The sequence below is a fragment of the Folsomia candida genome, unplaced genomic scaffold, assembly GCF_002217175.1.
Source record: "Folsomia candida strain VU population unplaced genomic scaffold, ASM221717v1 Fcan01_Sc012, whole genome shotgun sequence".
In the NCBI taxonomy this organism is placed as follows: domain Eukaryota; kingdom Metazoa; phylum Arthropoda; class Collembola; order Entomobryomorpha; family Isotomidae; genus Folsomia; species Folsomia candida.
In genome coordinates, this window is record NW_019091204.1 from 3,550,446 (window position 1) to 3,622,534 (window position 72,089).

The 72,089-nt window shown below is 37.5% G+C and overlaps 2 protein-coding genes and 2 long non-coding RNA genes across 6 annotated transcripts in view; 1 reads left to right on the forward strand and 3 right to left on the reverse strand.

Moving 5' to 3' along the window:
• Nucleotides 1–25,176: 25,176 nt before the first annotated feature.
• LOC118437137 lies at nt 25,177–27,983 on the reverse strand. The gene is made up of 6 exons (XM_035855948.1): nt 27,649–27,983; nt 26,809–26,895; nt 26,470–26,649; nt 26,305–26,389; nt 26,094–26,228; nt 25,177–25,558 (listed from the first exon to the last, which is right to left on the reverse strand). Exons 2-6 carry the CDS (start codon nt 26,837–26,839, stop codon nt 25,528–25,530), a joined length of 462 nt encoding a protein of 153 aa, XP_035711841.1. The 5' UTR covers nt 26,840–26,895; nt 27,649–27,983; the 3' UTR covers nt 25,177–25,527.
• Nucleotides 27,984–29,266: 1,283 nt separating this feature from the next.
• Nucleotides 29,267–34,304, forward strand: LOC118437136. Its single transcript, XM_035855947.1, has 5 exons — nt 29,267–29,572; nt 29,664–29,924; nt 30,035–30,109; nt 30,620–31,487; nt 32,464–34,304. Exons 2-5 carry the CDS (start codon nt 29,664–29,666, stop codon nt 33,636–33,638), a joined length of 2,379 nt encoding a protein of 792 aa, XP_035711840.1. The 5' UTR covers nt 29,267–29,572; the 3' UTR covers nt 33,639–34,304.
• Nucleotides 34,305–34,970: 666 nt separating this feature from the next.
• LOC118437138 lies at nt 34,971–36,476 on the reverse strand. Of its 2 annotated transcripts, XR_004835894.1 has the most exons (3): nt 36,440–36,476; nt 36,017–36,141; nt 34,971–35,920 (listed from the first exon to the last, which is right to left on the reverse strand). It is a non-coding gene; the product is annotated as an uncharacterized LOC118437138 (long non-coding RNA). The 2 variants fall into 2 exon arrangements; XR_004835893.1 differs by lacking the exon at nt 36,440–36,476 and having other exon boundaries at nt 36,017–36,430.
• Nucleotides 36,477–71,674: 35,198 nt separating this feature from the next.
• Nucleotides 71,675–72,089, reverse strand: part of LOC118437222 — a 3,734-nt gene continuing 3,319 nt past the window's right edge. For both annotated transcript variants that reach the window (XR_004835951.1, XR_004835952.1), the window contains exon 3: nt 71,675–72,089. This exon is cut by the window's right edge and continues 2,175 nt beyond it. This is a non-coding gene — a long non-coding RNA (uncharacterized LOC118437222).

Sequence of the window (72,089 nt, forward strand, 5' to 3'; positions counted from 1 at the left end):
TCGTAAAGTTCACGTATCCAATTGCAATTTATAATTAGTGAGCGAATTCGAATCCGACCAACTGAAGGAGCTTATCAAAAAGTATCCCGACGTAGTCGATGGCCCATTAGGGAGAATAAAAGGTGTCAAGCACACAATAAAAATGATGGAGGAGCATCCAAAGAGACAGCGTCCGTATCCAACGGCACCCCACAAACATGCAGAGATCAACCGGCAAGTTGACGAAATGCTAAAATTGGGGGTGATCCGTCCATCAGATTCCCCATACGCAAGTCCTGTTCTTTTGAAAGAGAAAACGGATGGGACTTGGAGATTTTGTGTTGATTTGAGACACATCAATAGATATACCGAGAATGACAGTTTTCCCATTCCTCGCGTTCATGACCTCTCCGTAAGTTGGCCAACGCAAAGTATATCAGTACAATGGATGCAGAGAAAGGGTACTGGCAGATCCCTATGGATCGTAAGAGCCGCAAATACACCTCATTCTGTACCCAAAGGGGCCTTTTTGAGTTTAACATGATGTGCTTCGGACTCAAGAATGCTGTGGCGTCCTATCAGAGGATGACGAACGAGCTTCTTGCGGGTCTCGATGAATTTGTGTTAATCTATCAAGATGATGTCCTCGTATTTAGTGAAAACTTTAGTGATCACAAAAGGCATCTTGAGACCGTCTTAGAACGGTTTCGAAAAGCTGGCCTGACACTTAAGAAATCAAAATGCCATTTTGGGAAGAATCGCGCAACCTTCCTAGGTCACATTGTGTCCTCCAAAGGCATAGAAATGGACCCAGAAAAAGTAAGGGCCATTCAAAATTTTGAATTTCCATCCACAAGAAAACTTTTAAAGACTTTTCTTGGGATGATTCAATGGTATCATGGATTTATTGACCATATGGCCATTTTAGCGGAACCACTTTATAAGTTGACCTCAAACAAAAGTGCTTATCATGAAACACCCGCCGCAAAACGGGCTTTTCATGCACTTAAAGCCGCTTTCTTAAAAGAAATAGTATTAGCCCACCCGATCACTGGAAAACCTTTCATTTTGAGAACAGACGCCAGTAATATCGGAGTAAGAGCATATATTTCCCAATTAGACGAATATGGGGAGGAGAAAGTGATTAGTTTTGCCAGTAAAACTTTCTCTCCAGCTGAGCGTAATTACTCAACAGCAGAACAAGAGTGTTACGGTATTCTCTTCGGTCTAGAGAAATTTCGTGAGTACCTTGATGGTCACGAATTTATTCTTCAGACGGACAACCAAGCCCTCACATACCTCGAAAGTATGAAAAATACTAACGCCAGGTTGATGAGATGGTCTTGGAAGTTGCAAGAATGGTCCCCATATATTCAACATATAAAAGGTCGTGATAACTGTGTCGCAGACACATTTCGCAGACACATTGTCGCAGACATATTTTTTATCACGTAATCCAGGTACAGATTCCACAGAAGTTGACAAAGATGAGGAGTACATGTACCCACCAATTCAGGCATGTTCCCTCCAGCTGGCGTGTAAACTGACCCGTGAAGTCATCCAACGCCACCAACGACGAAGTCCAGAGGAGATGACAACACATTACGCCTCCCCTGACTTTGAGACGATCAATGGGGTGGTCTATTATACCAAAACTCCCACCATCGTTCCGGTCATTCCATCTTCTCTGGTACCTGAGGTCCTCGCCACATTCCATGACGCTGTTTACAGTGGTCACTTGGGCGTTAACAAAACCATGGACAGAGTCAAGAAGAGCGCATTTTTCCGCAACATGCGTCAACAGATTGTGGATTACATCGCCACCTGTGACATCTGTCAACGAGTAAAATTCGACAATCGGAAACCTCCTGGTTTGATGCAATCGTCGCCAGTAGAAAAACCGTGGGCGACACTGTACATGGATCTCATGGGTCCGTACATCAAGTCTTCTCCAGGAGGATTTACCCATCTTTTAGTCATCATTGATGGGTTCAGTAAGTGGGTGGAATTGTTTCCTCTGCGAAGCACTTCCGCCGCGGTAATCGGTAAAATATTGGAAGAACTGGTATTCTGTAGATTTGGTATGCCAGAGACGATTGTGAGTGACAATGGTACCAATTTTACGTCTACAATTTTAAAATTTTTGTGTAATCAATGGAAGGTTACCCAAAAATTTACCAGTATTTATCACCCACAATCCAATCTGACAGAAAGAGCCAATCGTACAGTTAAAACTATGATTAGAGCTTATCTTGATGACCAGGCTCATAATAAATGGTCGAAACAGATTCCTTTTCTACAATTGGCAATTAATACTTCAACTCAAGAGTCTACAGGTTTTACTCCTGCCTCAATTCTTTTGAATAATGACCCTAAATTACCTTTTGATATTAATGTCGGCCTCACTGACTCAGAACTAAAAGTTTTAAAGAAATCAATTCCAAAATCATTTCAGGAAATTATATTTGACAGGCATAATCAGTATCTTAAAATTCTTTCACTTGTCACTCAGAACCTGACCCGAGCCAAAGAGAAACAAAAGAAGTACTATGACCAACGCCATAGAGATGACCATTTCCAAGTTGGAGACCATGTAGTCATCCGAGACACCACTCTCTCTGAGAAGGACAAATGGATAACGGCTGGTCTTTGCCCTCTCTTTCGTCCAGGAGTGGGAGTCATCTCTAAAAGTGTCGGCGAGCTGACGTATGAAGTCACATTTCCTGATGGCGTCGTTAAATCTCCACTCCATATCCAGTTTTTACGACGATACCATCCGCGTCAGCCTCAGACATCGCCACAATTGACACAACCATCACAAATTACGTCGACCCCAACTCAACAATCCAATGTCGACGCATCATCTTCTTGTCCAGATAAGGATACTCTTGATACAATTAATAATAATGATGATGCTGTATATGGTGATGATGTACCAATTAATAATGCTAATTTACCTAAAAATAGTCGTAGTAATCGTAGACATAGAATTCCTAAATTAAGTCCAATTAGAACCAATGAGTCACATCAACCTGATAATCAAGAAGTAATTTCTCGAGAAATGCCAATTCTTAGTCCAATTTCAAATTTTCAAAATGTAGTAAACCCTAGAAATAGTTCACAATCTCCTCCACCACCTCCAAGACGTAGTCGTAGGCTACTTAAAAGATCGACATAATAATATAGCCGGTGGTCACAAGTGTCCTCGGTAATGAGTGTAATTCTTAGGATGTTTGATGGTGAATTTCTCTCATCTTCGAAAGAATGAAGTTCGGTGGCGTCTTGAGGGGTCATGAGCCCTTCAAGGTCAAAGCTAACGTAGTTCTAATGTGGTATTAACTAGTGGCCACGCAATAGGGTGCGTCTTGGCGACGTGACGAACTAGCCAAGGTCAAATCCAGAGAAATTGCACAAAAAAATGAGTAGATTTCACATCGTGCAGTCCTCAACAATCTTCGTAAGTCGCAAAAACCTTGGTTGGTTGGATTTGTTGAACATGTTTACAGTGATTTTTCCATTTAATATAAGCTTTGAGTAAGAGTAACTTGATTAACATGGTGTGATGGTGACTCGTAGATTTCAAAAAATTGTTTCTCAATAATTGTTCGGGAAAAATTCTTCAAATTTACACAAGTAATAGATAATAAGTTAGTACCCTAGGAATAAAAATAAATTTGGAAAAGGCCCCATTAGATTCTTCGAAATTTTGAAAGTTCCCATTTTCCAATGTAGAACTTAGGAATTTTGTGGGAAAATTTTTCGGAAATATAAGTTATAAAAATTATATATGATAGATGTTTAGATGTATAATAAGATTTAACGACAAAAATACAAAAGGCTCCAATAGTTTTAATAGAGATAAAAATTCATAAAATTTTGATTTTGTATCCCTACAGTACATATATATACATATGTATACATTGTACAGCTTTATACAAGGTTATAAAATGGTGGTTATCGATCTTGGGTTAAGCCAATAAGTATGAATTCTAGCTATAAGTAATCATAGGATAATATAGTAGCATTAAAATTTCGTATGGCAAGGTTCAATTGTAGGGAAATTTTGAAATTTCCATTTTTCCAATGTTAAAGTTCAGGAATTTTGGAACAAAATTTTCATAGGAAATATCTAGTAAATTTATTTATGATAAGTCTATAGTAGTACATTAATATTTAGAAAGAAAAAATAATCGGTCAAGGTTAGTTCTCTAGATACAAATTCATGAAATTTTGATTTGTGTATTACTTCAATACATATATATGTAACACACAGTAGTCATCATGACGTCACACTGTTAGTATACATAGTACATGTTACAAGTAGGATAAATAGTACTTTAGTGATATCAGATTCCAGGATATAAAATTTGGTGTCATAATTTTTACACATAATATTAAGAAGTACAAAATTAAATAGGTTATCAAAAATAATTTTTATTAATATCTCTAGATGTAAGATTAATTAGTTTAACTGTAGCAATTCGCCCATCTCTCTTTACGTTACTTCACGGTGGAGATGTTCCATTGTTACGTAACGTTCGGGGAGGGGAGTGCAACCATTGGAACGCTGATGCAAATGTGACATCAGCATTTCAAAGTTCAAGGGATTTAAAATACATAGATGTAGTTTTCATATGTATCTCGCCTCTCATGTGTGTCCAAACCATATTGTGTGCAGGAGGAGATCATGAAGGGGAAGAGAGGATAGGAATGAGGAGCACAGAATGATGTCTACGTCATCATGATCATCATGATCATGAGGGCGTAGTTTGTGCATATGTAGCGTAAGTAAAGGCAGTGATCAAGAAGGCGTGGCTTATGTGATCACGTATATATAGAGTAAGCAGAGAGAAGAAGAAAAAAGTGTAGTTTTAGATTCAGGATCAGCAGGTTTAAGTTTAGTGATCATCAAGATCAAGTTCAAGGTTTTAGATTTGCGAAAACTTAATAATAAGTTCCCGTCTAGACAATTAGTTAAAATATAAATATAGCATTAGCTCTCCCACGTATTTATGATACGAGCATTTCTGCAAAGTCAATATTTTTCAGTCGGTATTGATGTAAATAAATTCATTCATAATTCTTATAAAAAAGTGAGTTTCTACTACAAATTTCTTGCACAACGTCACAAAGAAAAGGGGCATCCGCGAAAGTGGATGTGAATCAGGACACGCAATCCCATAATAGAATAGGGAGCGTTACAGCACTGAACAACATCAAAAACTAACCTTCAACAAGACGCCGATCGAATTCCAGAATCGAATTGATAATTTGTATCGGAGCGATGTCCAACCCCACATTCCAACCACACGTTATCAGTGTCGCGTAAACAAGCAAGAAAGGAAGTCCCTGCAAGGTTTTGAGCATGGGCATGTTACCGAAGAAGAAATTATACAGCATGATTAGGAAATACGTCAGGGACAGAATGGTTTGGATTTGAGTTACGCGTATTCGCCTTCGAGATTTTATTACGATAAACTTGCCAGATTTAGAATCATATTCGAACGGAACGCTTCGTATGTGACGTGAGAATTTGAAACGGGAAATTAATAGGGGGAGAAATTGATTGAAATACATGGCCACCCGGTAATGCTGGGGTTGAGACAAATAAAGGTCTTAATTTAAATAATAAACGATAAGCTGGTTAAGTGGAGTCGAACACGAGTGCCGAATCTGCAGTGCGGCAGGGAAAAGGTAGGCACTTCATTACGGGAATGACAAATAAAATTCTGATAACTTAGGATAGCTTCCAATAAATAATCGGTCAACTTACTATGTGGAAAAGAAAGGACTTTTGACTGGGTCGTTTTAAATTTAACGATGTAAAATAAACAGGAAATTCACGTGCAAATATTTATTGCCGAAAGCTTAGTTTACATTCCGAATTTAATTTACATTACGCATTGAATTAAACATTTTGTAAATACAGGAAATCAATGAATTATTTTGCAGCGCATTTATAGTACGATAAGTCATTGGGAAAGTTAGCTACGTAGTGAGTTTGTTTCATACAATGTGTCCATTTCCTGTTACTCATCCCTCAAATAGACACTATATTAAGGCTGGTGACAGGGAGCTCGTCGGCTTTGATGGATTGTTATCTTCCAAAGTAAATATTTTATATTCATTAAGATTGATTAACTAATTTGAGGGATCCAGGCAAACCATACGATTGGCACGTGTACCAAAAAAGTATTTGCTTGCAGAGTAAGACTATTGCTTCAATTAAAATATATGCCAGTCCCATCACTCATTTGTCATGAATCAGTAGCAGATCCAGGGTCTGGTTCTGGCAGAAGTTCTGAATAACCAGTGGGGTCCCGTTGTCGATAATGTTGGAGCCAAATTTGATCTTGAGTACGCCACACGCCTTGATCTCTCTCGCCAGCTGTGATATCTTCCCGCCAAATTTGACCGTATGTCTGACGTGCATTCGGAGCACCTTCGTAGACGTACTGTTTACCCAGGAGGCCATCGTATAGACGAAAACGTTCGTAACCACGCCGTCGAGCAGGATGAGGGGAAATATGAGAAAGCCCGGCATCGGTATATCCGAGCGTAACTTGACACACACGTACAGACAGATTATTTGAATTGTTGGAGTGCAGATCATTAAGGCTGGGACGACCCGAACCTTCAGAAATCCATTCATATATTTTTCCAAGATTTGAATACTCCGGTACAGTTTGAGACAGGAAAGATTTTCCAAAATTGTCCGAGAATTTTCAATCCGCCTGAATTTGTAACAGAAATATTTAATAGACATTAGTGTTGGACAATTTAATTTCATTGCCGTTTTTAAGTTAATGGAATTTTGCAGAAGTATTTGCCAGCCCGTGTAGCAAGTATTATCTTCAATTTGGTCAATTTAAAGCTACTCTACAACTTGCAAAATTACGGAATTCTTTAATCTGTAACCTTTGCATAATTTGGACGTAATTGAGAACTGTGACAATTCCGGCAAATGCGATGTAAAACATCCACGGCGTTCCGGAGCTGAACAATTGCAGAGACATCCATGCTTCCAACAAGACGACCAAGATTTCCCGTCCTGGTGGCATCCACGAGATGTCGTTGCAACTTGGCGAAAAAGAGAGCAGGAATGGCGGTGTGCAGGGCTCAACCATGAGTAGAAAACATACCGCGAATGGAGTTGCCATTACAGTGAATTCCGTCATGTAGAGAAAAGCGGACATAACTTTTTCTTCGATCGACGTCGGAATACTTTCGCCATCTGAAGTGCGACAAAATAAATTACCAATATTTAAATTTCAAAGCCAATAATTTCTTAGCCGCATATATTAATTGTAAGAAAAAAACGCCAACAGGTGAACAGTCCGCATTTTAAAGTGTAGAAGTGGGCCGCTAGTTGGCGCATATTTCTTGAAATTCCTTGGACCTTGACCCTTCTGAATTTCTTGCATGTCCTGTACCTTGCATTTTTTTAAAATTTCATGCAACTGGCATATCTTAAGTTTCTTACATCTTACAATTCGTGCATTTCGTGCATCTCAAATTTATTGCAGTTTATGCCGTAAACTCCAAAAAATCAAAAACTAACCTTGAACAAGACGCCGTTCAAACTTCAGGATCGAATTTATGATTTGCACAGGATCGATGTCCAGCCCAACATTCCACCCACACGCAATCAGTGTCGCGTACACGATTAAGAACGGAAATCCTTGCAAAGTTTTCAGCAATGGAACATTCCCAAACAAGTAGTTGTACAGCAGGACAAGGAAGTACGTCAGTGTTACGAGTGATTGAATTTGTGTGACGCGTATTCCTCTCCGGGATTGCATGACGATAAGTTTCCCAGAAGTGGCGTCATATTCAAACGGAACGCTTCGAATGAGGCGGGAGAACTTAAAACGAAGAATTAGCAACGGTAGAAATTGTTTGGAATACATGGCCATGTGCGAATACTGTGGAGAGACTGACAAAATTTTTGGTTTTATGAATACATTTACAAAAATCTGATTTGTATCGTGTCGCACAGTTAAAAATTTAAGTATGTTGAATAGTTTACTGTTTGCTAGGATGAAACGTTCCTAGTGAGCATGGATGTATGCACATATTACTAACCATGTAAATAAATCTTTTACCGGAAAATTCTTATAAATGTATACATAAATACTGGTTCGCTTGACACCAAAGTTGACATCCGGTTATGTTCAGCAACTGAATACATAAACAATGGGACAGGTTAGATAAGTCATTTAGATACTTATTTATTATTACGGACGTACATAACTTTACACATGATACGTCCACGAAAAGAAACCTCGATACCTTGCTAGGCGACACCAAACCATCCACTATCGTTTTGATAACGTAATCTTTGAATGTTCCCACACGAAGTAATATGTACTTTAGTAGGCTTTAATTATTTGCGAAGATAAATAAGTATTTATGGAAATTATAGTTTTCCATTGGTTTAATAAATGCTATACTTATTTGTGTACATATTTATATATTTAATTGTGGGCAACGGTGGATAACAATTCTTTCCTTAAAGCCCACAGATATATGTTAACTTATCTATTCATAGCATTCGACTGTTGTAATCGTCTCATTACTTATTAAAGGGTTAAACCCTTTCAGTGTAATCCAATAAGCATCATGTTGAGGACAAGCTTCTGCTTAGAATACTAATGTGTTGACGAAATCAGCAGCCTTGATGTAATTAGGTTGCAAAAATTAATTATAGTTATAGTATTTATTTAAACTTGGCTTGGAGCTGTCACCAAATCTACATATTGTCGCTGTAGATCCATAACCTGCCAAGTTGAAAACCAGTTGGAAGCATAAAATGCCAAGTTGAAAACCAGTTGGAACCATAACCTGCCAAGTCTGTTTTGGGGTGTATTGCGATTTTAGTCTATAAAAATTTGACATTTAACTAGCGACAAAATGGCTTTTTCAAAAAAATTATTTACCACCTAGTTCCGCAGATATGAAAGTTCAAAACCTGATAAAATGTATAATATTTGGCTTTCTCTTGTTCGAAAAACTCGTGGAAAGATGGCTAATCTATGCGATCTAGGAACTGTTTAATTTTGAATGTAAATTTAAATTTCATCCAAACAATTTCAAATTTGGCATGAACATGCATAAATATATTGTTAATCATAACATGGCATCAATTCCCGCTCTGATCGCTATAAATTTTTCAGGAAAAATCAAAAACCGTAAAAAATTTGGTTTTATATTTTTCCTGAAAAATTTATAGCGATCGAAACGGGAATTGATGCCATGTTATTATTAACAATATATTTATGCATGTTCATGCCAAATTTGAAATTGTTTGGATGAAATTTAAATTTACATTCAATATTAAACAGTGAAAAAATCAATTACTGCGATTCCTTCAACCAACAATCATGTGGTTCGGGTTTTTACGCTCTCCTGAAAAATCACGAAAACAGACTTGGCAGGTTATGGTTCCAACTGGTTTTCAACTTGGCAGGTTATGGATCTACAGCGACGATATTGTATTTAATGGCACACGTCCACGCTCACATGGGATCCGACAGAGAGCAACAGCACGAAGCCGAACAAGATCGGAAATCCTTGGAGAATTTTTAGTACGAGGAGGTCTCCATTGGAGACCCCCGCGTTGGAGACTCTCCAACGCGGTAGAAAAGCATCGCCACATAAGTAAAGGTGATTATCATGTACTTGTGTGGTGATTACACGACGGCGTGTTTTGTTAATGACAAATTTCATAGATTTGGAATTAAATTCGAAAGCAACACTTCGAATGAGCCGGGCCAATTTGAAGTGTAGAACAACGAAGGCGAGAAAGTCAATCGTAAGTGTACATGGCGGTGATATGAACGGGATTAATTGGTGCGCCTGGGGAAACGGGCAGGGTGATTATGATAAGTTGAAACAGAAGGCTCACTAACTGTAAGTAAGAGATGAAGTGTGAGTGGGAGTGTTAATATCGACGAGGTGAGCAAAAAGAGGAAGCTAGAAACCCCAATGTAGATACGCATATACACCTCCAAGTATTTCAATTTAATTAATTTAGTTTTAATTTAACCACTGTGCAAATAAAGGAAATTTATGAATTATTTTATTCCACATTAAATCTGCATATAATTGAAAACACAGGCAAAGTAGAGGGATAGTTATCAACTGAATAGCAAACTTCTTGTAAAATAATGTTAGGCTAGAATTTAGTAAATTTCCTGTGAGGCATGTTTCGGAGAAATATTCACAAGGTTAAAGTTGTTCAAAAACTTGGCACGAACTCGGCTTTAATGCATTACTACATACGTACTTACAGGAGTAATAGCTACATTATGAGTATTTGCCTTAAGCGTTTGAATTGATTTAATGGATACAGCTGACTTCGTAAGGTAGTCAATTGTGAAAAGCTGCATTGGTTAAGCCATCATGTGATAATCATATAATTCATTCACATGCATTAACTTAAGTCATATTGGTATATATGTACATACGACACCAGTAGCTCTCCCCTAATGAATGTCAGCATTTTTCGCTTACAAGATTCTTATCATACAAAACACATTTCTATGTATTCCCCTAGTTAAGTAAGCCAATCTGGCTCTATATTTTTACATGCATTATCAAAACGAGCATGACATTTCAAAGTCAAATCTTCATTTAAATGCATATGTATGTAGTTAGGTATGTCAATCTTAATAAACACTTCATCCTGATGCTTGATGTATTGGTCTTAACCAATGATCGATGACCGCACATTAAAAAAATATTGTAATCTATGATTACAACTATTACATGCAACTCATTCAAATATTCAACTACTAATTAATTAGTAAGGATAGAGGCAAGACGTCAAGGTAAATTTTTATTCCTACGCTTAAAGCTTCGTCATAAGGGGTAAATAGATATCAAGAACTTCCCGAGCTGACAAAGGCGTTGATTTGCCAACGAAATCGACGACGAAAGCCGTTGATTTGGCAATTATTAAAAGTTGACTCTTTATAGATATTAAGTGAGCATTGGTCAAACACAGATTTCTGGGTAACTCAAATTAGCCCACTGTCTCAACGCTTGCATGGTACAATTTTTTGAATGCGACGAATAACTACTCAAATTCAATAAAGATACAATACCATTATAATGGTAATATCTCGCCGTTGATTTCAACCCACCTCCTGGGTACCACTTTGTAACCAATTAAATGGTACCGTTCTCTCGTTACGAATGAGGTACCTGCTCATCAGCTAAAAAATAACTCTATGCAGGCATTGATCTGCTCCACTAGTATGGTGCTGAGTAGTCAATGATATTTCTGTAAGCTCGGCAAACCGCCAAAAGCAAAATATATTTCTTGATTTATCATTTCTTGCATGGCCAGTAATCTTCTTATTAAAAATAATTATTAAAATTGTAATGTCGCAGCCACCCAAACAGTTTGCAGTGGTAGAATTTCCGAGTGACCATACGGTCGACGTAGCCCCAAGCAAATGGCTTTCTGAAGATCATTTAACTTGCCCATTTCCTGTAAATCCACCTTCAGGATTTAAAAAAATCCAAAAGGATCCAACGTCAACGCCGGACCCAAAGTGGCCAGTTTGGAGTGTCGAGGTCAAAAAATTTTACGGTAACATGCAAATAATCAAAAATATTAATATATACCTTTTAAATATATTTTGAAAACTTTTTAGATGATTTCACCAAGGCAAATGACAAGGCAAAGAAACTTTTGAAGGCATCATACCTGGATAGCAGTCCAAACGAAGAAGAACGTGGCATAAGCCCAACTTCACTGGAGGAAGGTAATGCAGCTAAAATGTTTTAAATATAACTTGTCATAAAAATCTATTATTTGAATTATTGATTATATCTAGAACAAGGCAATCATGTGGTTGACATTTCTAACTTAATCTCGCCTACCATTGCATTTGAAGACCAACGTATCTCAGCTCTCATCAACGAATTTAGAGGTGAATGAAGTAATTAATTTCATCAGAATAATTATGCGAATTAGTAGCAAACTTGTTGTTTTTGTCATTACAGCATTTCAAGCTGCTTCACTTCATGGCCAACTTATTTTACAGGAGGAAATCAGAGAATTAAAAAGCCTGGTTTTAAGAAACATTAATTCTACAGCGACTGGATCAAATAATGACGCAGAAATCTGGGCTTTGTGGCCCTTACTTAATCCGGAGGCATTAAAGCAAGCTGAAGAACAATTAAAAAATCCTGATATATTTAGGCAACAGGTATATCGAACCAATATTAATTTATTTATTACAATATCGTTCAAAAAAATTCTTGATATTTATAGATAAGATTTTTGTCACGGTCTGGACCGTATGACATGTTATCAAGACCCTCAATAGTAAATTATCATTTATGGTTCATCACGAACTTGCTTTGCAAGTTCGCTTCACAGCCGATTCCGGAAAAATTCCTTTTAAAGAAACTTTTTGTTGTCGACTTGTGCGAGGTAAATATATATACTATACAGTGAATTTGTATATTTTAGATATTATGAATCAAATTTGATTATTTAAACAATTATTTAGAGTCTGTGCAGAAATACTTTGAAGATGCTCCACCCACTTCTAATTTAAAATCTCAACTAGCAGATAAGAAGCTCAATTCGCAAATTGCCAAGTGGTTGCGGGACTCGATTAATCGAGGTGAAGAAGGCAAAGTAAATCGCGCAAAACATGGAAACCCAAAGATCAACGAAGTCGCGACGAGTGAAGAGGAAATTAATCGAAGTGTTATCCCGAATTAGGGATGCGCCAACAAATTCAGAATCAATTCTTCTCACCGACGAGACTTACAGCAATGGAACAGGTGGTAATTTAATTAATAATATAGTCGACGAACGCTGTTTAAGTACAGATAGTCCTAATTGTAGTAGTAGCAGCAGCAACAGTGATTGTGAGGAATATGAATTGCAAAACGGTACGGTAAATACGCAAATAACTCCACTTGATAAATTAGCAACGCTTCGAAATTGGGCAGTTACCCACAATATTACACATAGTGCTCTCAGAGATTTACTTCAAGTTTGTCGCGAGTGGTTTCCATTTACTCATTTTCCAATAGACCCACGAACCTTAATGAATACTCAGCGAAATATTACTATCGAAAATGTTGAAGGTGGTACGCTTTATCATTTTGGGTTACAAGATGGTCTGATTAGAATTTTAAAAACTAGAGATATTTCCGCCATTAGTCTTATTTCCGTAAGTTTGGGCATAGATGGGTTGCCAATAAGCAGAAGTTCAAATTTGCAGTTTTGGCCAATCATTTGCAAAGTAGAAGAAGATATTTTTGACAAAAAAATTTTTATTGTGAGCATATTCTGTGGATATCAAAAGCCACAATCGCTTGAGAGTTTTTTGAACCCTTTGGTGGAAGAATTATTGCATCTCTCCACCAAAGGAATTGTCATAAATAATACAACAATCCGATTTGTTTTAAAATATATAATCGCTGATGCTCCCGCAAGAAGTTTTTTAAAAAGGGTAAAAGCCCATAATGCATATTATGGTTGTGAGAGGTGTTATTGCAAAGGTGAATTTTCCGGTAGAGTTATCTATCCCTTTGGACAATCTCATCCACTTTTTACAGATTTAAGTTTTGCAAAGAGAGATTATTACATGCACCATGATGCAAATTTAATATCTCCATTAGAAAGAGCAAATATAGGCATGATAAGCCAAATTCCTATTGACTACATGCATTTGTGCTGTCTAGGTGTAACAAAAAAACTAATTCTTGTTTGGACCAGTGGTCCAATACCCCATAAATTATCGCAGAAGCATTTAAGCATAATTTCTAAGAAGCTTTTACAGTTTCGCAATCGAACACCCAAACATTTTTCTCGCAAACCAAGGAGCTTGTCGGAAATAAAGCATTGGAAGGCAACAGAATTTCGTAATTTTTTGCTTTATTTCGGCCCCGTTTGTTTGAAGGGAAGTTTGGCAACCGAAAAGTATCATCATTTTTTATTGTTGCATTCGGCGATTTATATTTTAACTTCTCCTTTAGCAAATCAGGTGGATTGGATAAATTTTGCCAGAGATTTGCTAAATGAATTTGTTATGAAATTGACCAGTTTATATTACAAAGAAATGCTAGTTTTTAACGTACATTTACTAACACATTTGGCCGATGAGGTGACAATTCATGGCCTATTAGATGGTTTTAGCGCTTTTCCATTCGAAAATTTTATGCAAACCATTAAAAAAATGTTAAGATCAAAAAATGACCCTCTAAGCCAAGTTGTACACCGTCTTTCTGAAATGAATGATTTGGAAATTCCTTCCCCTAGTAGTTTTGTAAATTGTCCCCTTAATCTTTCTCCGAAATTGGGAGATAATTGCTACTCCACCGTTCAAGGTAGAGTATGCATAATTGAAAAGTATAATAGTGAGTTGATGTGTAGATACTTCGAGAACAATTTACAACCTAAATCGTATCCTTTTGAGTCCGAGCAAATTGGAATTAAATATGTCAGTAAATTAGGTGTGTTACAAAAACTCAATCCTTTAGTAATAGCTAAGAAATGTATTCTTCTGCCCTCACGAAAGAAGTTTTTGTGTATACCTTTATGCAATTCATATGAATCACATCGTTCGAGACATTAATAGTTTGTAATTACTATAATAAGGTGCTTATTATTGTACTAATGTTTGAATTAATTTTGAAATCAATTAAATAAATATAGAAATATATGCAACGAAAAATGATTGTCGTAAACTTTTTTTTGCAATGCCTAAATATAATTGCTGGTAAGTACCAACCCGTTGATTTCTAACGCGCACTAGTCTGGTACTTATTTTTCGGTGGCTAATCAACGCCAACGAAAAAACGCTAAATTTCGTTACCAAATGAGCACCTTTGATCATCATTGAATCAGCAACATTCTGCGTTGCATTTCTTCACTACTGAAGTATCTTTATTTCGGTACTTGGTAAACGCTGAGGTTGCAGCTCGGGTTGGTTGTATTAGAAAAAACTCGATATTCATATTTTCACTGAAAAATTAACTTGCCTCTTGTCCATCAAAATAATACTTAAATAATTCAGCAATATCAATTTATTGATCTAAGATATCGCGGTGTTCGCCACGGGTCAAGTATGTCGGACCACTGCGCTGTACATAAATATTTATATAAATATTTCATTGACTTTTTCTCAGTCACGTATCCATCCCGAGCCGCAAAAGGCGTTTATTTGCAACGAAATTGCCGACGAAATGCGATGATTTGACAATTATATTAAGGTGACCCTTTATAGGTATGAACTCCGTGCTGATCAAGCGATCATTTTTAGTTACCTTATATCAATGTACTGATTCAGCGTTTGTATGTCACTTATTTTTCAATGTAACGATTAGCCATTCAAAATATGCACCACTTCAACAACAATTTGTCGGTATTCTGCCTAACGTTTATATTTCGTTACAACATTTGTAACTTCTACATGTAGAAAAAGAGCTACCGATTCATCATTGTATAAGAGGTACCTTATGAGTACCTAAATAATGTCAACATACTAGTACATATTCACGGTACTTATGTGGTAACGAATAGGCATTGATTTTAGTGTAAGCTGTAAAACCGCCAAACATATATCTATCTATATTCTCCATTCGTTCATGTCGTGCCTTCAGACATTGCAAAAATGTCGCATCTTAAAAAATTTTCAGTTGTATATTTTCCATCTGATAAGACTATTGAAGTAGTGCCAAGTAAGTGGATTTTAGAAGATAGGCAGAAGTGTCCATTCCCAATAAATCTACCCACAGGGTTTCGCAAGATTCAAAAGGATTCAAGCTCAACACCTGATCCAAATTGGCCAATTTGGGAAGTTGAATTAAAAAAGAGCTACGGTAAGGAATTCAATAATGAAATGTCCAGAGAAATCGATTTTTTAAATTTCCTATTTATATTTCTTACAGATGATTTTTCTGCAGCTGATGCCAAAGCGAAAAAACTTTTAAGCGCATTATACGTAGATAGCAGTGAAAACGATGCAGTTCAAAATGTAAATCCTACAGTTGAAAACAATTCGGGTATTTTTTTAAACACTCCAAATATAAAATATTTATATAATCTTAAATTTGAAAATATGCATGGGCTTGATTTTTTGTAGGCGAAGACCAAGGAAATGTTGATGTGACCAATTTGTTTCCACCTAACATAACATTTGAAGATCAAAGGCTGACCACGCTGATCAACGAATTTAGAGGTTAGTTGTTGATTAATAATTTATTACAATTCTTACGTTTCTTGATGTACATAAAATTTTATGCACTATAGGATTTCAAGCTGTATCCTTACAAAATCAACTCATTCTCCAAGAAGAAATTCGCGAAGTCAAAAGTATGCTTCTTCGCAGTACTAATTCTGGAAATACACAATCCAGGACAGCAAAGGACACTTTGTGGCCACTAAGGAATGCAGAAGATTTAAAAAGAGTTGACGAAATTTTAAAAAATCCGGATATTTTCAATGAACAGGTATTTAATAAATTTATCATGAAATATCTACACAGCAATTGTGATGTTCTTATATTTTATTTAAATATGACAACTTATTTTTTATAGGTGCTCTTGTTATCCGGTCGTGGAGACACCGATGCTACCAAAACTGTCAACTTCTTTTTAAAATCCATAATTCAACACGAATTTGCTCTGCAGCTTCGCTTCACTTCAGATTCTGGAAAAGTTCCATTTAAAGGGACAAATTGTTGCAAACTTGTAAGAGGTGAGAATTTCATATCTTTTATTGTGTTTTAAAATATGGAAAACTCTAAATATCGTACATAATTATTTATTTTTATTTTCTTAGAAGCTGTACAAAAATACTTTTATCTCCTTCCCACCACATCAAATATTCAAAGGGAACTGACAGAGAGCAAATTAAATTCTCAAATTGCTAAGTGGCTACGAGATTCCATCAATCGTGGAGAAGAAGGAAAAGAAAATCGTGCAAAATATGGGAAGGCAAAGGTCAACACGGTCGCGACGGGTCAAGAAACAACTGAACAAAATGTTGACGATCATTAGAGATAATCCAACCAACTACTTACCATTAATTGGATCTCAAGCAGCAACAGACAACGGCGTAAATTTAGTAATTAATGACAATAATTTAATTGAAAATATTAGTATTGATACACATATCTCCAGTAGCGATAGTAGTGAGAACGAAGAAGAATTGCACAACGGTAAAACCCAAATAGAGTCACTAGATAAATTAGCAATGTTAAGAAATTGGGCAGTAATTCACAATATCAAACACAGTGCTCTAAAAGGTTTATTAGAAATTTGTCGGGAATGGTTTCCGTTGAGTCACTTTCCAATTGATCCTCGTACATTATTAAGGACTGCAACAAATATAAATATTGAAATTGTAGACGGAGGCTCTTTTTACCATTTTGGTTTAGAAAAAGGCATTAGAAGAATTTTGGAAAACAATACAAGAATTTTACTTTTTGATCAAGTTAGTATAAGTTTGGGTATTGATGGATTACCAATAAGCAAGAGTTCCAATTTACAATTTTGGCCAATAATTTGCAAACTTAATGGAGATATTTTTAAGAACAAGATATTCATCGTTAGTTTATTTTGTGGAAACCAAAAACCTCTATCACTTGAAAGTTTTCTCAACCCATTGGTAGAAGAGTTAATAACTCTAAATACAAAGGGAATAACCTATAATAACAAAACAATTTCTTTCTCACTGCAATACTTAGTCGCTGATGCTCCAGCGAGAAGCTTTATTAAAGGAACAAAAAACCATAATGCATATTATGGATGCGAGAGATGTTATTTTAAGGGTGAATATTCGGGTCGAGTAATTTATCCTGTTGGTCAAACTTACCCATTGTACACAAATGTTTCATTTTCGAGTAGATTATTTACCTCACATCACGAACCAAATTTTATTTCCCCCTTAGAAAGAGCGAATGTAGGCATGATAACTCAAATTCCTATTGACTACATGCACTTATGCTGTCTAGGAGTAATGAAGAAATTTATTTTAGTTTGGACAAGTGGACAAATTCCTCATAAATTATCCCAGAAACAAATAAATATAATCTCTTCGAGGCTTTTAAATTTCAGGACTAGGACACCTTCACATTTTTCTCGTAAACCAAGAAGCTTATCTGAGGTTAAGCATTGGAAAGCAACAGAGTATCGTAATTTTTTGCTATATTTTGGCCCAATTAGTTTGAAGGGCATTTTGTCCACTGAAAAATATCATCATTTCCTTTTGCTGCATTCCGCGATTTATATTTTAGCTTCTTCATTGGCAAATAGTACAAGTTGGATAGATTTAGCGAAAGATTTGCTGAATCAGTTTGTAATGAAAATACCTACTTTGTATTATAAGGAGATGCTAGTATTTAATGTACATTTACTGACTCATTTAGCTGATGATGTACGAATCCATGGCCCACTTGATAGCTTTAGTGCTTTTCCTTTTGAAAATTTTATGCAAATTATTAAGAGAATGTTGAGGTCAAAATATGCTCCGCTTAATCAAGTTGTTCACCGTCTCTCTGAAATGCATGATTTAGAAATGCCCTCTTCAAAACATTCCTTGAATTGTTCATTAAATATTTCCCCAAAGTTAGGAGATAACTGTTACTGCACCGTTGACAAAAAAGTGTGCTTAGTTGAGAGATACAAAAGTGAGATGATGTGCAGATTTTTTGAAATATATTCACAGCCAAAATCATATCCTTTTGAAAGCAAAGAAATTGGTATTATGTATGTCAGCAAATTGGGAATTTTGCAAAAAGTTGACACATCAATACTTTTCAAAAAATGTGTAATCCTGCCTTGTGGAAAAAAGAGTTTAATCATACCGTTGTGCAATTCATTTGAAACAAATAGGAGAAACTAAATATTATCATTATAAATATACTAGTATTAATTCGTATGTAAGAAATTATAAAAATGCAAGTTAATAAATATTTAGTAATGAAATATCGGTGTCTGAATGACTGTTTTTCAGTAACGATAAATAAGTACATATTCTGCACCAAATCGTAACTTTATATCGGCACTTATTTGGAAGATTTTTAGGTAGCTAATCAACACCTTAAAATATTGGTACATTTCGGTACCAAATAAATGGCACATTTCGTTACCAAATAAGCGCCTCTCGTCAGTACCCGCATCAGCAACACAAAGCGTTGCGTTTCGGTAATAGTGAAGTACCATTTTTCGAGTACTATTTCGACGCTTAGGTTGCGGCTCGGGATACATATGTATGTATGTACCTATATTTTTAATGATCACCGCAGCGCTGGTGAGCACTCTTAAAAATAATGTTATCCGTTTGAAAAGTACATGGATGCACTTTAAATTCTTTAAAGGGTGTTGATTTAATTCGTCCCGAATTAGGCTCATACCGTATTTAAGCAGAACTTGCAAACAAGTTTAAAAGAGAAATATGTACATATATCTGGTAAATTTTACGACGTGTAGAATAAAGACAAGCTCTAATCATGAGCATCATACTAATCACCAGAAGAACCCCGGTTTTAAGTTGCAAGTTTTAAAATATTTAGGAACATCGGAACGAATTAAGTCAACACCCTTTATATATTAAGCAACCTACACAATTTAGTTAAATCCAGGAAAACGTTTACTCTGGTTTCGTATAGTTTCTTTAACGCAGAATTCAGAGTGTATTTATTTTTCAAAAAGCTAAAATTAATTTTAAGAGTGCACATTCCACATGAGCGAACAAATAATTTAATAAGTATCTACATATTCAAAGGTTCTCCACGAGTTATCAATTGTGGGGACATCTTGGCGAGCACAGAATTAATTTATGAAGGTTTCATTTTCTTACAAGGTATGTAAAAGTCCTCGTGCATGCACTTAAACATTTATGTCGATACTTTCCCCTCGCTGCTTAAAATCTCGAATTAAGTATATCGAAAAGATTAAAATATTCATGTGAACTTCGATTATAAAATTCGATTTAAGAAATGTAGAGACCCAAACTCTGTAAGATAGTAAGCCTGCAGTGCTAGAGCTACATTAATAACAGAATGTTGTGTACTTTCAAATGTGTGTACGATCGTAAAACCTAGCTAGGATGGAGAGCTAGGAAAGCCACTATCACCTCCGGGAATGTGGCCCAGAGGTCCATTCGGCTCTGACTACAGAGACACCCAGGCAGGACAAATGAGTGATAGAGATCATAGGTAGATCTCACGGGAGAGTGGTGATATCCAAATGAGGACGGCACCGTGAAGGCGGAAGCAAGACGAATGAAGGTTGTTGGGCGGGGCGTCCACGGACCACAAAATACCCTAGCGCCCTTCCGGGCTCGGGCTAAGTGTCCCCATATGGCCTCAGCCGGGGCCGATCGACACTACCCACTTGCCCCTTCATCCCTTACAGCACAACCGGGTCATGGGACCCCCGTAGCCCCGACTACGCTGCCCACCGCCATGCACGACCCCGCTCCCACTCTTCCACCAACCACCCCCCATGGTCACCACCCGGACATATCAAACAATGACCTACCTGGGGGAGTCCTCCTGGCGTAGATCCTCCCGTGCACTGAGTCCGGCGAGATCCGTCTTCGCCTGATGGCTCAGCTTGTCGTTGCTGGGACGGGTGTGGCAGGGGGTGTTACCAGGCACGCAGGTGGGGGGTGTGAGTGGACGAGGCTCACATGGCGAAATGGCCTTGGGACACACTTTACTAGCCCTGGCACACCCGCGACCCAGATGGAAGAGGATCCAGTTGCAGAGCGAGAGAGAGACACGTCGTGCACGGTTGGATGCCAAAGAGGACCTCACGATCAACCACATAATAAAATCAAGTTCATCTTGAAATTTTGATTAGAGAAATTTATAATTTTAAAATTTGAAATTTATTTATCATTTCTTAAAATGTCGACCCCACTGTTATGGAAAGCACAGGATAACTGGTCCTTAGTTTTCAGTTATCTAGCTTGGAAACGAACAATTGAGTGGAATTCGAAACGACGGGAATACGTTTTTACCAAACTTTCGAAAAAGCTGTTAACACATGTTACTTTCTTATTTGTCTTCGTTTTTGGAGCGATGTTCCTGCCAGTGGCGGATAAATAGGGTATGTGGGGTAGGTCTGACAGAGGGGCCCCCGCACAGCGGGGGCCCCCGGGTGCGGCGTAGTGTACATATTGCTTAAGTTACTATACTTAAGTTTGGTCAACGAATTTCGAAAAATAAATTCACTGATACTTCGGATAAATCATTATTAAGTACTCGCATAACAAATAGTTTGAGGAACTACAAGTAGTTAGTTGAGTATTTATGGATATATGTTGAAGGTAATTAGGTTACGATTATTTTTTGTCGATTTGGAATAAATTTCTCACTGGTCAATTATAAATTGATAACCAGTCAGTGGTAGACCCAAATATATATTTTCGATTCAGGTTATAATCGTAATGTCATTTCCATTGTGGATTATTAATATGTAATCTTGGAAGGTGCTTTCTTGGGGTTCTAGCAATTTTTGCATGCCATTCTGTAAAATTTTCGCAAACTATACGTAGGTAGTAGCTTAGAAATCAATGTGGGAGCCCCTTGACCGAGGTGAGACCTTTTCTACCTAAAAACTGATTTTTTTATATTCTTGAAATATAACAAGTAAATATGTGCCAAAAATTATATTTCAACAAAATTTGACTAGAAAAAAGTTTCATATGTATCTGTCAAGAGGCCCCCAAATTTATTGGTAGTCGGACAGTTTGGCGAAAACCCTTTTGGCGAAAAAAATTCGCCAAATAAAAATCCCGTTTGGCGAAAAAAAAATTTCACCCACTTTGTGGCATTTTTAGTACGAGGGTTCCAAAGTAACTTTTGGCGAAAAAAAATGTCACATTTGGCGAAAATGAAGATTTCATGAGTATGTTAAATCATGAAGATAATACCACAAGAATTTACATATTCCTTTTATTTTCATATCTTAATGCATTTGCAGTTCCAGAAAAAATAAGGGTTCACAAACCATGTGGTTTATGCTTAGGCTGTTTAGGCATTTTCCAGATGGGTACCCGTCTGGAAATTAATTAACAGCGCGAGCAAAATGCTATGAGAATATTCTTTACAAAATTGATAACGGTACGGTCCTATATACCCAAGTTACAAACGAAAAAATATTGCAGATTCGATCACTTTTTTCGAGAAGTATTGAGTATGTAAGTAAAGGACTCGAGCGAATCATGAAAAATTTCGAACTTGGTTATCCAAGCTTGCCAGAAGTGCTCCAGACTATAAGTCTTAATTTCCTGGAATTTGAATTATCTAATAACATATACAATTGTTTTAATTTTAAGGCGTTTGCCTTGAATAAATGCGAAATTTGTATTTCGCCAAATGTGCTTTTAGGAGTTTTTCATTTTCGCTATATGTGACAAAAAATTCGCCATTCGGTACTTTCATCATATTTTTTTTACCACTTTGGCGAAAAATTATTTTCGCCAAACTGTCTGTCAATCAATTTATTATCCAGCTACTAAAGTATGCGAACATTTTGCGGAATCGCCTGTAGAAATTGTCAAATAAAAATTATGTTGGCCTATTTAATATTCTCCCCCTATTTCGATCTTCAAATTGGGAATTATTGAGACGATAGTCATAAGTGGTTAGGATTAAAAGTAACTGTACAACTTCAGTCATTTCTAAAGCGATACTGTCTGGCATAATTTTATTTCTGGGAGCGGTGCAACGTAGTAAAAACTGAATATTTTCTCTAGGAAGTGAAAATAGTTCGATAACACTACCAGACATTAAAAATATCGCCAATCGGAGTTCTTTTTAAGCAAATTCATTTTCCGTATCAAGTCAGAGCGCATAATTTAATTAACTTGACAGGAATTTTTCGCCAAAAAGTTTTTGAGGCCTAAAATCACGACCACGGCGAAATTAAAAGAATTGAAACATGCAAAAGCATATAGAAAGTGCATAAACCTATGCTTTTGTATATTTCAGTATATTTTATATTTTGTAATTCGCCACGGTCGCGATTTTAGGCATCAAAAACGTTTTTGGCGAAAAATTTCTGTGGGCGTCAAAGACATCGTACATTGTCGTATGATAGCTCATTTTCTTCGTAAGACCTAGCAGTTTCCAGTAAAATATATTAGAAAGTTAAAAAAAAATATCCAGGGAGTTTTATTTTTTAGCTCTCATTTCGAATTGCTAAAAAATTCTGACATTTGAATTTCGGCGACCTTAAAAATCGGCGACGCGGAATTATTCGGCTGAGTTTATACAAATGCGTGCGGAGTTTAGAACCTCTAAGTACACGGCATCATATCGTTACTAAATAAATGGCAATCGTTGTTAACTGTTGACAACAGTCTGTTGTTGTAACTCAATTGTATAATACACTGTAGTTAAGAATTTTCAATACCGTTAAATATCACAAAAAAATCCCACCTAGGGGCCCCGAGTTGGCTTTATCCGCCACTGGTGCCTGCCTTGTTTTTACACCGTCATGTCCAGCATTCTGACCAAGACGAGGACGGTGTCGACCATGAATTTAATTATCTTTGGGGTAATAGCGGCTACATCGCTGTTTGCCGGGTCGGCCGAATTGGCCGCGTCCATTATGGCGGAGGAGATCGTGATCGGGATTAACAATCTGATCAAATTGGAGCGGTCTCTTCTAAAAGGTTAAGAACTTAGGCTTTTGTCAATATGTATGCTGATAAGTGCTATTTTTCCGAAGAAAAAAGTGCAGAAAGCCAAACGCTAAAATCAATTGATGCGAATTGTTGCACAAATGAGTGAAATCCGAATTCAATTCCGACGAAATCCAAATTCATGCGTACCATGTATAGGTATTTACTTATAATTAGCGAAATATGTACATATTTGCCGGACATTTTCTCGCTAAGCTTGTCGCATCCACAAATTCTGCATTCTTTTAACAAAAAACTATCAAATTTATGGCACATCGATTTGCATGAAATCAATACTTACGTATTCTATGTATTTTATATTTGCAGGAACAAAAAATACAAAAATTCCCGATTCTCGCAAGGACGTTGTCGGCATCGCGTTAAACGTAGCCATAATAGTTTTAGCAATCTACCCCTATTTCGCTTTTATACCGATCTGTTATCTTAATTTAGATCCTTTATACCCCATCTTATTCCAAAATTTCCAAGGAAATTTATTCATCAAGACTTCCCTATTTTTCCTCCGAATCCTCCTCTGTCTCCCGGGTGCCATCGAAATCGCCCGCATCGTCTCTTCAACAATGTTGATTTTAACGATTGGGTTAAAATGCGCGCTTAATTCGATCCGAATCTTAGGCCTGCGATCCTGGCAGATATCCTTCCGCTTAAAGAGCAACACCTTATTTCTCGCTCATTCCCAATTAACGATAATCTTCTCGCTTATCATTATAATTCAAAGCACGGTGACCGCATTTTTAATGGGGTTCGGTCTGGTGGGGACGGTCGGGTATAATTTTGTCACCTTAAAGATGCATGGTCTCATTCCGATGCCGCTTTACTTGGTTTTTCCCTCGTGTTCCATTCTAATGCAGGGATTAATTAATATATTGATCCCGTTGGCGATTAGTGTGTACGAGGATTCGGCGGAGGTTCTGAACAAGTGGGTGTACTGGTCGCATAAGGCGGGAGAAGGCGGGTATCACGCGCTGTGTCAGAGGCGACTGAGGTCCACTCGGCCCCACTGGTTTGGCGCGGGTGTCGGTCAGTATACGCTTTTCGTGATAAAGAAGTCGACCAAGGTGACGTTTTACATGGCGATATTGAGCTACACAATTGATTCCTTATTAGCGATTGATGTTAAAGGTTTTACAGTGTGACATGATAAAATCTAATAAACCCTCGAACTAAATAATTGCCTTGGATATGTCCAAGTGACAAATCAATTTGAATTGAATCAAAGTTTATTTTATTTTTTTACTTTTTTGAACTTTAAAAATTTTTTTGCGAACGTTGCTAACGATGCGAATTTGACATGATTACCCTAATGAGTCATCTTGAGTTAGACACAAAATTTGATTTCAAAAATCCAATAAAATCTAATCCAATCTAAAAAAACAATGACATAAAAATTATCAACGGTTTCGACAGAATTCGTCGAAGAGTAGTACACCTTTATTTAAGCATAAATATGTCTTAACTGCTACATATTCTACAATTATATATGTAAGCATGTATTTACGTAATACTATTGTTGAAGTTCTAAAATATGAAATACCCTACACCGTTGAAGTTACTCATGTCGGCGATCAAAAAATTTAGGATATTTTTGAATGGGGGACAAAATTTTAAAAATTTTTTAAAACCTCAAATACCATGCGACACATGGTAGGCCAAGGTATTAATAATTAATCGCTGGGCCTATTATGTGGCATAGAATTTGAGGTTTTCAAACGTGTCCAAAAATTTTCGGTTACCGATATGAATAACTTTAATGGTGGAGGGTCTTTCATCTTTTGTAGCCTCAAGAACGGTACTCATCACCACTCCTTGCCCCCATTCCCAGAGAAGGTCTTTCCTCGAAATAGGTATGACATCTATAAATAGTAGTGATGATGATGGGTCACCCTAAAAACGTTAACACGAAAATTTAAAGAAACCACCAGCATCTGAACAATTAGTTCGCAGGATTGTATTTATTTTAGCGGGAGCAAAAGCTAAAAAGGATAGAAGATCCGTGTATTTATATAGTTAAGTGTGTAATTTTGACTGGTACCCATAGATATGTACATACATACTTACAACCACGTATTAAATAAATACTTCTCCACAAAAGAAACTACATATTCAAAAGAGTGCACTCTAAATAAAGTTAATTAAAAAATGCTATGACACAACTGGTCGTGTAAAATTTACAAGACGAAGGTAAAATTTACTCAAGGTTATAAGAAAAGGGTACAACGTTGGATACATTTTAATTTGTATAAGGTAACCTTTAAACAATCGTTACGTATAAATATGCCATCGCATGATTTACTCAAATTTTGGTAAATTGTAATTAGAGTTATGTATTTATAGTGTGGCAGGGAAGCTACTAGGATGAGAGAGAAGAAAACATTCTTATAAGCAAAAGTCAAATTATGGAAAATCCATTTTTTCTTACATATTCACCCCTCCCGAAAACGACGCTGAAGAGTTCCCCATTATTGCCACGCTATTATTGTCCCTTGTGGCTACGGCAGATTGCTCCAATCCAGACTTTGAAGTTGTAGGCATTCGGTTTATTCCTGACGGTTCGCTGGACAGACGCATATAAATCATTTCTTAAAATATACATATTTACATAACACATTCAATCCTGAGAGAAACTGTACATTTGTTGAGGAACTTGGGCCGACGAGGATGCCTTAGAAATGCCAACATTGATCTGTTTGCCAAATAGATCACTTAGGGCACCTCCTAAATATCGTGGAAATAAATTTTACAAATGAAATGAATTAATTAAAATACTATAAATTAAAATTATTCAAAGTTCATACCACGAATGGATTTTAAACTCTTAATGATTTCTTGTTTTGCTGTAATATCGGCCTCTAGCCTCGATTTTTTCTGCGTTTGTGCCGCAATCTCTAACGAGAGTGCTTCAAGTTTCTCATCTGTCGTGGTCACTTCGGATCTCACGAGGTCGACTTGAGCTATAAGCGCCTGGATCGCTGCGTCTATAAAAATTGCTAATTTCAAAAACTTACAATTTTGTGAAATAGCATTGCTTCAAAATCTGATTTAAATTTATAATGATCTGAATAATTGACATTCCTTCTGGCTTACATACACAGAAAAACTTTTAAAAGTTTTACTAATTTTTTTAGACAACTCACCGCAGGTTGATGCAATCATCCCGGGATCCATGTTATTAGCGTGATTTTAATTAAGGTTGTTATTTTTATTATTTAAATGTGTAAGGACTATTTTATTTAGATTGACGGTCAGTTTGGCGAAAGCCAGTTTGGCGAAAAAAAAAATTCGCCAATGTGGTAAAAAATTGCCATGAAAGTACTAAATGGCGAAATTATTGTCACATTTGGCGAAAGTAGAAAATTCATATAAGTACATTTGGCGAAATTTAAATTTCGCATTTCTTTATGTCAAATCGCTTGATTATAGGCCTAATTCTTGAGCTTTCCTAAAAATACTTTGACATAGGTGGAACCTACTCAATTATTGTCTTTGTGAACATGGACTTTGTAGAATCAATTGCCGCAGCCTCGAAATCTAGTATGATTTGAGAAGGATTATAGTTTTTGACGTTATCTTTTACAACATCAAACAGTATTTTGTAGCACTATTTTTTTAGGGAGAAGGCATAAACTGTTGGAACGCATTGTCGGCTTGTTCGCCTTATGCCGTAAACTGCTTCTTAAATGCAATGTATTGTGTAAAGTTGACCACTTCTTTTGAATATTTTTGGACATGATTTAAGCATCCCGTCACAAATCCATGTATCCGATGGTCCCCGGAGGGTTGAACGCTCTTCATGAGTAACGATTTTCACAAAATCCTCGTTTTCGCCAAATGCGACATTATTTTCGCCAAAAGGTACTTTAAATAAAATAAAACTAACGTACGGTGAAATGCATGGAATTTGTTTTTCGCCAAATGGGATTATTTTTTGGCGAAAGTTTTTTGCCAAAAGTGTTTTCGTCAAACTGACCGACTACCTTTATTTATCTAGATGTAACAGTCTAAGCCTGATTTGTGCTGCGGGTAAAAAACCAAAAATGACTGGATATTTTGTGGAAGATTTACATATATCACGACATGTAGAGAATTATTCCTTTGGGCTACTTTCTAATCCTGGAATTCTAAGGACTAGTGCCCTAAGGTGCACTGCTACATGCATATAAACAGCAACCAATAATACAGTCAGGAGCATAATTTTAAGGCCAATCATCCATCCAGAACTGATCGTGCAATTAATTTCGAAACTTTACATGTTATTACTTATGGAGAGGTCCCCCATTTAGCCATTGAGTATTATTTTAACGTTGGTCGATGCTCAATACTTCTAAGATGCACCATAATGCAATGCAATCAGTAATTTTGTCAAAATTACTAAATAAATACAGGCAAAATTTTAACCTAACCTAACCTAGGTTAAGGAAGGTTTTTTAAACAAGGAATGACCCACGTCTCGACAAATTGTGCTGTGCATGAATATGTAATTATAAATTAATTTTTGGTAATGTTTTTAAATTTCTTGTTTTTGCTTTTTATTGCTCCGAACCTAAGTGTGTTTTTTCTAAAAAAAAAAAAAAAAGTGACTTGTTCATGGTGTTAGCTTGAATATCCGCATAAAAATAAGCAGTAATTTCGATAATCAATAAAGTTAAGCATACACATGTATGAATTGTACGCGATTTACCATCTCTGAAAAACTATCGTTGCATAGGAAACTTCTGCTACCGAGTGAGCAAACAAATCCACCTCATCGTGTCGTGCCATTCTTAAGCCGGGTTTTAGCTGACGTCTGTGAAGTTGGAACCGGTTCTGGCAAAAATTGAGACTTGAAATAATACAGTATGCTCATGCAATATTCCTACCCAACGGCTTATATCTGCTGCCGTAAATTAAGTAATAAATGTCGCCATACCTCCAATGACCTAAATCTGTCGCCATGACCCCACTGACCTAGAAATGAGATAAAAATGTCGACCTGTCTCCAATAACCTGAAAATTAGCTAATAGTGACTCTAATAACTTAAAAATGACCTAAAAATGTCGTCATCCCTCCTTGACTTCCCCTGCGCGGGATTTGACTAACGGAATCCCTTGAAATCGAAAATGATACACAACTACATGCTCTACAATATCCCGCCGACCAGCATCCTGACAAGTTCGGGGGAGGGACATTTTTACAGGATGCGAGTAGCCGGGATCTTGTAGAGCATGTAGTTTTGTGCATTATCTTCGGTTTCAAAAGGATTCCGTAAGTCAAATCTCGCGTTGGGGAATTCAAAATCAAATCCTGACAGAACTTGACTAAACATTGACAAATGCTGGGCGGGAAATTTGTCATGATGCGGGTCGGCGGGATCTCATAGAACATGTAATTGTGCATAATTTTCGATTTCAAGGGATACCGTTAGTCAAATCCAGTACTGTGGGAGTCATGTAGGCATGGCCACATTTTTAGGTCATTTTTAGGTCACAGGAGGCATGGTGACATTTATTACTTAATTTATGGCAGCGGATATAAGCCGATTTTGTGGGTTGCTAATATTGCATGAGCATACTGTATTATGTTAAGTCTCAATTTTTGCCAGAACCGGTTCCATCTTCACACACGTTTTAACTGCTGTTGTTCTTGTTCTCAGCTTTTTGCAGCTGATGATTTTTAACTTAGAATATCCAATAGGTAATATTCATTAGATTGGAAAGGTCACCAATTTGTTTGTTACATCATCGACAAATATAACGGCATAATAAATTCATAACGATAATAAATCCCAAGTTTCACACAAAGGTCTAATAAAAATTCGGATTTTTGGATTGAAATTCCAAGGAAAGTACACACTTTACTGGCTAAATTTCTGCCGAGAAAACCTTCATTTTTATATATCTGGTATTTTTATATATCGTAAGGTAAGTTTTTACGTTTTTGGTACTAAGTGTTTTAATATTGGTTTAATATTTAGAATTAGTCTAATTTAATTATCACTTTCTTATCATGTAGATGGAATCTGATAGTGATGATGATAATAATAGTAATTCGTCGTTTACTTCTTCAATATCCAATCCACCCTCTGAGACGGCGGAACCACCTCCTAATAAAATTCCGAATTTGGATATATATCATCCAATTAAAGAAAAATTGTTCAGTTATCTTGACCAGTTTACCGTTGCCGTGAGATCAGGGGAATTTGCAGTGCAAATAAAATTGAAAACATCATTTCGTGAAGATGTGCCTCCCCCAATTGGTCTCAGGGTTACCAAGGTAAAACATTTGCAGTAAATTGTATGTATGACTATGATACATAATTATAGTTAAAGTGCTCTCTAAATTTGGAATAATTAAGAAATTAATGCTTATATTTCTTTACATAGTCTGGGAAACTAATCAAATTTCCGTTAGAAGTGGATGAACTGGAGATCGAGGAGCTGCCAGCTTCCGAGTTTGAGGTACAAATTTGATACAACTTTTCAATATTAATAACTAGCATATAAGCCCGTCTCCCACCGGGCGACTGGCTTATTTGATTTTCGTGAAAATTAAGTGGGATTGTTCATCATTCCACCGAGTTATTTTTGTATTGTATTTATATTATTAGCTGGAAACGTCTGTTGGCAAGGAAGTGAAACCCTCCACTTTCACTTCCGTCACGGAAAATTACTTTCACTTCCGTTGCAGACAAACACTTCCAGCTTATAATATAGATAAGCATACTTTTAGAAATTTTCCAACTCCTGTTCAAAAAAGGCAATTTGTCTTCGTAATTTTACCAAGTAAGCGCCAAGAAGGCATGTTAGCATTTGGAAAAATTATTACGCAAAATTTTGCTGAATGAGATCCCATATGGAATACAAGATTTTTGTGAGTACCAGAAATTAGGTCATGGAAATTAAGTTGTAATTAATTCATACATTACGGTTTTGATTATTATTTAATTATCTAATTACTTATTTTTCCAGATACTTAACAACAAGGATTGGTCTACATTCGAGAAATTGTTGAAAAATGAGATCGAAACCCAGTTTGGGTTAGCCAAGACGGGAAATCTTTCCATCTCTTTGAAAAAACTTATCATTCAGAAAGCCGGTAGCAAATTTCCGACCGATTTAAATAACTTATTAGTTACCTCACCGAAACGAAATGACGAGGAATTATTACCCCTCAAAAGCAAAACATCTTTTGCTCATCTCGTCATCCAACTGCCATCTCACTACACCGGAGGTCACATCCGTTTCAGGCATGAAGGAAAGCTCAAAGAATTTGACCTCTCTGCCAGCATGACTGCTTCGGAAGGATGGACTTCTCATTCTCTCGCGTATTATCCTCACCTTGACCAAATCCATGGCATCATCTCGTCCGGGGTCAGGTCATGTTTAATCTACAACTTGGAAATAGAATTGGCAAACCCGAAAACTGAAGTACCAGTGGCCCCCACACTAAAAAATATTGTGCCAAGTTTCTCTGAAATAGTTCAAGAATCAAAAACAATGGGGCTAAAAGTTCTACCACTGGTAATTCTGAAGAAATCGTACAACAACAACGCAATATGTAAATTTCTCGGAGATACTCTTCGCTATAATGGAGTCACCTTGTTTGAAGGTGTTCAAACGCAAGGTGGGGTTTCCCGCAGGAATTCGGACTTTTACGTCAACTGGACAAAATTGTTGCTCAGTGTGAACGTCCATGAGGAGGAAGGATTTTTGAATTTTTTCCGAAATGAGGAACCCGAAGTACCACGTACATTTCGTTTTTTTCAATTTCACCTGAAAGGAGATACTTATGAAAATCAGAATAATATGAAGAATATGCTGCTCTTCTTCCTATCGGGTGCAGTGCTAAAAAAATAACAACCGACCGAATAGATATATGTACGACTCTATCGGGTGGGTGATGATCCGGTAGTAAATTATTACTAACATTTCTTGTAGTATTCACTTAGGAGCACACATGTAACTTTTGCTTCGCGATCCGATCCACGATCCGATCCACCTCGATGGAAGGTACCGCGATCCGATCCAGGCGGATGGAAAGTATCGCGAGCCGATCCACGATCCGATCCACGCCTGGATCGGATCGGCTCGGCACGCGTTTTACGATCCATCGGCTCGCGATACACATAGTTACAAGTGTATTTATCACTGGTGGCAGACTCATTTTGTATCGCGAGCCGATCCACGATCCGATCCAAGCAGATGGAAAGTACCGCGAGCCGATCCACGATCCGATCCAAGCAGATTGAGAGTACCGCGAGCCGATCCACGATCCGGTCCTCGCCTGGATAGGATCGGATCGGCTCGTGGATCGGATCGCAATTTACGATCCGGTTCGGATCGCGATACACAAAGTTACAAGTGTGCTTAGGAGACATTTGCGAAACATTTACACAAGGGAAACTTCGGAGGTGCCCATCGAGTCCAGGGTGCCAACCTTTATACAACAATATACACAATGCATAACTTTAATAGTAAACGGAGGAGTTTTCTTGAAAAATTGACGAAATCTAAGTTTTCACGAAAAGTCCTACAGGTCACTATTAACATATTGGTGCGTGTAGGGACCCTGGACTTGGCACGTATGCACGTAGGAAGTTTCCCAGGGGAAACTTCCAGGGCTGGAAGCGTTGTGAATAAACCCCACAATGGTTGCGCGAAGTTTTAAAACCCGTTGGGTGACGTATGTCAAAAACGACAAAAATAATACGCTCTATTACAACTTTTAATATTCCGGATCAATACCCATTTGGTGTAAAGGTTAAATTTACATATATCTATTTGGAACGCATTTTTATTCCTAAAATATTCAGACTGTGAAGAAAACATTTACCAGAATGAAGACTGGATCAAGTCTCAAAGTTTTTGGAGATTTCAGAGTTACCTATTCCTCACCAAGTATAAACAAAATGTGGAGAAAAACACGCCAAAAAGTATCACTTTTTTACGCGATGCTTACTCCCTCGTATCCCTGGAGACTATTGCGGAAGGATATAAAGATTTATTTCCCAAAGTTTCACACTTTCAAAATCTTGTCAACAAATTCGCCCTCCTTGAAGACACCGAGCCTTTGAAGAAACTATTCCAAATCTGTCAGAAAAGGGCCGCCGATTTTACCGCAGTGTTCCCCTCTCTTTTGAAATTCGGAGTGGGATGGAACGCTTTACAATCCGTGCTACAAGACTATTTCGCTTTAGACGGAATCAAAACTGGGGAAAAATTTCTCGACAAAGCCAAACAATTTAGATTATTCGTGGCCGCGGAAACTTTGGACAAAAGCATAATCCAATTTAAATTTGAAACTTTTGAAGCCTTCACTAAAAAATTTAAGGAGTTATACGCCGCTCAGAAATTTACCACGTACAATCACGAGACCCTAACCGTGCTAGAGTTCTTCCTTATCGCCGAGGTTTTAAGGTACAACATGTTAGAATTTGCGAAATCAATTCCTCCCACTTTCCTCAAGAGGGTTTTATGTTCGAAGAAACTGGTCAAAGAAAAGTTTGGCGTGATGTGGGTCCGATTAGTGACGGATATTTATTGCTGCACAAATCTAATGGACGATTGCCAACTAGATGAAGAAGAACTAGAGTGCAGGGTGTTAGCCAGCTATTTTCAACTGGTGGAAAAATTTGGGGTGGATATCACCGGGATTTTGGGAAATGTGAAGAAATACGGGGTCCTGGTGAAGGCTCTGGCACGTCATACCTTTGAATACGAAGGCAAACCGGGTCACGATGAGTTGGACGAAAGTGATGAAGAAGATGAAGATGAGGATGAATATGATGAAGATTATGATGTTGATAAAGGATCACTGCCAAAATTTTGGGTTCCATTTGTAACAAAGTTGGAGGCAAGGATTGAGGCGGTTATGGCTGCCGAAATAGGTAATCAGGGAGGTCAGGGTAATACCTTTGACCTGGCGGAGGGAACTGAAATGCTGGAAGAGCTAAGAAAATTACTCGCGACTGTAAACGAGAAAAAATAGACTGTGATGAAGAGGAGGATTCAGCGTAATTATTTTTTTAAATTTTAGACTACAGGTGATACAAGTGTGTTCTAAGATTTTCATTAATTAGTGAAACTCAGCCTCAATTATTGGCATTTCTTATTAGTAAGGTTCAGTGATACGTATGTATGTACACCGGGATTTGATATAAGTACCTAAGCTCTGAGAGTGCCGAGCACACTACTTTATCCATTTCAGTAAATAATATAATAAATAAATAGATTTAAAGGTTGCAAAGGTTTGTTATGACTAAATTAATCACAATTGTAACAAAAATTCCATGCAATTTTATTTAAGAAATTGTTAAAAAATATTTATATACTAGTTCAAATATGATTAAAATAATGTCTGAAAATATGCTGTAAGAATTTGTGTGATAAATTTATAAATAATTGGATTACACCGAGTTAAGGTTTCCTCAAAATTATATTTTCATAAATATAGTTGAAAATTTTAAGGTGAAAAAATTTTCTATGTCCACATTTTCAGGTTTTTTCAGCACAAATATTTATTTTACGCGCATACATATCCGCACTTTAATCATGTGTGTTAAAACTCCAGGGTTTGGGGTTTAGTTATTAGTTAGGGGCGGTCCATAAATTATGTCACGCGAGAGGGGGGAGGGGTCCAACGCTCAATTGATATCGTGCCTATGTATGTGACACATGTTAAAGGGGGCAGGGGGAGGGGGTGTAGAAAATCACGATTTTTGCGTGACATAATTTTGGGATCTCCCCTTACGCCCCCATACAGCTATACTGTTTTATTAAGGGGTGAAAGCCCTTTATAAGATCGTTATGTCCGTCTGTCTGTCCATACCATTTAGAAAAAACTGACAGTGGCCCTGGAATTGTACGAAAAGATCGCAAAAGTCATTCCATTGTACATAGTGCGTTGCTTAGAAGAACACTAATTTTTAATTTATTATCAAACGTTTAACGAGAAATATCCAAATCCAATAATTTAATTTAAACTTAAATTTAAGCTGTTATAGGTGTATTAAGGATTATAGGTACACATTCGATTTACAGTATTTATGTTTCTAAATTAAAATTTCTTAAAAATGTGGAAACAATTATTGCAGGTGATTTTCATCATGGTTTAAAATTTTTTTGAGAATGTAGATAGTTTCTTGGTATATTTTTAAGTTGATGTACTAAAAAATGTGAAATTTCAAAAAAAGTGAGTTTGATGTCGAATATGGGAAAGTAACTACCTGGGATGAATAACATGAACAATTGTTTTTAATTTACACTTTTCCCAATAATTTGGATCTTTGCAGTGCACATGAAAATTAGTTTTTAAATTAAGGAAATCCGGATTCATTCCAAAATTCATTCCCGATTTCGGATAATTCGAAATCCTAAAAATCCGGATTTTTCGAATTAGAAGTATCCGGATTTGGCAGCCCTAGGCGTGTAATATTTAGGATTAGTGCAAGATGGGAACACCGTGGATTTCTGTAATTTCTCTTGCTGGAGATGGCGACGATGCGTTTGTGAAACATGTAAGCTTGCGAAATAAGAACATGTCCATTTGCTTGGTAAATTTGCGAAAAAAATCGTATGGTTTCCAGCAAAATTTTTTGCGAAATCTCGCAAAACTTGGCAAGTTATGTTGCTATGCTCAATTTGCAAGTTATGCGAAGGTTGACTTGAATACGTTCATAATTACCAAACTGTGTTAACTTACTGTTAACATTGAAAGCAATTTTTAAACGATTAGTTGCTTATAATTTTCTACGCACTGGTAATACTTTTCTACCGTCGGAACGAACAGGTGTTGAAATTATTAATAACTGGTAAGAATTATTTTACCAGCCATAAATTTTCTTGGGGAATATGTGTTTTTAGTAGATTGGCGAGATTTGCAAAGTCATATTTTGCGAATCCCCTCACGAACGAAATATTTTGATTTTCACAAGTTTGCTAGATGAGTTGCAATGCGAAATCAGAATTTGTCGTGAGTACGCCCAATCTTCCTTCACAAACCTACTAATCAAAATCTTGAACTTTTTAAGTTGCGACTTACTATCCGTTGGTTGAATTGATTTGTTAATGGCCACGACATTGGGATGAATTCTCACTCCTTCGGGGGAGATGTAATTGACCTCCAGATAATTCAGGGCGGGATTCGCGTCGTTTCTTTCAAGTTGAAATTCTGGGTGTTTCGCAGCAATTGCATTTTGTGCGACATCCTGTCAAAATATCTTGATCCGCCAGTTGTCACAGTTCCCTCTTACCGAAAACCAAATAGTGCGCCTGTAATATTTTATGAAACAAATTAAATAAACAACTTTACTAAAATTATTTTAGGTTTAAATAACAAATCAGAATATATGTATTAGAAACTCGTACTTTAATATGCAGGTCGACATTGCGTGAAAGTAAATCCTCCAAAATCGTGCAAACAGGAATAAGCCTAAATGTATGTGTAAAGGTTATGTTCCCACTTATTCTAATTTTATGAGTGTTAGCAAATCCTTAAATTTTATACTGTATCTCTGAGGGTATTCATTTCGAGTTCGCATAGTGAGCAACGCAAAAAAATAAAGTTCGCAAAAAATTTTGGCTTGGAAATTGTGCATTTCCAAGGCTAGTATTTAGTTCGCAAATTACTCTTTAAAACTCTTTAAATCTCGTCATTAGGTACGGAAGTTTTACGTTTTGAAATTTTGTACATGCAATTTTACGAACTGTAATTTGCGTTTCACTTCGTTGCTTCGCAAAATTTCAAAAAAGTTCTGTTGCGATGCGAACATGCGAACTCGAAATGAATACCCTGTCAGTTGAAATATGTAAGTGGACGAAATATTCATCAAGCACTGACTGGATTTCCTGACGGGCCCAAGAATATATATACAGGTGTCTGGTACATATGTACAGTTATCTGATACAAAATGAAGCTTTATTTAAATGTAAATACGTATCATTGAACAACACATGGAAAACAAGGTCAGGGTGAAGAACTTGCTTAATTTACATACATATATTTATACCCAGCAGGTCTGGGACAATCATAAATAGTTAAAATTATACCATGTTACACACGTAGAAGAAAATGATGAAAAGTGTCCTTTTAGTTCATAGGTGTTTATGTAATTGACAGGAGCCGTTAATACTACCGTTACGGAGGAACCGTTAATCACATGTTATGTTGAAGGCCAGAATGAGTTAAAAGATGACAGCGTTGTCAAAGTGAGAATACCGTTAAAAGATAATTTTACTGTATCGTATACGATATGGTATTCAAGGGTGTATACATACATACTAAACAGGATTTTCCCTGGAAGGGGAAATCTTAGGAGGGGAGCTTGCGAGGTTGATAATAACAGATCTCGATGCCCTTTGGATATGTGATAGGGTCTCATGAGTGTACTAAAACCCTGAAGTGGTTTGGCTCCATGGCCACATTTGCGCCCGCCACACCCACTCAAAAATGCCCAAAAAACGCTTTCACTCCAGTTCTCACTCACTCAAATCCACGCCAGAAATCCAATTTTACTCGGATTTTGAAATTTCTTTCACCATTACGCTCCCAGATAGTTGCTTTCTTCAATTCCATATCAAACTCAATTTTGCTGATGATTATTTCGCAGGCGTAATTTGAGTTGTTGATTACTACAACAATCCTCATTCAGAATTTCAAATTTTAAAAATACTAAAAATTTCGAAAAAATTGGGTTTGATATTGGATTGAAGAAAGCAACTATCTGGGAGTGTAATGATGAAAGAAATTTCAAAATCCGAGTAAAATTGGATTTTTGACGTGGATTTGAGTGAGTGAAAACTGGAGTGAAAGCGTTTTTTGGGCATTTTTGAGTGGGTGTGGCGGGCGCAAATGTGGCCATGGAGTCAAACCACTTCAGGGTTTTAGTACACTCATGAGACCCTATCACATATCCAAAGGGCATCGAGATCTGTTATTATCAACCTCGCAAGCTCACCTCCTTAGTGGAGTACCGTGTACAGTATTAAATAAATATTTTCTGTTGAATTTTTGCGACACAGCTATTGGAGAATTTATTGTTCTAGCGACCAATTTTTCTTCTGGTTAAGATCAGTGCCCCAAGCGCTTTAATTGCAAGTAATTCGGTATAACTCTGATTTCGTTATTATGTAGTAAACCCTCATAAAAATATGAAACGACCAGGCGAAACGGCAAGCCGTTTTTGTCGTTTTGCCGAGAAAAAGTTAGCGGCATTTATAATTCCAGCCCCACCCACTTTAGTACAGAAGTTGAATTTGTCGGATTTATAATCCTTTAATTGTTCCCGAAAAGAAGATCCTACGTCATTTCATTAATATTTCTACTCTCGAAATTCTACAGCGATTTCATAAATTTACCCAATTTCACAAAATTACTCTCCCTTTCATGGACATCGCATGCCGTCGGCTTGGACTACATTTAATTACCTGATAATGCTTGTGTTTACACAACCTTGAAAAATTGAATCAACTGAGACAATTAACCCTTTGCGATAGCGGTGTTCCCTTTCACGACCCTATCAAAGAGCCCTGATTTGTTAATATTATCCAGATAGAATTAGTAACGGCCGGAGTTTATTTCTGAAACATTTTGGAAGTAGGGGTTTCTTAGATTTTAGGGCCTACGCGTGGCTGCATTATACTGTAACGCCCCCTGTTCTAACTATGGGGTTTGTGTGTCCCTGTCCACACCCACTTTCGTGGATGTCCCTTATTTTGTGACTTTTGTGCGAATAATTATGTAGATGTTCACTTTTTTTGGAAAGATCAGAAAATATATTTATTTATATCAATACCGACTGAAAAATATTGATTACCGAAATGCTAGTATTATTAAATACGTGGGAGAGCTAATGGCTATTTTATATTTTACACCTTATCTAGACGGGAACTAATTCTAATTTAGGAAACTTAAAAATATGTAACCTTGATGGTTGCTAAATTAGACCTTCATCATTTGTGTCTAAAACTACACTCTCCTCTTTTCATCTCTGCTTACTCTATATATGTACATCTATGACGTAGCAGTGCTTGTAGCGCTGTTACCACCCTACGCTCCTCTTCCCTATCTTTTTTTCCCCTTCGTGATCAGAGTTGCCTAATACGTCACGAATTCTAATTTTTCATGTTCTGAGGAACCGTATACGTTCGGTACCGACTTTTCTGATCTAAACTTCTTGCAGGTATATAGAGTGATAGTTGATTATCACTTCCTGAAGAAGTTATTTGAGAAAAGGTCACGAGCGCATCTATACGGTCGAATCATGTCATGGATTTCTACCTTTTATATCTTGCGATTGACCGTACACCTCATACTTCGACCTTCCTCAACTTTTACTTTGATAGAACTATAGAAAGATAGTTGATTATCTTATCTATCAAAGAAAAGTTAAGGATAAGGCAATACCCGAGGTATGGGGCCTGATCAAACTTGCAACTTCACCTACATGTGTTTGGTTAACCATGAGAGGCGAGTTGATACAGACATATAACACTCTGCATATGAAACTAAATCTATGTCGTTGAATCCCTTGACCTTTGGAATGGTAATGTCGCATATGCATTATCATTACAAAGGTTGCAATACCACCTTGACTATCCCGGGTTAGGATTCACAATCTATAATCTATAAATGATAAATATTTATGTATATGCCGGCGGTCTTCCAGAGTTCAGCAAAATGCAATTTAGATTTCAGTTCGATCGGCCGAACCAAATATTTTGTTTGAAACAACAATGATCATCCAACTTGGATTAACTAATCCAAATTTTATGCAATTGTAGATTATATGCCGGGCTATCAGATTGGTGAAATATAGTGCTACTTTATGACATGTATTAAAAGTAGTTGTGCAGAAGCAAGTTAAAAGTAATAATTATTGGTCATGTCATAATTTAAGCGATACGTATAAAATTCAAAAGACATTATAATATACATACCCGCCCGCCCGAAACCCGACTGAATATTGGTCAACCCAACCCGACCCGCCTGACTCGAGCTTTTGCTGTGCCCAACCCGACCCAACCCGACTCAAACTTGCTCGACCCGAACCTGACCCGCCCCACTGGGCAATTTCCGAAGCCCAACCCGGCCGAACCCAGTCGGGTCGGGTTGGGTCCGGGTCTCCCCGGTTGAGTCGGGCGCCCGACACATATTCTTCCGTCTAAAAACGAAAATAAAAGAAATTTTTACGAATACGCAGCAAACCACAGATTAAAAAGTAAACAATGAAAGACAATGTTAAGTATGTAGCACAACCTATCGGTTGCCCGACTCAACCCGACCCGCCCGACTCGAGCTTGTGCTATGCCCAACCCGACCCGACCCGACTCAAACTTGCTCGACCCGAACCCGACCCTCCCGACTGGGCAATTTTCGATGCCCAACCCGCCCGAACCCAGTCGGGTCGGGTTGGGTCCGGGTCAACCCGACTCATCTCTAATACAAACTTTAACTTCAATATCAATGACATTTATTTTAGTTGAAATAACAACAAATATTCATTTCACAAATTATTTGCATAACAGTTTAATCGGTTTAAAGAAAGGAGCGTATCTAAAAGATACGGTTGGACATCCGCCTTAGAAATGGGGTGGGTTTAATTCAAAACGACGTAACATTTGAATCTAATTATATTTTTTTAATGTAGCCCATGAAAAGGCTGGTGTACTTGCTCGAATATTTCAAATCTTTGCATGCAGTCCCTCTCCGATTGCGGGACACATGTTTGACGCCGTTCATCGAAGAAGTAGTCGGTCAAGCAATAAAGCGTTTTCACAAGTATTTGATTCAAACAACCAAAAAACTCAATACAGTTGCGGGGGCTGGCGTAATAACCGTCCGGCCGTCCAGTGCATGTGATGGTAGGTGATGGGCATATGTACTCGTCGGGGTGGACACATGTGAGACGGCTGGGGTGGAAAACCAGGAATGTCGGGCAGGAATATTCTCTAACCTGTCCGTTCAGACAGCCAATGAACCTTGAACAATTGGAGGGGTGTTGGTAGTATCCGTCCGGTTTTCCTGAGCAGTTAAAGGAAATGTCGGGTTGAGGTGTCGTTGTGGTGGGTCTTGTAGTTGTGGGTGCCTGCGAGGGGGTAACGGTGGTCAAAGTACTGGTCACGTTTGTCCGCGTGGTAGTCACTGTAGTCGGCGTGGAGGTCGTCGCCGTAGGGGTTGTCGCTGGCGAAGTTTCCGTGGTTACCGGTTCTGTCGGTAAGGTTCCACCCATGCCGGGATCGCACTCGTACGGATCCAGGGATACACCCGCTTCAATCTCATCTAATGATACCTTCTACGTATCCGTTAAAGGAAGGCATTAAATAACATAAATGCTTAAAATAGGATGTCATAATTAATATCTCTTCGGCGCCTTACTTCAAATAAGCAACCCAGGTAGTCCATTAGCATTTTTTGATTATATACTGCCCAAAGGTTTCGCAAGGAAAACTCAGTTATTGCAGTCGCAATACCTTTGTGATACGCCTCGTCAGAACTATTTGTTCCTTGAAATAAGTACGAGTAGGGAACGTAGTTAGAGTAATAGGTGTATGCTGCATTCAAGACAATGTGGTTGGTTGCATCCACGTCGTAAAAGTAGTAGAAGGTGAGCACGGTAAGGTTCGACTTTATCATGAAATTCCCGTTACCAACGACTGGGGCAGCGTTTTCTAGGCCTTGTAGGGTGTACGTTCCTAGAATTTATTGAAATTCATGAAGCACGTTTTGCAAATATTTGGAAGGCACTGGTTTCAAAATTTCTGTCGTGTATGTTATGTACATAGAATAGCGGGATTACTAGTCAAATTACTAATTCGATATGAAGTACACCGGATCCCTTAGTACCTTAATCCCCTAATGCCTTGATCCTTTGATCTCGCAATTCCCTAATTAATTAATAGGTAACCCACTTTGCATGCGTGAGTAAGATTGTTTGTACTTTTTTATTGTTACGTATAATAATCAAGGTTCTTCAGCCCATATCATAAAATTGTGGTGATTCTTTATGCAAATACGGGTGATGCCAGCTACTTGCCAACTTTTCAAATTAAGCGCGTGAGTATTTTAGCATCCAAGAACATAGAGTGATAACAAAAAATACTAAATAATGCAGAAAATCAGTACCAGTTATGACGAGATTCTATGTACTTTGCAATTTTACCATCAAGTTCATAATCAAAGAACTCCTCAAATTTTATCTCGATCGACGACCCAGTATCCAACCCAATCTCAGGTAGTCGAGTCCAATCTGCAGACAGCCGTAGTTCTGTCTTGCTAAAAAGTTACAATATCATGGTTATCAAATTATTTCAAACTTTACAAAAGAACTTGCTTTATGGGTACGACAAAACTGTTTGAAACATCCCCGCCACGAAATAAGTTGTCAGGAACGGTGTAGGGCATCCGCATCACCATGTAGTTGTACAGTCTAACTTTCGAAGCAATGAAGGACTTCAATCTGGGGGTTCTCGGGGCTTTGGAAACAAATATTTAGGTGACTTTTAACTCATGATGGCATAGTAAAAAAATATACCCTTTTCTTCCGGACTTCCCTAAATTAGGAAATATAGCGTTCTTAATTTGAAAAGGAGTGCCAATGCCAAGGAAAAAATTATGATTAATTACATACCTCAGCCGTGACATAGTGTAGTAAGAGCCCAAAAATAAGGGACAGCATCAATTTACAAAATTTGTCCATATTTCACTTCACCTAAGCAGTCAGGTCTGCGGACGCAACAGGACTGGTTTGGTCACCTAGTTTGTAATGATATGTAAATTCCAAATGTCAAGTTTATCCTGAAGGTTAACTTTTAATAGGATTAGCACCACCATATTTTAATCCTGCATTACTGAGAATTATGTTCGGTCGGGTGGATTATGGAGGATTATGTTCAATGCCTAGGCCTGAATATTAAATGCAATACAAACTGGCAACAGGGTTATTGAAATTGACAATTTTAATTTCGACTTTGTTGTCATACCATACTAAATATTGAGAGTAAATTATTTTCAACATAATTATTGCCTTTTACGTTAAATTAATCATCAATATATATAAAATGCCAGCGTATTCCCTGGCTGGGTAGGTCCGTCACCACAATTCAAATTGCGGTGACGGACCTACTTTACAGTGAGAGTCTACTTTCTCAACTCATGCAGCGTGCTCCACCTAGCATGATAATGATGGCTGGCCATCGCGAAACTGCTTGGGCTAAGTGTTGGTTGTGGTGGGCAGGTGGCGTGGTTGTGGTGATGAGTGAAAATAAATCTCAAGATTCATTCCATCCCGATTCCATCACCAATAGTAGAGTAAAAATTCAACACTAACAATTCACATACCTATCCTCTGGAAATTTAACTCTTTTTTGCTAGCCACGCGGGCCACGCCTCCCCCTGTAAATTTGAGGTTTTGGTTAGTTAATTACCCGTCCTTCTTGAAATTTTAGTGTTTCGTTAGTTAGCCACCTGTTTCTTGGAAATGCAATGTTCAAATCTATGCCGACACTCCCACGCGATGGGAATTTAAGTAGTTAGCTATGCAACCACTCCCACTGGCAGAGCTGGGACAATCCAGATTAGGGATTGGTGGATTGGTAATCCGGACTAGGGATTAGCCAATCCCCAATCCAAGTTTGAAAATATTGAAAATAATCCACTAATCCCCAATCCCGAAAATACATTCGTTAAAATCAATCCCCAATGCAATAAAATATTGCCAAACTAATCCCCAATCTGGATTGGTCATACACCATGGATTAGTTTTGAATTGTTTTACAACTACGTATTTCCAATTTCCTTTAAAATTACCCAGCGCTTTGACTTTTGAAAAATGTTTACACAAAAACGAACCGATTAAATACTTAATTTGTTGTTATTACAGCTCTAAAATGATTTAAACCGTTTCTTTTACGTTGTTTTTTGACGTAAAATGATGAAAATATTGTTAGAAAATCAATTTAAAAACAAAACATTTATAAAAAATCCTGAAAGTTGAAATTAATCCATATTGGTTAATACATCTGCTAAATATATTTTGCACAATTAACCTCTGTGTCAGATGAACTGGTTAATGTGCTATTGTAATCTATATTATAATTTCGAAAAGTCCGTCCCGTGAAATTTTCCGTGACATTCCTGGATTCTGATTGGCTGTTGGTTTTCCTGCTCCACCAATCAGGGAACAGATACGAATTATGATTATGATTATGATTATGATTACCATTATAATTATGATTATGATTATGATTATGATTATGATTATGATTATGATTATGATTACCATTATAATTATGATTATGATTATGATTATGATTATGATTATGATTATGATTATGATTACCATTATGATTATGATTATGATTATGATTACCATTATAATTATGATTACCGATGATGATATTTAAAAAAACTCCTTAGCAACATAAAAAAATTTCCTTAGAACGTTAAAAAATTTCCTTGACAACATAAAAAAATGTCCTTACCAACGTTAAAAAATTTCTTTAGCAACATAAAAAAGTTTCCTTGGCAACATAAAAAAATTTCCTTAGCAACGTTAAAAAATTTACCTAGCAACATAAAAAAATTTCCATAGCAACATAAAAAAAATCCTTAGCAACATAAAAAAATTTCCTTGGCAACGTTAAAAAAATTTCCTTAGCAACATAAAAATATTTCCCTAACAACGTTATAAAATTTCATCGGCAAAATAAAAAAATTTCCTTACCAACGTTAAAAAAATTTCCATAGCAACATTAAAAAATTTATAAGCAACATAAAAAAATTCCTTAGCAACGTTGAAAAAATTTCCTTAGCAGCATAAAAAAAATCCTTGGCAACATAAAAAAATTACCTTAGTAACATAAAAAAATTTCCTTGGTAACATAAAAAAATTACCTTAGCAACATAAAAAAATTTCCTTGGCAACATAAAAAAATTCCCTAGCAACATAAAAAAACTTCCTTAGCCACTTCAACAAAATTCCTTTGCAAGACGAAAAAATTCCTTAGCAGCGTTAAAAAGTTTCATGTGGCCCGTCTGTATGACGGGCTTATAGGCTAGTTGTATAATAATTTCACATTAATGAGTTTAACAAATTCTCTTTCAATTTTTCGTTCTCCTTTATTTTCTTTTGTGTAAGGTGAAAGCTTAAAAAACTGTTAAACAAATTTATTAAACAAAATAGAAGTAAGAGTAATCCCCAATCCTGAAACTAATCCAGATTGGCCAATCCCTAATCCCCAATCCAAATAATTTTTGTAAAGAATCTAATCCAAAACTAATCCAATCCCAGAATTCATATTTAATTCTAATCCCCAATCTAATCCAAAAATTTTGGTGACCAATCCTCAATCCCTAATCCAAGCAAAAAAATCGACTAATCTCCCAGCTCTGCCCACTGGGGGAAATCAAATTGGGTCGTGACCAGGGATGTTGAATTGCAGTATGATTTGAGCAATTCTCACTGTCATGTATGTACATATGTACATGGGGTAAGACAATAGACAAACTCTCTGCTGGGAATTATTTGAAGTTTAATCTGTAGATTTTTCGTTTGGGGCACACTACCCATAACGGGCCTAGAACCTGTTTTTGAACTGGTTTATATTCTAGTAACTTTACAAGCGACGTTTAAGTACAAGCGACAACTAATAGCGGCTCGGCCATTAACATATCGTCGCACTAATTCTAAATAGACGTAAGTGCAGTCGATGCTTAATTTTAAAAAGACGTAAGTGCACTTTTAAAATTATGTAGAGTAATTACTTGTTCAAAATTGTCCCCTCCAAGGAAATTTGAACTTATTTGTCGCAGTAGGCTAGTAATGAAAGAAAATTCAAAATTCAATGTTTCAAAACCACACCCTCAGGGGGTGTGGTTCTCCGCGCCTAACGTAAGGTGAATTAAATCGTGGCGTACTTCTTTTCTCGCCCCGATGACGCAAATCTTAAAGATTATTAAAAATTTAAAAACCACACCCATCGTGGGTGTGGTTCTCGGCGGTTATTTTGCTCCAAATAAAACATGGCATGCAATATATCCTTTTTCTCAGCCCGATGATCCATATTCGACGGTACACTAGAAATTTCAAAACCAAAACATTCAGGGGATGTGGCTCAGTTTTGGCTAATTTAAAAACTGAATTTTGACTAGTTTACACCCCCAAAGTTTCCAACATTGAAATTTTACTTGGTGAAACTTTGGGGGTGTAACGAAGTCAAAATTAAATTTTTGAAACTTTGGGGGCGTGACCAAGTTAAAATTCAATTTTGGAAACTTTGGGGGTGTAGCCAAGTCAAAATTAAATTTTTGAAACTTTGGGGGCGTGACCAAGTTAAAATTCAAGTTTGGAAACTTTGGGGGTGTAGCCAAGTCAAAATTCAATTTTCGGAGCTTTAGGGGTGAAACCACATCAACATTCAATTTTGAAAACTTTGGGGGTGTAATTAAGTCAAAATTCAATTTTGGCTTTAAGAACCGCACCCCCTGAATGTTTTGGTTTTGAAATTTCTAGCGTACCGTCGAATATGGATCATCGGGCTGAGAAAAAGGATATATTGCATGCCGTGTTTTATTTAGAGCAAAATAATCGCCGAGAACCACACCTACGAAGGGTGTGGTCTTTAAATTTTTAATAACCTTTAAGAATTGCATCATCGGGGCGAGAAAAGAAGTACGCCACGATTTAATTCACCTTACGTTAGGCGCGGAGAACCACACCCCCTGAGGGTGTGGTTTTGAAATATTGAATTTTCTGTCATTGCTAGCCTACGGGGGCCAATAAGTTCAAATTTCCCTTGACAGGACAATTTTGAACAAGTAATTACTCTACATAATTTTAAAAGTGCACTTACGTCTTTTTAAAATTAAGCATCGAGTGTACTTAAGCCTTTTTAAAATTCAGCATCGACTGCACTTACGTCTATTTAGAATTAGTTCGACGATATGTAAAACCGATCTATTAAGGAAACATGGAGCATAAGAATCACAAAACCATTAGAAACGGAAATTCACCACAAACCTCGTAAATGCCCCGCCGTTCAAAATGAAAAGTTTGTCATTTTAAATGTAACTAGTAGGGGTCATAATTTCAACAATGTTCAATTGATAATAATAAGATGAATTCGCGTGAAAACGAACATATTCAACCAGTTTATTTTATTTATTAACTTTTAGTAACGGCGTCCTTACTGGGTTATATTCAAGAATTCCCGTTGCTTCCGGATCTCTGACCTCCAGTATATTATCGGGACGACAATATATACGTCTCAACTCCAGACAGATCCTGCTGACAGGTTGTATATTAATTGAATAATTTATTAAACCTCCTAAAAGCTTTTAAGGATATTAAGGAAATATGGTTCCAACCATTTTCCAAACTTTATTTTCAATATAGAGAAGATAGCTAAACTTCTTATTCATATGACCATTATTAAGGTTATTTCCTTACCATTGGTGTCTTAATTATGAGATATGCATTAACATATTATGTCTTAAATATGTCTACATGTCTTAATTATGTCTTAACAATCCAACCTTAATTATGAAAAAAATCGCATTGCGTTATCCGATTGATAGTCAAACAAGTTCATTGAAACCTTTAAAACTTTTTTATTTATTTTGCGATCCGTGCGATAATGCCCTAACTTTTGAAAGGTAGTCTTATACAAGGTTTTTTCAATAGGCTCCTACAATGTGGATGGCACTGTGCTTGGCGACCCAATAAACTCGTCAGGCCTCTACGAAATATACTGTAATATTGATCAGTATGGCTATATATATTATAAAGTGGACAGCTCAGGTAGATTGAACGTCACATCAAATAGTATGACTACATACTGGACTGTCGAAGACAATTATATTCAACGGTTTGAAAATTTTATGCGGCCAGAGGATTCGATTCGCCCCGTCCTTGCCAGATATTTGGCAAAAAATATTGTAGCGTCTTTAACTAACACCTTAAAATCATACACAACTAAATTTAGAACCTTCACGACCTCCATCTTTCAAGGAGAATCCTTAACGACTTTGTCAAATTGGGAAGCAATTCCTTCGCCGTCGCCAACTCCACCTACTATTCCGACGACAACAGAATCTCCTGTATTTGGATGCCTGCCAGGTAAGATATAAGCATATGGCGTCATTAAACGGATTTTATACTTTTCTATAACTGAACAGTGAATTGTTTGTTCCTAGATGACTGCATTGACACATACTATAGGACAGAATTGCGAAATTTATACGCGTACGCCGTCAAACATGGAATTGAGCAGATTCCACTGTACAGAACATTTTCCAACCGAACTCTCACCACAATGTTTGACTTAGATATTACGTACAGGTATGCACATAAGTCCTGGCACAAAACTTTTCCTATATAGTAATTCGAGAGATGATTTTCGATTCTATTATCAGCGATATTACCATAGACAATTTTTGGAATATTATTGGAAGTCCAAGTGTCACTACAGATTTGGCTGGCGGGACGTTTAATGGGTATTGGACGAGTGAGGTTTTACTTTCTGGTACAATGGATAGTCTTACGTGTCAACATTTTCATATAAATGGTATTTCAAAAGTATGATGAAACTTGTAGGAACATTCACAGCCAATGGAACCATTCTTGGTGTACCCACATCTCAATCGGGACGATGAAGCGGAAGGATACGAATAACTATGCAACCCAACTACCAATACATTCTGACGAGTGATTTTGTTGATCTTCGTGTAAATATTCCCACTGGAGGAGGAGCATCGTGGTCATCAAGCGGGTTTTCGTCGGACCTATTTCATCCTATGCATCCGCTTAAAAAACCGTTTGACACGCTTGTTCAAACACAATTAACTGCTCAATTTACTAACACTTGGAGAAGGGATTTATACCCTTACATGGCGGATTTCTTCAACGAAAAACTGGGAATTGCAACTTTTCATCAGTTAATAAAGTCGCAGTTACCTGCAACGACACCGAGTATACCGCTATCTACTACCCCAGTGCCTGCTATAACTACCACAACACCTTCTCCATTCCAATGTGAAGCTGGTAATAAACTAAATATTCCAACTTTGTAAATAAGGTTTTGTATATGATGCTTTATTTTTAGACGGGTGCTTGCTTGATTACGTCAGGTTAAAATTCAGTAGATTTCCGGATTGGGTTGACAGCGAAAATCGTGACCCCCTAGTACTGCCTGGGTCCCACAGGGTACAATTTGCAATTTGGGACATTGATCTATTTTTAGAGTAAGTTTCAATAGATTAAAATCAATCAGCTTGTAGAGTCGGCTATGTCGATGAATGTATTGTCATTGTGCCATGATTGCAGAGATATAACTGTGTACGGATATTTGCCAACGTTTTTCAATTCTACAAGGTCGATTACATCTAACTGTTTGAGTGGAACAATTACGATGCAAACTGTTTCCCCAACACTTCGAATATATGGTATTTAAAAATAATTGCAATATACTTATGATAAAACTAACGGGGACAAGGTCTTAAGATTGCGATACCTGCTCGTCTGTATATCGATTAATACATAAGTATTAATCGATAGAGTTATTTTGATAGAGTTTAGGTTTCTAATTTTAATTGGGGGTGAATTAAGATGATGGTTGAGGAATTAAAAAAAACTAATACTTACATGCAAGTTTAATCACGGAAGGTTAAGCATAAGTTAATCTAGGAGCGCCCATTGTTATTGCGTATTTGAACTGTTGTCACAACTAAATCTGTGGTGTGGCATACTATATATTATACTAACATTTACATTCCAACATTTTCACTGACTCAAATGGGTCTCCAAAATTCGAATTATTTATCTAAAAAATCGAAATCCTAGATGCTAAACAAATCCGAAATCCACGTTTTCGCTTGACACTTGACTATACAGATTTTTTTTTAATTTCGAGGAGAAATTTATTTTTCTTAAGTAGGAAAATGAGCGAAACGAAAAAAGCGCTTTTTTATGCGAACTTGGGAGAAGCTAACTAACAGTATATATTTTACTTTTCTATAGTTCTCCTTATGCGAAGGAGGGATAGAATATGAGAACTAGATGGAAATTTAACAAGCTCATGACGTAGTCTCACTCCTTCGTTACAACTGCTGACAGCACAAATTTGATAATAATTTATTTTGATGACAATAGGAAAATATAACTCGACTGGAACCCTGGAAGAGTACTCTTTAACGGGTAGTGGGGATTGGAGTATGAACGTGTCTATCACCTCGAACCTAAACATAGTGTACAGAATTGATTCAGAAGGATTCATATCTGAAATTCAAGGGACATTTACTACTTCATTGTACACTCGAAGTGGCGTAAATTTTGAAAATTTCATTAATCCAGAAGCTCCCCTTGCTAAATTATTATTGGATGACATTGCGACTCGAGCCTCAAACCTAGTTGCAACCCAAATTAGGACTTTCACTCCTTTAATTACGGACTTCATGGATATTCTCTTGACGGAAATCAAGTTCCACGATATTATAACTTGGCATCGGTACGGCAACGAGACCACAGATCCTCCGGTTATTTGTTCGGGAAAAATTCAAGATCTTCTGTTTCACTGGGCAACTGGTATGTACCAATTTTCGGCCATGTCCCTCTAACTATTCGGGGATCCCGACTTGACATTTTAAAACGTCTTGAATGTCACTTTGAAGACGTTTCCACCACTGTGGTTCAGGCCTCCATTCAGAATTTAAGTACTGCCTCTTGTGAAATCCCATACTTGCATCAAACGGGCCGAATTCCTGTAGAGATTGTTCAAGTTTTTGCCTCCGGTTGCGATCAAAGTTTTAGAGAAACAATCTTCTCGGCTAAACCAGACGACATAAATATATCCATGGATGCCAAGGTGACTAGCGATGGACGAGTGGAGTTAAGCTGGGATGCGAGCTACTTTAAATCTTCCCATTTACAGTTAAATTTGGCGGAATGGCAGGCCGAACAGAGTGCTTGGGTATCACGTGGAATTCTTGCCTCATCCATAGCAAACTCAGGGCAGTATTCCGGGCATCCCGAAAACCTCCCCCTTTTGGCCTCACTTAATTCCGGATTCGTTCTATTCCTCTCTCTACCCACAGAAACATATGCCATTTACTCAGATGTTCTGTACACAGATTACGGAAAAACCAAGGAATACTTTATAGGAGCATGCCAGTCTTGGTATGAAACAGATCTCGGACCTCCCACCAACTTACAGCCTTGCCCACCCCTGTTTGCTCAGGCGTTAGTGGATTCTCGTTTTGAATACGAGTGGGAACTACAAAATCCTGAGAAGATAGAAGCATTTTACCATCCAGATGCTCAATCCTCGTTCCGGCAGCTCATCCCTAATTCAAACGGAGCTGGTTCGCAATGTACTTACAAGGATGGGGCACTATTAATTGGGGCACCTGGTGGTGGGTCGGCAGACTATGCCTCGCCTAACAACCGGACGGGGTTCATATCTCACCACATTTGGGATGTATATCCTTGGTACATCTGCTGCGGGTTTAGCCAAGACGCACAATCCTGTCGAAAGTACTATGACCGACGTCCCTCAGACCCTGGGACAGGATACGTGCCTCCTCCTCGACCTGGAAATGGGGAAGGTGATCCACACATGACCACTTTTGACGGAGTTTCTTACACTTTCAACGGCGTGGGTGAATTTTTCATGATCAAGTCCAGCAGCGGTGTCAATGACCGAGAGTTTCAAATGCAAGCGCGTATGACTCAATTTGTAGATATTGAAAGCGGTAGGGCTCGTAACGCCTCTGCTTTCACATCCTTCGCCTTCCAGGAAATCAACAACAACGAACCCCTAATCAAACTACAAGTGACTTGCACCGAGCAGCCAGGCCATGGACTTGTCGTCCTTGTCAACCAATCGCTCGTGGAAATTCCACACGGTTTCAGTTCTCAAAGCGGAAAGCCCTTCGTTTCCGAAACACAAGTCGACGGTTCTCTTTCCGTCTACTTTAACTCGCAAAGAATTATTAGCACAGTGCTGGTCGCATTCAGCACCGGATTCAGTTTCAATATCACCGCTACGGATTTAGGAGCTCTAAGCATTATTAGTTTCGCAACAACTGATTTGTCGGGTCAGGGTTACACCGGTCTTCTTGGCTCTATCGACAGGGTTCCAGAAAACGACTTCACTGCCCCCAATGGGGTCCCGTTACCACTGAATTCATCCCAGCAGGAGATTCACAATGAGTTTGGAGTGAAATGGAGAACTACGGCGACCCAATCTATTTTTGCATATGATTTTGGTAAAACCCACGCCTCCTATCAAGATTTCACGTTCACTCCTAACTTTGACGAACCTAATCCGGAAGACTTCCCAGAAGCCAGTGAAGTTTGTGCGAATTCGAAGCAATGTTTATATGACTACGTGTCGACGGGTAGCTTGCACTTCGCAAAAAATACGAAACAATCGCAAGACGAATTTGAAGACGTTCAGGATATCATCGACGAAATAGTGACAATGTGCGACCCTTTGAGTGCACCTAGCAACGGCTGGTTTTCGGTGGATAACTACATCGCTGGCTCTGTCGCCACTTTCTACTGCAATGCTGGGTTTGCCCTTGACGGAGGCGCCTCAGTCGTATGTGCCTCGGATGGTACTTGGGAGAAAGATCCGCCGACCTGTGTAGAGGATCAGGGTATGCATAAAAATGTATAATTCCCAAAAACTCACAGGTGGGCTGCTACTAATTTCCTGTTTTATCTGCGCTATTACAGGATTTGACTGTTCGGGCCGAGAGGACGGATACTATGCGGATGTGACGGACTGTAGCAAGTACATCGGGTGCATCAGGGGAAGCTTGAGGTCTTACACCTGCCCATTTCCAATGCTGTTTGACTCTAGGAGGCTCACCTGTGTTCCAGCTAATTCCGCGGTGTGCGCTTAAACCAAGTCCAGAAACATTGTTATTATTTTCGGTGTATGATTTATTATAAAGGTGCTACATAAATTATTTTACTTGGTTAATTGCTTTTAACATTCCAACAAAGTCAAAATAAAAACCTACAGGTAATGATAAAACCGTAATCCTTAAATTTATTTTGTTTTTAATCCAGCCGGGTACAGGTCGCAAATTAAGAGTCCATATAACACACAGATAATCCTAACATCATGCTATCTTAAATAATCTCAACCAATTTTGCATAATTGCACTAAATAAAATTTATCCAAAAGCAAAATGATGTAGTTTAAATCAGCCAAATAAATTTAATTTTTAATGTTGAATAAGCTCATCCACACAAAACATTTTCTGAATGTAGTAAAATTAATTAACGAACTTAATGAATGTTATTCAGCAAAAAATTATTAAACCTAATTTGACACAATAGATTGAAATGTGGTGCAAAGGTATACATACGTAAATACGGTGGGTGTGGTGCAGATGATATTAATATTTCTAAAAGCCTATCCAAAAATTCTCCAACTGAACTCAAATAACGCTTCTTTGTCTGCTTGAAGAATTAACAATGCTGGTATTCTCTAATCAAAATATCATCCCATCATTTGCATAATTGAGACCGCATAAAAATTTCATTTCATAGGTCACTTCCTCACTGCCATGTGTGTGATCAGATATATTTTAATAGATAAATTTAAAACTGTGGTGAACTAGAATATTTCCCATTAATATTAAGGTTCAACGCCATTCATAATTTAACTCTTACATAAATACATATATCTAATTGAACACATTTAAACGCCGAAATGTGTTGTGAGATTTTGTGATGTATGCATTATGCAAATTAGGAGTCGGCCTATTTTGCTCAGAGAATAAGTATGATGAATAATGTACAGAAGAAAGTAAACCGTGACATATGCATGTAACCAAGCTGTGAAACCAGTGTGCTGTACATATGTCAAAATAAACATAATATTGTCTTTGTCAGACGAATATTTGTCACAATTGACACGTCTGACATGTTTTTGTCGTTCACACGCTCATTGTTCCGTCGTAGGTCAAAACCCGCAGTATATTCGTGGTTAGCGTTGAAAATCCGTTCAAAATGGCATGTTTGACTTGTTGCCTCATTTTACCCCAATTGAAGTATCTGTACGAGAAAGCTATTTCTGCAAGCTTTATTTTTCCAAAATTTGAGAAATTTGGATACCAAGTACGTATATAGTGTATAATTTCTTTCGTTAAAACCAATTGAAATTATGGTTTTCGTTGATTCTTTGTCCGTCTGTCAGCTAGCTGGATAACGCGAAGAAAGCATTAAGAAAATCCTGTTCGGGTTAGGGTATCATGTGTATGATCCTAGAGGGAGGCTTCCATCAATTATAGGGGGAACAGGAGCACCCCTAACCCCTCAGCAGCAGGGGGTGTGCTTGGATAAAATGAGATTTTTACCGAAATTGATACATGCTGCATATGTATTAGGTTTTTACCTTAATTTGAATTTTTATCACTAGTATGAAAATGCACTTAATTACAAACATTTGATCAAGATTAAATCAGTAGCATAATAAATACATAGAAATGTAGAATAACCGCTGGCCTGGTCTCGAATGTATTACTTCTGCTTGCCACATGTTTTCAGTAGGAATAGATGTTTGCACACGTGTGTACATACATGTTTCTCTTACCATGAACGCAATAAATCAATCGCAAAGGCTACATAAATTTGTGTGGATGGGTACATAACAATTCATCAAGGCCACTACTTAGTAAGTAGTGGCCTTGATGAATTGTTTCAGACATGTTTCTCACGGACCTGGTTCAAACCAGCGCTTAAATATCAAGGAATTGAACACAATGAACTGTTGGTGTGACACTTGAGCACTCCTGCAGAATTCGCGAAATGGCGAAGGTTTTATGTTGGCAAAAACGCGTATTTTCACCATGCGAAACTATACGGAGTTCACCTCTCTGCTTTCCGATTTTCTCTTCCGATTCTCTTCATAAGGTCATCCGTTTGCGAATTTCGTTCAAAATTGAGTTCATTAATTTTTAAGTTCCCAACCAAGTTCTGACCCGATTTTTTATTTGTGGCTATTAAATAATGTTTTAACAATTTTTAATATTTTAAATCTATTCAATTAACTTAAGTGGAAATTATGATTTTTTTAATTGGTTGAGAATGGCGGGCTCGATTTTATCTTTCGCGTTGCGTATTTTTAATGAGCTTGAGTACAAAAATCTTGTCAATTTGTGTGATGTTGGACCCTTACCACAATAGGAAACTTGGTATACTCTTTTTTATGTTCAAATAGGATTACAAATAAAAATATATACGCATTGTGAAAGGAAATTCGTGTCCACTGTTATGAACCAATTAAAAAATAACAATTTAAGAACCTAATTGAATCCGTTTAATACATCAAAAATTGTTAACAAATTAGTTAATAGTCACAGATAAAAAATCGGGTCAGAACTTGGTTGGGAAATTAGAAATAAATAGACTCAATTTTGAACGAAATTCGAAAACCGATTACCTGATGAAGAGAATCGGAAGAGAAAATCGGAAAGCGAGAGGCGAATTCCGCATAGTTTTGCATGGTTAAAATATGCGTTTTTGCCAACTTAAAACCTTCGCCATTTCGCGAATCCTGCAGAATCGCTCAAATATCACACCAACTGTTCTTTGTGTTTAGTTCCTTGATATTTTAGGGCTGGGTTGAAGCAGCCGTGAGAAACATGTCAGACATGTGCATTGTTAGTTTTTCCCCACCCTGTTTAACTGCCTGCCTAGTAAGTGTAAAATGTTGACTGAAGAAATGGTAACAGGAAACATTCTAACCTCGCTTTACACTAAAATTACTGCGCACCTGATAACTTTCCCTATGCTACATCCGTGCCTGCACTTCGAAATCTAATGAATAATTCATTCATTTCCTTTATTTACAAAATGTTTAATTCAACACCAAAGTGGACTTGAAAAATAAACGATCGGAAATAAATATTTACATGGGGATTTTCTGCCTGGGTTTACCTCGTCGATATGAAGACTGCCCACTCGCACCAAGTTTCCACGTCAGCTAGTTGGATGAACATTTGATAAAAATCTCCAACTTTTAACAATTGTACTCATCCTTCTCAAACTGAATATCTACCAACGATTTGGAGCATTGCAGACACAAAATTTATTCCCGTCCTTCTTTCTCGCAATGTACACCAACGACTTTCTTCCCTTCGTAATTCGACATTTCAAATTCTCCCGGCTAATTGGAAGCCTTGCCTTCGAATTTGACTCTAAGTCTGAGAAATTTGTTCGTGTCAAATGCCAACGACATATCATTGTTACACAAGTCTTCTTAAGGGTATTAAAATTTACGTGACAACATAGACTCTACGTTTAACTAATTTTAAAAAATTCACAGATGGCGAAAATATGAAAACTTCGTTAGAAGCTAGGGTAATGTTCGTTTACCTCTGTCTGGCAGAGTCTACCTGCATCATAATACCTTTCGGAGTGACCGCCTTGCTGATCATGGACCCTTGCACGCCTCCATTTCTACTTTCGACTTTTCGCTGTGCGGAAATTTCGTACACTTCGGCAGAACCGAAAATTTTCGTGGTCTTGTTTGAAGCATGGATGTCTCTGCAGTTGTTCTTTGCCGGATCGACGTGGGTCTTCTGCATCTTGTTTCCCGGCATTGTCGCGATTCTCGACTATTTTCACTTTACAATAAGGTTAAGCATACAATTTATAAAGTTTGATTAATAGGATTTCACCTGATGCTGGAAATTTGTACGCGATTTGTACACAATCGTTCAGCTATATTACACATCCTAAGTTCTAGATACATATGTACAACAGCATATAGACCCAATAAACAAAATTCTTGATTATTTCAGCCGAAATCAATTTGGGAACAACATTCTTGTCTTCAAATCTACCGACGTATTCAAATTCTGGAAAAGTACTTCAATGGATTTCTCATGCTACGAATTGTTCCCATGGTGGTGCTTAGCATTCCCCTAATCCAGGTCGTCTCTCTGTACGTTTCTATCCAGTTGCATGATGAAATACCGATGCCAGGCTTTCTCATCTTCCCCCTTATAGGGCTCAACTGCGTAGGGGCGAACATTTTCGTTTACACGGTGGCCTCATGGGTGTACAGCAAGTCGACCAAGGTGCTTCAAACGATTAGTGTGAAGTTGACCTCTCCTTTTTTTTGTTTGGATGAAGTTAGCCGACTAAGCCGAATTTATCCGAAAACTTGGCCTTACCGCCCATAAATCCGCCAATTTGGGGCAACGTGAGATTCGCTCCCCACAGCTCCAGAACTGTTGAAATTCAAACTTGTTGCCTTCCCGCCCCATTTTAAGGGGTAATTTGAGATTCGGTCTCATTTGGCTATTATCGAGCCAATTAAGTGTTATGAACACGTAATCAATACTTTCTCGGTTCTAGAACACGATATTCAACTAGTGAAGCCAGGACGAAACCACAGCTCAATATGCACATACGCTCGTGCATATACGAATGTAATTATTACTATTATTTCAACTTTGCCTAGTATTTACATACACACTACTTTTGTCATACAAGAACTGCACTCACACCAATACTAAAGCAACAAGCAAGCTGCCAGTTTATTAAAAAAATTAAACTAAATTTTTGATTTAATCAACGTAGCAACCCTATGGTTTAAGCATACAAAATCGAATGAAATACTCAATTTTTAACGAAAACACATGACTTGTATCATAAGAAAACCGTATTTCGGATTTTGATTGCACGAAAACGGGAAAGGGTTTTGGGCTCGGAATACCCTTATTTTGTAGCTATGACCCTGTGCTACCCAACGTATACTGCGGTTACTCATGCACCACTCAGATAAGAACGAAAAAATTCGGGTAAAATCCGACTTTTCGATAAGTTGCAAGAACAAGAAACCCGAATTTCGGATTTTAATTGCTCGAAAACGGGAAAGGGTTTTTGGCTCGGAATACCCTTATTTTGTAGCCCTGACCCTGTGCTACCCAACGTATACTGCGGTTACTCATGCACCACTCAGATAAGAACGAAAAATTCGGGTAAAATCCGACTTTTCGGTAAGTTGCAAGAACAAGAAACCCGAATTTCGGATTTTAATTGCTCGAAAACGGGAAAGGGTTTTGGGCTCGGAATACCCTTATTTTGTAGCCTTGACCCTGTGCTACCCAACGTATACTGCGGTTACTCATGCACCTCTCAGATAAGAACGAAAAATTCGGGTAAACTCCGACTTTTCCATTTTTTACCATACGAAACCCGAATTTCGGAGTTTAATTGCTCGAAAACTGGCGAAGCTTTTGAACTGGGAATACCCGCATTTTGTACCTACGGCCTAGTGCTACCAAACATATGTCGTGGCTACCCATGCACTACTAAGATAAGAGAGAGAAAATTCGGGTAATATCCGACTTTTCCTTAATTTGGAAACCTGAAAAAACCGAATTTCGGATTTTAATTGCTCGAAAACGCGTGAGGCTCTTACGCTCGGAATACCCTTATTTAGAAGCTATGCCCCTGTGCTAGCAAACCTACATGGTGGCTACTCATGCACCACTCAGATAAGCGGGAAAAAATTGGTGTAATATTCGAATTTTCCGTAAGCTGGGAACCTGTGATACCCTAATTTCGAATTTTGGTGTATATAGACTTTCTGATACATGGAGATAGGGTTTTATAAGGTTTTACTTTTGGTTTTGTAAGGTTTAATAAGGTGTAATGTGCGGTTTATCGTCTTTGGGTGCCTTCATCACCTTAGCATTGACAGTTAGTGCCTTATCAAATTTTATGTTTATGAAAGTTGTGAGGGATTGACAGTAATTGACACTCTTTTGGTCACAATATGAATGTAAACCCGCTCTAGGACCTCTTGTGTTAAAAGCTACATCTCCAAGCGGAGTGAACTTGCATAAATTTCAAATGTGATGTAATTTGTATGAAAATTATTTATGTTCATAGCTCCAACTGCCAAGGTTTAGTTAACTATTAAAACATCAATTTCTAGCCCTTTATCTATGTAAATCCCAAAATGTATTTGATATAATTTTGACCATGCTGTCAGAATCAACGCCGTAGGAATCACGAAGGTTTTAGGATGATCTCACTTTCAGGATTATAGTACATCACGACATAACTTAATGCAGGGTAAAATAGGTCATTATGTGCGTATACATATGTACATACGTACACGTATGTACATACGTAATGCTACATATGTTTGTATCAGTGCACGTGTTCGCCTCATATTTGTGTACGTATATGTATGAATTTGTTACAATAATGTACACTCTTAGGAATCCAGTATTAAAATAATACCAAACGGAATTAATTCATGACCCTCCCAAAGTGACATTGAAAAATATCGAACTCCGTCTGGTAATAGGTTGGTACTAAAGTTTTACAATATATATTGCACATTTTTGCAGACAGGGGTAATTTTAATACCAAGCAGCAACCTTAAAACCGATAAATAAATTCGTGAATCACTATACCAGATTTCTATGAGTGTATGTACATACGTATGTAAATACTAAAAATGTATGAGGATTTTTCATGCATTACAGGATTTTTTCAGGGTCAGGGCTACAAAATAAGGGTATTCCGAGCCAAAAACCCTTTCCCGTTTTCGAGCAATTAAAATCCGAAATTCGGGTTTCTTGTTCTTGCAACTTATCGAAAAGTCGGATTTTACCCGAATTTTTTCGTTCTTATCTGAGTGGTGCATGAGTAACCGCAGTATACGTTGGGTAGCACAGGGTCATGGCTATAAAATAAGGGTATTCCGAGCCCAAAACCCTTTCCCGTTTTCGTGCAATCAAAACCCGAAATACGGTTTTCTTATGATTACAAGTCATGTGTTTTCGTTAAAAATTGAGTATTTCATTCGATTTTGTATGCTTAAACCATAGGGTTGCTACGTTGATTAAATCAAAAATTTAGTTTAATTTTTTAATAAACTGGCAGCTTGCTTGTTGCTTTAGTATTGGTGTGAGTGCAGTTCTTGTATGACAAAAGTAGTGTGTATGTAAATACTAGGCAAAGTTGAAATAATAGTAATAATTACATTTGTATATGCACGTGCGTATGTGCATATTGAGCTGTGGTTTCGTCCTGGCTTCACTAGTTGAATATCGTGTTCTAGAACCGAGAAAGTATTGATTACGTGTTCATAACACTTAATTGGCTTGATAATAGCCAAATGAGACCGAATCTCAAATTACCCCTTAAAATGGGGCGGGAAGGCAACAAGTTTGAATTTCAACAGTTCTGGAGCTGTGGGGAGCGAATCTCACGTTGCCCCAAATTGGCGGGATTTATGGGCGGTAAGGCCAAGTTTTCGGATAAATTCGGCTTAGTCGGCTAACTTCATCCAAACAAAAAAAAAAGGAGAGGCCAACTTCATACTAATCTTCAAACGCATATCAGGCATATCTCAGAGTTTGGTGGGAAAAGGTCCGTCCTACTGAGGGAAATCAGGGCGTGTGGGGTACTCAAGATCAAATTCGGTTCAAACTACATCGACAATGGAACCCCCCTAGTAATTCAGGATTTCTGCATGAACCAAACCGTCAATTTGTTAATTATTAACGCAGGAAAAAACGGGAGAGTATAAAGTATTTAGTAATACAACTAGAAAAATTTTTCCAATGTAAAATAATAATCTGCTATATTTTGCTCAAAATGAATAGTTACATTAGGACAAACTACGAACAAACGTGACGATTTTGATCTACGTTTTCATCCGTGATGAGTGTATGTAGCATTAATTGGTGGATTGGAAATTTATTTATATATTTTTTGAATCATACGCATTTGGTAAAGGCAAACCGCATCGATTATAGCATAGCAGCTGGGCAGGTCTCAAATGTATTATAATACTAACGAATGCTTGGTAAGCTTCTCACATGTTCGCAGTGGGAATAGATGTTTGCACACGTGTGTTGAATTCACAAAATCAACTATAGCCTATAATTAATGAACCCATCCCAACTGATAAAAATATTTATTTCCGCGCATATCTTTAATAATCTACCTAATGACAAGTTGTCTTAAGCTATCAGCCTTCTCTCTTGTTGACTGTTTGTCATTGTGGACAAAAGTGTTTACTTTACTGAAGGATGTATACATGAAGCATCAAAGCATATCTTTGCAAGAAAATTAGCTAGGTATCAGTATGCCTTATCTACATAAATATACTTGTAGATATTCTTTATAATCCATTGATGTCCTATAATTACAAAATATTTAATTCAGCAGTAAATTCCAATTAAAAATAAAAATTTTGGCAGAAAATATTTGCATACATGTAGATTTTCTGCTGCGGTTTACCTTTTCAAGACTTGACGCGCACAACTCGTTTGTTGCTAGATTTTTAGCAGGCAATCTGTCCCAATGCGCCACAACTATACTTATCCAACTGGATGTCTTCTGATTGTTTGAAGACTTGCAAATTTGTATATGCATAAATTATTCCCACTCCCTTTATCGCCATGTACACGGACCATTTTCTCCCCTTTGTAATTCGACATTTCAAGTTCGCCCGCTACGTTGGAAGCCTTCCATTCGAATTTGATTTAAAATCTGGGAAATTTGTTCGTATCAAATGCCAAAGGCGCGTACTCATTGCACAAGTCCAGTACATTATCACCTTAATGTACGTGGCCCTGCTTGCCTACAGAATTAGTAACCTCCCAGTTATAAAAATTCTGCAAGGATTTCCGATCTTGTTCGTATTCGTGTTAATGCTCTCTGCTGGATCCAATGTGAGCGTTAACATCGCACCTGTACAAATAATTAACTCGATCCTTAAATTCGAAAAAAATTTACTTGAGGGTATGAAAATTTTGTGACAAAATTTATTTGCCCAAAATTTACCTAGTTTAAGAATTATGTACATAGATTGCGAAACTATCGAGACGTCCCTTGAAGCTAAGGTTATGTACTTCTACCTCTGCTTGGTAACCTTCACCGCACTCGTCATGCCTTTCGCGGTGATTGTCCTGCTAATAGTCGACCCTTGTACGCTGCCGTTCCTACTCTCGACATCTCATTGCACCCAAATCTCTTGGATGTCGCCAGGACCGGAAATATTTGTTGTCTTGTTTGAGGCATGGATGGCCTTGCAGATGTCCACGGCTGGAACGACGTGGGGTTTCTGCATCTTGTTTCCCGGAATTGTTGCGATTCTCGACTACTTTGGACTTTTTGAAAGGTTAGCCACTTATGTCATTGGTTGGGTTAAAAGTGCGTGATAGGATTGTCCGAAACTTAGCCGGGATCTAGACATATTTAAGTACATGGACAACACATTTGCTAGTAAGGACTACACGAGTTTATTGCCACGCTTAATTTGTTGCACAGGACAAGCAGGACATAATCGGCCCTTAGCGCACAATCCCGATTACTACGTACGTATTGGTGCCTGCGTCTTTAAATTTTTCACAAACTGGCCAGTTTTTATTATTTTTTTTGGATTTTATTAAAACTTGGAAAATAATTTGATTAAACACCAAAATGCTTAAAAATTTTTAACAAAGTTGCACGATTTCGTCAATAATCAACTAATTAGAAAAGCTAAGTAGTATATTATTTGCAGTTATGGTAAAATGATGGTTTTGCGTTTTTGTGCACTTTGCCTAATTTTTCGATAGCAGAAACACTGGTTGGGGTGATACATAAAAATAGTTTTATATATTTTTTAGCCGAATTGGAAACTCAAAATCAATTTCAGATCATCAGGCGTGTGTTCAACTCTACCGAAGTATTCAAATCCTGGAAAAGTACTTTGATGGATTTTTCATGGCACGAATTGTTCCCATGGTGATGCTAAGCGTTCCAATCATTCAAATTGTTTCGAACTACGTCTGCATCCAGTTGCATGATCAAATACCAATGCCAGGCTTTCTCATCTTCCCGCTTCTTACGATGGACGGTTTGCTGGCCAACTTGTTCGTCTACACGGTGGCGTCCTGGGTGTACAGCAAGTCGATCGAGATGCTTCGAACACATATTCAGCATACGGTCCAGTTTGGTGGGAAAAAATCCCAACTAGCCAGAGAGATCAAGGCGTGTGGCGTACTCAAGGTCAAATTCGGCTCGAACTTTATCGACAATGGGACACCATTAGTGGTTCAGGATTTCTGCATGATTCAAACAGTAAATCTGTTACTCATCAATTCAGAAACGTGAGACAGAAAACCTAGGACCGAGAAATATTTTTGGCTTTTGCGAATACAAAAAAATGTTGGGTACCTATAAATAAATATGTACATACATATTTGAGGTATGAAACTCGTCATTTCAACTTATCACAGAAAGAATGCGGAATTTGTAAATACAAAATTTTTGCACGGCTAATTTAGCGGAAACCTGATCGAGCTTGGTATATATACATACATATGTATGTACATAAATACAACTTGCGTTGGTGTGCTTTTCTTAATTACTGGTTTTTCATAATGGCAGGTCTGAATAGTAATCATCTACAGTGTCGGACAGATGTCTACGTCCACATAGTCGCGTCAATTTCATTTTCAAATTGTCACTGAACTACTGAACCAATTTTCATCATTGATATATCAAATTCTCACAAATTTAACGTAATTTCATAGCACATTATTAGTTTTCCGCTAAAAAATTTATTTTAGGCCAGAGATGTATTTTAATTCAAAATGAAAACAATTGGATGGACAAAAGTCAACGTCCAGTCAGAGAAAACATACAAAAAAAACTGTAATTTATAAGGAATGTTATAACAATTAATTTTTAATATTTGGTTGGGCCTCCGTTCGCTTTAAGGACGGATTCAAGGCGTCGAGTCATAGAGTTTACCAAATTCTTGGTCACATCTTCAGAAATGGTTTCCCAAACTTCAAGAATTCTGGATTTTAGGCCCAGAATTCCTGAAAAAGATTGTTTTCTTATTTCTCTTTCAATGTGGTCCCACAGATGCTCAATGGGATTCAAGTCTGGAGATTGGGGAGGCCATTCTAGCTTCGAAATTTTTTTTTCTTGAAGTATTCCATGGTGGACTTGGCAGAGTGTTTCGGATCGTTGTCTTGTTGGAAGACAAATCGTCGTCCAAGTCCAAGTTTTCGAACAGATTCCTGGATATTACGGTCAAGTATTCCCTGGTACTTGTATTGGTCCATAATTCCGTCAACAAATTCCATTTTTCCTGCCCCACTTGAAGCCATGCATCCCCACACCATTACCGACCCGCCGCCGTGCTTAACTGTTGGGTTGAGATTTTTTGGATTCAATGCTTCTTTTGGATATCTCCACACTCTACGACGCCCATCTGACCCAAAGACATTGAACTTTGACTCGTCAGTCCATAAAATACTGTCCCAGAATGTTTGTGGCTTGGAAATGTGGTCTCTGGCAAACTTCACTCGTTTGGTTGCATTCCTCGGTACAATAAGAGGCTTCCGGACTGCTCTGTGGGATTTCAAATTTCCCTTGTTCAGTGTTCTTTGGATGGTCCTAGGACTAACTTGTTTGTCGAACATCTCCTTGATCTCGGTAGATAGCTTTGGAGCACTAAGTGAGGGTGTAACGTTGACTTTGTTGAGCACGTGGCGTACTTCTCGGTGAGCCAAAATCGGTTTTCGACCACTTCTGACCTTGTTTTGGACTGAACCATTAGCTCTAAAGTTCTTAATGATTGTCTGGATGGTTGTCCTTGCTAATTTATACTTGGTCCCTATTTGTCTCTGCGACAGCCCCCCTTTTTGTCCACCCTTCCAGTCCTGAATGACAAGATCTCGAATAGCGATAGGAATTTCCTTGCGTGTCGACGCCATCATATTTTTCTGGAAGAAAATTATTTAAAAATTAATGCGGCATATGTTATTGATAGATTTATTAAGTTACCTGATTTTATAAATTGGAGAGATTTTTGTTGTTGACAATTAAAGTGAAGTGGACGTAGACTTTTGTCCGCTCAAATTTCATCCTCTCTCGCTCTGCACTATGATTCTCAGTTTTCCCAGAATTTTCAGAAATAACTCATATGTTTTATGAAATTACGTTAAATTTGTGAGAATTAGATATATCAATGATGAAAATTGGTTCAGTAGTTCAGTGACAATTTGAAAATGAAATTGACGCGACTATGTGGACGTAGAGATCTGTCCGACACTGTAGATATGCACATTCGTACATAAATACACATATCTCAACACATGTGTGTACATAGGTAGATATTTGGTTATGCACGTTCAGTTCGGAAAATATAGTATGTATGTCAACTGGAGAGTGGAGACGATAGATCCTATCATAATAATCTGACCACAGCTTATCCAAACCTTGCCACGTATGTACATAAAGCTCAGGTAAATATTTACTGGTATTGTCCATAGTTTAAACTTGAAATATTAATTTAGCGTTAAATTAAATTATTTTCCAAAAAACAGAAACGGAAGGATGATAGCTTATGAAAACTTATAATCACACGTTTGTACATTTTAGGTAAGTAACGAGAATTGAAAGTGTGCAATTGCGTAGTAACTTTCATGTAAGCGCAACCAGAATATTTTCTGCTACCCGTTCTGCACTAAATATAAAAACATGTTAAAGTTGGTTAAAAACGTAAGATTAGTAAGATAATTGTTGTGTGCTCAACGAGACCGATGTATTTATCTACTGGGCGTGTAACCATTAATGTGGTAGTGCCAATTAAATAAATTAGGCACGTGTGTCAACACATGTATATGGATTTTCCTTCCGCAAACAAAATAAGATTTGATATTAGCAGCTAGCAACTGGCCCGACAACGCATTTCCCAATTTGCTCCTCTTATTTACGACCTCATAAAAATCTGACTGTGAATCTGACTCGATTCCTTGAATCATTTCGACATGTATACTGAACACTTTCTAACCCTGTTAATCCGCCGTTCCAAATTCGCTCGGCTCGTTGGTAGCCTTGCTTTCGAGTTTGATGCCAATTCTGGGAAATTCGTCCTTATCAAATCTCGAAGTCGTGTAATCGCCATGCAAGTCCAATACATAATGACCTTGATATACGTGGCCTTTCTTTTCTACCGACTTGGTAACCTGCCCATGCTAAAAATGCTGCAAGGATTTCCGTTCTTGTTCTTATTCGTGCTGATGCTTTCGGTCGGATCGCACGTGAGCGTGGACGTAGCACCGGTGCAAATAATCAACGCGATTGTAGGCTTTGAAAAAGATCTTCTGCAAGGTATGCCAATTTTAGATTCAAATTTGTTCAGAAATGCTGCAGAAGCCACATTTGTTTTTACCTCAAATTATAAAATTGCTCTGCAAATTTTGTGTTGTACATGTTCCACGTGTTCACATTCACGTGTTAACCTAAATTTGGATAATAAAAAACTAGATGGCGACAGTATTAAGACGTCCTTGGAAGCGAGGATGATGTTGGTTTATCTCTATAATGCAGAGTTCTCGTGCATTATAATGCCTTTCGGAGTACTTGCCCTTCTGATAACCGACCCCTGCACGCCTCCGTTCCTACTCTCGTCATTTAAATGCAGCGAAATCTTTTGGACTTTTCAAGGACCGGAAATCTACGTAGTATTTTTTGAAGCATGGATGGCAGTGCAAACTTGCGGCGCCCGTAACGTGCTGAAATTTGCGCATCTGCCCAAGTGCCGAACCAAATGTTGTTTGTAAAGACTTGCTCTTTCAAACTAATAAGGTCAAAAAATTATCTGGGCTGAACATGGTTTGCGCCTCCATTGTAAGTTCAAGTTGGGCAAGAAATATGTCGCTTTAAGTCAACCATCTCCATAAGTTTAGAATTCGATAAAATATGCAATGACCTCTTGGTTGCACATGTTTTTTGACAAAAATGCAGAAAAAGTACAGAAAAAGTTAAATTGAATGCTTATTATTTTAGTCGGATTATCAACGCTCAATCAATTAGTCAACAACGTTCCTGTCTCCAAGTCTATAGGAGAATTCAAATCCTGGAGAAATACATGAATGGATTTCTGATGCTGCGTATTGTTCCCATGGCCGTGCTAAGCGTTCCTATGATTCAAATTGTTTCCAACTACGTCTGCATCCAGCTGCATGACGAGATACCAATGCCAGGGTTCCTAATCTTTCCACTAGTCCTTCTGGACTGCATACTTGTGAACGTGTTTGTGTATACGCTTGCCTCTTGGGTGTATAGTTCGTCGAAGAGAGTACTCCAAATGCATGTCAAGCATACCATCCAATTTGGCGGAAACAAATCCGCCTTGTCGCGGGAAATCAGGGCGTGTGGCGTACTGAAAATCAAATTCGGTTCAAACTACATCGACAATGGAACTCCGCTGGTAATTCAGGACTTCTGCATGAACCAGACCGTTAATCTTCTACTTATTAATTCAGGGAATAAAGCGGGACGGTAAAACGTTATAAATTACCAACTTTTTGTATGGGCATATTGTATTAGTAAACATACTTTTTGTATGTTTACTATTTGATTTGATTGTCAAGTGGGCTGCATATGTACATTTCCAAATGCATCACACCTAAAAAATTTCCTTTTCCAATAAGGAGTTTTTCAAACAAAACTTATTAGATATACATACTTATAATGTTTGAAGTGGGAATACAATGTTTGTTCACGTGCCAGTCTTATTTACCAGGATCCATCAAACCAATAATTCATTTAATCTAAACAGATAAAACAAATAATTTAATAAATATTCAACTCGCCAATTTTTGAGCTCAGAAATTGAACATAAACTTTTATATGGTGCAAGTCGCCAGTCGGTTAGAAGAATGTATAACAGGAAATATGGTGGCAATGTTTGACAAGAAAGTTATTACGCACTTGGTAATGTGCCCAATGCTTTAGCAATATTTGCAATTATAAATTTGAGGAATGATTCATTGATTTCCTTTATTTACAAAATGTTTAATTCAACACGTGTCTTGTTTCAAAAACTAAGCTTTTGCCAATAAATATTTATATGTGGATTTCCTGCCTTGGTTTGTCTTGTCGAGATGAAGATCGCTCACTCGAACTACGTTCGTAAACTATACTATCATAACAATGCGATGGTGTGAGGTGGTTATCGCCGATATCCACCAGACTAATTTTAAATTGTTCACGTTCAAAAATAAGTGGACCCGTATTTTTTTGTTTTCCTGAATGGGCATGTTTACGCCCTTGGCGGAATTTTCCAAAAATAATTCAGCCAAAATTCGGATTTTTTTTAAAAAGCTGTAACTTTTCGAATTTTAACCCGATGTCAAAAAATAAACTCAATTGGTGTTCAGAATTGCATCCCTAAAAATATAAAAAATTCATTTTTTAAAAATTTAAAAAATTTGAAATTTTCATGCTAAATATTTGCAATTGTACTTAAATAATGTATAGAACATTTAAATGATCTTTTATTAATAGAATATTTAATTCAATAGTAAATTTGAATTGAAAACGTGAACCGCTCACAATAAATATTTACACGGGGATTTCCTGCCTGCCTGGGCAGGTTTACTTACCTACTCACAATTCGTTTCTTACTTAAATCAACCTGCTTGAGCCTTTGCAGGGAATGTATTTCAACTTGGCATAATTTTACTAATCATTCAACAATTGAATGTAGCCAAGTGTGACGATTCTGTAAAAATTTTCAAATTCCCCAAACATAAAAATTATTCCCCTTCCCCATATCGGCTCTCCACATTAGCCATGTACACCGATCACTTTCTCCCTTTCGTCGTTCGACATTTCAAACTTGCCCGGATTTTTGGAAGCATTGCTTTCGAGTTTGATACTAAATCAAGGAAGTTTGTCCGTATTAAATGCAGAATACGTGTAATTGCTGTGCAACTACAATACATAAGCACATTTTTGTACGTGGGATTGCTGTTCTACATAGTTTTAGACCTCCCCGTGCTAAAAATGCTTCAGGGATTTCCAATCTTGTTCTGCTTTGCGTTGTTACTCTCCGTCGGATCCAATGTTAGCGTGGACATCGCACCTGTGCAAATAATCAACTCTATCCTCACCTTTGAAAAAAATCTGGTTGATGGTATTCAAATTTCCATGACAAAATTCACACTACATAAATACAAACTAATCTAATTTGGAAAAACTCCAGATTGCGAAAACGTAAGGCCGTCCCTGGAAGCGAAGGTGATGCTATTCTACTTGTGCTTGGCCGAATTCACCGCATACATAATCCCTATTGTGGTGATTATTCTGCAAATCGTGGACCCTTGCACGCCGCCATTCATACTCTCGACGTCCCATTGTACAAAAATATCTTGGATGTCGCCAGTACCAGAAGTCTTCGTAGTCTTATTTGAGGCATGGATGGCTCTTCAACTGTCTGTTTCTGGGACGACGTGGGTTTTCTGCATCTTGTTTCCCGGAATTGTCGTTATTCTCGACTACTTTCAACGTCTAATGAGGTAATGGGTAGGGTTGATGCGGGTAACGGTTCGGGTAATCGTTACCCGCACGAATTGTGCGGCTACCCGTTATCTGCTGGTGGCGGGAACTACCCGCACGGGTACGGGTAGTTCAGGTTTTATTCAATTTTGGCCATCACAAACAAATTTGGAAGCTCATCACGCCTTACATTTATAGAAGTATTATTTTATTATTTATTTATTAACTTTAAAATTTGCTATTTGTCAGCAACAAGCGTGTATAGCCAACGTGTTTTTTCGGAAGCCTACGGCAGCCTAAGATACTTTTCACGTCCAGAAAATTGTGAAACATAATTTGCCTGCTCTAAAATATCAGTACTAGCTTGACTTCCATTGGTGTGCATGTATGTACGATTGGCGATGTTTCGATTTGTAATTTGAGGGTGTAAACCCTCTATCCGATTCAAAGCAACAATTTTATTTGTAAGCAGTTTTTCAAATGAAAACTTCATCAAATCAAAATTTCAAAAAATCTGGTTTCAAGCTACACCAAGATTATCTCGTAAGTTATGTATATCGAAAAGTCAACCCAAAAACTTGGAACTACCTGATACTTATCTATCTGTTGAATGGCCAGTTTAAAGAAAAATATTCTCCCTCTTTTTCCTCCTCTGGACGAAAACCATGGCGGGCTTTGAACTCCACCCCTAATAGTTTTCTTCAAAAGGGTCAAAAGGGTCTGAAAGATAAGTGTCATGTAACTGCTAATTTCCGGCTTGATTTTTTGGTACAACTCGCTAGGAAATCCCGGTGTAGCTTGATAAAGGTTCCATTGTAAGCCAGAAAGTTTGGTTACAGAAACATCTAATGACATATAGCAAATTGTGGCGTTCGTTACATGCATATAATTATCTCAAACTATTTATCAACCCAAATTAGCAAATAATTGATTAAGTCAAATTTATTCTGAAGCTGGGTTAGTTTTTAACTGAATTTCCATAACGGGTAGCGGGTAACGGGAAACCGTGCGGGTACGGATAATTCCGCTGCGGGTAGCGGGTCAGGTAACGCGCCGTTACCTGACCCGCTACCCGCAGCGGAATTATAAGCTACCCGTTAAAATGCTACCCGTTAGTAACGGGTAGCATTTGCTACCTGTGGCAACCCTAGTAAAAAGATTTCATCAGAAATGAAATTTTTATACCAGGGGGGTTCCATAAATTTTGTCACGTTGGCTCATGTTACCAAGGGAGGGATTTTCAATTATCGGAGAAAACTTAGTAGCTTGCAGGGAATTGGGTTTATGCGACCAGAATTCTTTCACGAGGGAAAGAAAGAAATTAGCTTTATTTGGCGCATAATTGTTTTCGTTCTGTGCGATACCAGTTAATCCGTTAGCAGCTCCAATGCTTTTAAAGGTTTTTGTAAAGACATGTAATAAACAACAAAAGGGTTAGGGAAATCGAAAATATATTTGTTTACCAACATAACTCTAATATTCGTCAATGATGAAATATTTACTTAAATAGTTTGTTTTAAATAATTGCAATTGATATGCGAGCTAAGGGTAATTTTTACGTATGGCGTACAGAATCATGGAGCTATACCGTGCATTCAAGTTGGTAAATAAAAAATAACCACAGGTAAATAAATCTAGATGAAATATTCCTAGGCAAATTGGAGACTCGAAATCGAGTTCGGAACAACGTGCCTGCATCCAACTCTACCGAAGTATTCAAATTCTGGAAAAATACTTAAACGGATATCTCATGCAGCGAATTGTTCCCATGATTGTGCTTACCATTCCCGCAACGCAAGTCGTCTCTCAATACGTCTGCATCCAATTTCATGACGAAATACCGATGCCAGGCTTTCTCTTCTTTCCCCTTCTAACGGTTGACTGCTTGATGGCGAACGTGTTCGTTTATACGGTGGCCTCCTGGGTTTACAGCACGTCGATCAAGGTACTTCGAACGCATGTTAGACATGCCGCCAAGTTCGGCGGGAAGAAATCCCAGGTGGCGAAAGAAATCAAGGCGTCTGACTTGCTCAAGATCAAATTCGGTTCAAACTACATCGACAATGGAACTCCGTTGGTGATTCAGGACTTCTGCATGAATCAAACAGTCAGTCTGCTACTTATCAATTCCGAAAAGTGAGAGCGATGCTAAAATATTTGTAATTACCCCGAGTTAACACGATTTAGTAATCAAATTACATAGTAGTTGTTTGAATGTGTGTATATGCATTTGTATGTGTCAGCGGTTAAAGCTGACGCGCCGCCGTTTACATTTTGTGCCCCGTCGACGTCGATAAATTTGATTTCATATTTCTCCAACATTGGTGGGCCGCCTTACCCCGCCGGCGTCGCCAAATTGATCGAAGGTGACGCATGATATGGATTTCGCAAATTGCAAATGCATATATGCATACATATGTATGCAATTATCCTGACAAGAAAATTGGTTTTTTCATGAAAACGTTTTTTTACTGAAATAAGTCTATGGAAGTAAATAATTGTAAGATAGCTCATCTTTTTATTTAGTTCATAATTAATGTGATTTGGTAACATTTTAATTGTATACCATTCGTTAATACCACTCTACCTAGCGGTGTCGGTGTGTATCTAGCATATCAGCCGGTAACAATCATATGCAAAACCTATTGAGGGTATTTACCCGAAGCAGTGACAACGATGTTATGCTTATTAATTCGCAACAAGTTACTTTTATTGTACGTAATTATTTATACATTATTCAGATATCTGTATATTAAATTAAGTAACACAAATTAAATGAAATTGATTAAATAAATTTAGTTTATTAATTATATTTGTTAATTATATTAATTTATAATGTATGCAATAGATTTTTAGTTCCGTACCTACTGGTTAAAGCTCATTGACAACTTATTAATGATAAGTGTTATATATTTAGTACGTGAATATATTTACCTCGTACGTAAAGATCATCTACTTCTATTATTAAAAGTTATTTACAGATTATTCAAATATCTGGACGTATTAACTAAATTTATTAATACATCTTCGGTGCCTTACCTATTTGATAAGGCTCATTAATAACAGTGGCAGATTAAGCCATCGTTGGACCCCTAGATGAGTTTTTC

What these genes read in the sequence shown, in the direction of transcription:
- LOC118437137 (XM_035855948.1), bottom strand. Translation starts at nt 26,839, where the DNA reads ATGGATCCCGGGATGATTGCATCAACCTGCG. An exon ending in GCCCAAGTTCCTCAACAAAT is followed by an intron (nt 26,229 to 26,304) that starts GTACAGTTTCTC and finishes GCGTCTGTCCAG; the next exon opens with CGAACCGTCAGGAATAAACC. An exon ending in TTTTCGGGAGGGGTGAATAT is followed by an intron (nt 25,559 to 26,093) that starts GTAAGAAAAAAT and finishes TAACGTTTTTAG; the next exon opens with GGTGACCCATCATCATCACT.
- LOC118437136 (XM_035855947.1), top strand. Translation starts at nt 29,664, where the DNA reads ATGGAATCTGATAGTGATGATGATAATAATAGTAATTCGTCGTTTACT. An exon ending in TTGGTCTCAGGGTTACCAAG is followed by an intron (nt 29,925 to 30,034) that starts GTAAAACATTTG and finishes TTCTTTACATAG; the next exon opens with TCTGGGAAACTAATCAAATT. An exon ending in TGCCAGCTTCCGAGTTTGAG is followed by an intron (nt 30,110 to 30,619) that starts GTACAAATTTGA and finishes TTATTTTTCCAG; the next exon opens with ATACTTAACAACAAGGATTG.